This window comes from Gobius niger (genome assembly GCF_951799975.1).
Source record: "Gobius niger genome assembly, chromosome: 4".
Classification (NCBI taxonomy): domain Eukaryota; kingdom Metazoa; phylum Chordata; class Actinopteri; order Gobiiformes; family Gobiidae; genus Gobius; species Gobius niger.
The window spans coordinates 4,353,048-4,417,209 of record NC_136855.1 but is presented as its reverse complement, the minus strand read 5'-3'; positions in this window follow the sequence as shown (position 1 = coordinate 4,417,209).

The following is a 64,162-nucleotide window of genomic DNA, read 5'->3' as shown; positions in this document are numbered from 1 at the left end:
GACGAGAGTTTGTCGGGAGCAGCAGGAGAGTTTGTCAGGAGCAGGAGGAGAGTTTGTCAGAAGCAGCAGGAGAGTTTGTCAGGAGCAGGAGGGGAGTTTGCCAGGAGCAGGAGGAGAGTTTGTCAGGAGCAGCAGGAGAGTTTACCAGGAGCAAGAGGAGAGTTTGTCAGGAGCAGGAGGAGAGTTTGTCGGGACTAGGAGGAGAGTTTGCCAGGAGCAGGAGGAGAGTTTGTCAGGAGCAGCAGGAGAGTTTGCCAGGAGCAGGAGGAGAGTTTGTCAGGAGCAGGAGGAGAGTTTGCCAGGAGCAGCAGGAGAGTTTGTCAGGAGCAGGAGGAGAATTTGTCAGGAGCAGCAGGAGAGTTTGTCAGGAGCAGGAGGAGAATTTGTCAGGAGCAGCAGGAGAGTTTGTCAGAAGCAGCAGGAGAGTTTGTCGGGAGCAGCAGGAGAGTTTGTCAGGAGCAGGAGGAGAGTTTGTCAGGAGCAGGAGGAGAGTTTGTCAGGAGCAGCAGGAAAGTTTGTCAGGAGCAGGAGGAGAGTTTGTCAAGAGCAGCAGGAAAGTTTGTCAGGAGCAGGAGGAGAGTTTGTCAGGAGCAGCAGGAGAGTTTGTCAGGAGCAGGAGGAGAGTTTGTCAGGAGCAGGAGCAGAGTTTGTCGGGAGCAGGACGAGAGTTTGTCGGGAGCAGCAGGAGAGTTTGTCAGGAGCAGCAGGAGAGTTTGTCAGGAGCAGGAGCAGAGTTTGTCGGGAGCAGGACGAGAGTTTGTCGGGAGCAGCAGGAGAGTTTGTCAGGAGCAGCAGGAGAGTTTGTCAGGAGCAGCAGGAGAGTTTGTCAGGAGCAGCAGGAGAGTTTGTCAGGAGCAGGAGGAGAGTTTGCCAGGAGCAGGAGGAGAGTTTGTCAGGAGCAGCAGGAGAGTTTGCCAGGAGCAGGAGGAGAGTTTGTCAGGAGCAGGAAGAGAGTTTGTCAGGAGCAGCAGGAGAGTTTGTCAGGAGCAGCAGGAGAGTTTGTCAGGAGCAGCAGGAGAGTTTGTCAGGAGCAGGAGGAGAGTTTGTCAGGAGCAGCAGGAGAGTTTGTCAGGAGCAGCAGGAGAGTTTGTCAGGAGCAGCAGGAGAGTTTGTCCGGAGCAGGAGTAGAGTTTGTCAGGAGCAGGAGGAGAGTTTGTCAGGAGTAGGAGGAGAGTTTGTCAGGAGCAGGAAGAGAGTTTGTCAAGAGCAGCAGGAAAGTTTGTCAGGAGCAGGAGGAGAGTTTGTCAGGAGCAGCAGTAGAGTTTGTCAGGAGCAGCAGGAGAGTTTGCCAGGAGCAGGAGGAGAGTTTGTCAGGAGCAGGAGGAGAGTTTGACAGGAGCAGCAGGAGAGTTTGCCAGAAGCAGCAGGAGAGTTTGTCAGGAGCAGCAGGAGAGTTTTTCAGGAGCAGGAGGAGAGTTTGTCAGGAGCAGGAGGAGAGTTTGTCAGGTGCAGCAGGAGAGTTTGTCAGGAGTGGAAGGAGAGTTTGTCAGGAGCAGGAGGAGAGTTTGTCAGGAGCAGCAGGAGAGTTTGTCAGAAGCAGCAGGAGAGTTTGTTAGGAGCAGCAGGAGAGTTTTTCAGGTGCAGGACGAGAGTTTGTCAGGAGCAGCAGGAGAGTTTGTCAGAAGCAGCAGGAGAGTTTGTCAGGAGCAGCAAGAGAGTTTGTCAGGTGCAGCAGGAGAGTTTGTCAGGAGTGGAAGGAGAGTTTGTCAGGAGCAGGAGGAGAGTTTGTCAGGAGCAGGAGGAGAGTTTGTCAGGAGCAGGAGGAGAGTTTGTCAGGAGCAGGAGGAGGGTTTGCCAGGAGCAGCAGGAGAGTTTGTCAGGAGCAGGAGGAGAATTGTCAGGAGCAGCAGGAGAGTTTGTCAGAAGCAGCAGGAGAGTTTGTCAGGAGCAGGAGAAGAGTTTGTCGGGAGCAGGACGAGAGTTTGTCGGGAGCAGCAGGAGAGTTTGCCAGGAGCAGGAGGAGAGTTTGTCAGGAGCAGGAGGAGAGTTTTCCAGGAGCAGAAGGAGAGTTTGTCAGGAGCAGCAGGAGAGTTTGCCAGGAGCAGAAGGAGAGTTTGTCAGGAGCAGGAGGAGAGTTTGTCAGAAGCAGCAGGAGAGTTTGTCAGGAGCAGGAGAAGAGTTTGTCGGGAGCAGGACGAGAGTTTGTCGGGAGCAGCAGGAGAGTTTGCCAGGAGCAGGAGGAGAGTTTGTCAGGAGCAGGAGGAGAGTTTTCCAGGAGCAGAAGGAGAGTTTGTCAGGAGCAGCAGGAGAGTTTGCCAGGAGCAGAAGGAGAGTTTGTCAGGAGCAGGAGGAGAGTTTGTCAGGAGCAGCAGGAGAGTTTGTCAGGAGCAGCAGGAGAGATTGTCAGGAGCAGGAGGAGAGTTTGTCAGGAGCAGCAGGAGAGTTTGTCAGAAGCAGCAGGAGAGTGTGTCAGGAGCAGGAGGAGAGTTTGTCAGGAGCAGGAGGAGAGTTTGTCGGGAGCAGGACGAGAGTTTGTCGGGAGCAACAGGAGAGTTTGTCAGGAGCAGCAGGAGAGTTTGTCAGGTGCAGCAGGAGAGTTTGTCAGGAGCAGGAGGAGAGTTTGTAAGGAGCAGGAGGAGAGTTTGTCAGGAGCAGCAGGAGAGTTTGTCAGGAGCAGGAGGAGAGTTTGTAAGGAGCAGGAGGAAAGTTTGTCAGGAGCAGCAGGAGAGTTTGCCAGGAGCAGGAGGAGAGTTTGTCAGGAGCAGGAGGAGAGTTTGACAGGAGCAGCAGGAGAGTTTGTCAGGAGCAGGAGGAGAGTTTGTCAGGAGCAGCAGGAGAGTTTGTCAGAAGCAGCAGGAGAGTTTGTCGGGAGCAGGAGGATAGTTTGTCAGGAGCAGCAGGAGAGTTTGTCAGAAGCAGCAGGAGAGTTTGTCGGGATCAGCAGGAGAGTTTGTCAGGAGCAGGAGGAGAGTTTGTCAGGAGCAGGAGGAGAGTTTGTCAGGAGCAGGAGGAGAGTTTGTCAGGAGCAAGAGGAGAGTTTGTCAGGAGCAGGAGGAGAGTTTGTCAGGAGCAGGAGGAGGGTTTGCCAGGAGCAGCAGGAGAGTTTGTCAGGAGCAGGAGGAGAATTGTCAGGAGCAGCAGGAGAGTTTGTCAGAAGCAGCAGGAGAGTTTTTCGGGAGCAGCAGGAGAGTTTGTCAGGAGCAGGAGGAGAGTTTGTCAGGAGCAGGAGCAGAGTTTGTAGGGAGCAGGACGAGAGTTTGTCGGGAGCAGCAGGAGAGTTTGTCAGGAGCAGGAGGAGAGTTTGTCAGAAGCAGCAGGAGAGTTTGTCAGGAGCAGGAGGAGAGTTTGCCAGGAGCAGGAGGAGAGTTTGTCAGGAGCAGCAGGAGAGTTTGCCAGGAGCAGGAGGAGAGTTTGTCAGGAGCAGGAGGAGAGTTTGTCGGGAGCAGGAGGAGAGTTTGCCAGGAGCAGGAGGAGAGTTTGTCAGGAGCAGGAGGAGAGTTTGTCAGGAGCAGGAGGAGGGTTTGCCAGGAGCAGCAGGAGAGTTTGTCAGGAGCAGGAGGAGAATTGTCAGGAGCAGCAGGAGAGTTTGTCAGAAGCAGCAGGAGAGTTTGTCAGGAGCAGGAGAAGAGTTTGTCGGGAGCAGGACGAGAGTTTGTCGGGAGCAGCAGGAGAGTTTGCCAGGAGCAGGAGGAGAGTTTGTCAGGAGCAGGAGAGTTTGCCAGGAGCAGGAGGAGAGTTTGTCAGGAGCAGGAGGAGAGTTTGTCAGGAGCAGGAGGAGAGTTTTCCAGGAGCAGAAGGAGAGTTTGTCAGGAGCAGCAGGAGAGTTTGCCAGGAGCAGAAGGAGAGTTTGTCAGGAGCAGGAGGAGAGTTTGTCAGGAGCAGCAGGAGAGTTTGTCAGGAGCAGCAGGAGAGATTGTCAGGAGCAGGAGGAGAGTTTGTCAGGAGCAGCAGGAGAGTTTGTCAGAAGCAGCAGGAGAGTGTGTCAGGAGCAGGAGGAGAGTTTGTCAGGAGCAGGAGGAGAGTTTGTCGGGAGCAGGACGAGAGTTTGTCGGGAGCAACAGGAGAGTTTGTCAGGAGCAGCAGGAGAGTTTGTCAGGTGCAGCAGGAGAGTTTGTCAGGAGCAGGAGGAGAGTTTGTAAGGAGCAGGAGGAGAGTTTGTCAGGAGCAGCAGGAGAGTTTGTCAGGAGCAGGAGGAGAGTTTGTAAGGAGCAGGAGGAAAGTTTGTCAGGAGCAGGAGGAGAGTTTGTCAAGAGCAGCAGGAAAGTTTGTCAGGAGCAGGAGGAGAGTATGTCAGGAGCAGCAGGAGAGTTTGTCAGGAGCAGGAGGAGAGTTTGTCAGGAGCAGGAGCAGAGTTTGTCGGGAGCAGGACGAGAGTTTGTCGGGAGCAGCAGGAGAGTTTGCCAGGAGCAGGAGGAGAGTTTGTCAGGAGCAGCAGGAGAGTTTGCCAGGAGCAGGAGGAGAGTTTGTCAGGAGCAGGAGGAGAGTTTGTAGGGAGCAGGAGGAGAGTTTGCCAGGAGCAGGAGGAGAGTTTGTCAGGAGCAGCAGGAGAGTTTGCCAGGAGCAGGAGGAGAGTTTGTCAGGAGCAGGAGGAGAGTTTGCCAGGAGCAGCAGGAGAGTTTGTCAGGAGCAGGAGGAGAATTTGTCAGGAGCAGCAGGAGAGTTTGTCAGGAGCAGGAGGAGAATTTGTCAGGAGCAGCAGGAGAGTTTGTCAGAAGCAGCAGGAGAGTTTGTCGGGAGCAGCAGGAGAGTTTGTCAGGAGCAGGAGGAGAGTTTGTCAGGAGCAGCAGGAGAGTTTGTCAGGAGCAGCAGGAGAGTTTGTCAGGAGCAGGAGGAGAGTTTGTCAGGAGTAGGAGGAGAGTTTGTCAGGAGCAGGAAGAGAGTTTGTCAGGAGCAGCAGGAGAGTTTGTCAGGAGTAGCAGGAGAGTTTGTCAGGAGCAGCAGGAGAGTTTGTCAGGAGCAGGAGGAGAGTTTGTCAGGAGCAGCAGGAGAGTTTGTCAGGAGCAGCAGGAGAGTTTGTCAGGAACAGCAGGAGAGTTTGTCCGGAGCAGGAGTAGAGTTTGTCAGGAGCAGGAGGAGAGTTTGTCAGGAGTAGGAGTAGAGTTTGTCAGGAGCAGGAAGAGAGTTTGTCAGGAGCAGCAGGAGAGTTTGTCAGGAGCAGCAGGAGAGTTTGTCAGGAGCAGCAGGAGAGTTTGTCAGGAGCAGGAGGAGAGTTTGTCAGGAGCAGCAGGAGAGTTTGTCAGGAGCAGCAGGAGAGTTTGTCAGGAACAGCAGGAGAGTTTGTCCGGAGCAGGAGTAGAGTTTGTCAGGAGCAGGAGGAGAGTTTGTCAGGAGTAGGAGGAGAGTTTGTCAGGAGCAGGAAGAGAGTTTGTCAAGAGCAGCAGGAAAGTTTGTCAGGAGCAGGAGGAGAGTTTGTCAGGAGCAGCAGGAGAGTTTGTCAGGAGCAGCAGGAGAGTTTGCCAGGAGCAGGAGGAGAGTTTGTCAGGAGCAGGAGGAGAGTTTGACAGGAGCAGCAGGAGAGTTTGCCAGAAGCAGCAGGAGAGTTTGTCAGGAGCAGCAGGAGAGTTTTTCAGGAGCAGGAGGAGAGTTTGTCAGGAGCAGGAGGAGAGTTTGTCAGGTGCAGCAGGAGAGTTTGTCAGGAGTGGAAGGAGAGTTTGTCAGGAGCAGGAGGAGAGTTTGTCAGGAGCAGCAGGAGAGTTTGTCAGAAGCAGCAGGAGAGTTTGTTAGGAGCAGCAGGAGAGTTTTTCAGGTGCAGGAGGAGAGTTTGTCAGGAGCAGCAGGAGAGTTTGTCAGAAGCAGCAGGAGAGTTTGTCAGGAGCAGCAAGAGAGTTTGTCAGGTGCAGCAGGAGAGTTTGTCAGGAGTTGAAGGAGAGTTTGTCAGGAGCAGGAGGAGAGTTTGTCAGGAGCAGGAGGAGAGTTTGTCAGGAGCAGGAGGAGGGTTTGCCAGGAGCAGCAGGAGAGTTTCTCAGGAGCAGGAGGAGAATTGTCAGGAGCAGCAGGAGAGTTTGTCAGAAGCAGCAGGAGAGTTTGTCAGGAGCAGGAGAAGAGTTTGTCGGGAGCAGGACGAGAGTTTGTCGGGAGCAGCAGGAGAGTTTGCCAGGAGCAAGAGGAGAGTTTGTCAGGAGCAGGAGAGTTTGCCAGGAGCAGGAGGAGAGTTTGTCAGGAGCAGCAGGAGAGTTTGCCAGGAGCAGGAGGAGAGTTGTTCAGGAGCAGAAGGAGAGTTTGTCAGGAGCAGGAGGAGAGTTTGTCAGGAGCAGGAGGAGAGTTTTCCAGGAGCAGAAGGAGAGTTTGTCAGGAGCAGCAGGAGAGTTTGCCAGGAGCAGAAGGAGAGTTTGTCAGGAGCAGGAGGAGAGTTTGTCAGGAGCAGCAGGAGAGTTTGTCAGGAGCAGCAGGAGAGATTGTCAGGAGCAGGAGGAGAGTTTGTCAGGAGCAGCAGGAGAGTTTGTCAGAAGCAGCAGGAGAGTGTGTCAGGAGCAGGAGGAGAGTTTGTCAGGAGCAGGAGGAGAGTTTGTCAGGGGCAGCAGGAAAGTTTGTCAGGAGCAGGAGGAGAGTGTGTCAGGAGCAGGAGGAGAGTTTGTAAGGAGCAGGAGGAGAGTTTGTCGGGAGCAGGACGAGAGTTTGTCGGGAGCAACAGGAGAGTTTGTCAGGAGCAGCAGGAGAGTGTGTCAGGAGCAGGAGGAGAGTTTGTAAGGAGCAGGAGGAGAGTTTGTAAGGAGCAGGAGGAGAGTTTGTCGGGAGCAGGACGAGAGTTTGTCGGGAGCAACAGGAGAGTTTGTCAGGAGCAGCAGGAGAGTTTGTCAGGAGCAGGAGGAGAGTTTGTCAGTAGCAGGAGGAGAGTTTGTCAGGAGCAGCAGGAGAGTTTGCCAGGAGCAGGAGGAGAGTTTGTCAGGAGCAGCAGGAGAGTTTGTCAGGTGCAGCAGGAGAGTTTGTCAGGAGCAGGAGGAGGGTTTGTAAGGAGCAGGAGGAGAGTTTGTCAGGAGCAGCAGGAGAGTTTGTCAGGTGCAGCAGGAGAGTTTGTCAGGAGCAGGAGGAGAGTTTGTAAGGAGCAGCAGGAGAGTTTGTCAGGAGCAGCAGGAGAGTTTGCCAGGAGCAGGAGGAGAGTTTGTCAGGAGCAGGAAGAGAGTTTGACAGGAGCAGCAGGAGAGTTTGTCAGGAGCAGGAGGAGAGTTTGTCAGGAGCAGGAGCAGAGTTTGTCGGGAGCAGGACGAGAGTTTGTCGGGAGCAGCAGGAGAGTTTGTCAGGAGCAGGAGGAGAGTTTGTCAGAAGCAGCAGGAGAGTTTGTCAGGAGCAGGAGGGGAGTTTGCCAGGAGCAGGAGGAGAGTTTGTCAGGAGCAGCAGGAGAGTTTACCAGGAGCAAGAGGAGAGTTTGTCAGGAGCAGGAGGAGAGTTTGTCGGGACTAGGAGGAGAGTTTGCCAGGAGCAGGAGGAGAGTTTGTCAGGAGCAGCAGGAGAGTTTGCCAGGAGCAGGAGGAGAGTTTGTCAGGAGCAGGAGGAGAGTTTGCCAGGAGCAGCAGGAGAGTTTGTCAGGAGCAGGAGGAGAATTTGTCAGGAGCAGCAGGAGAGTTTGTCAGGAGCAGGAGGAGAATTTGTCAGGAGCAGCAGGAGAGTTTGTCAGAAGCAGCAGGAGAGTTTGTCGGGAGCAGCAGGAGAGTTTGTCAGGAGCAGGAGGAGAGTTTGTCAGGAGCAGGAGGAGAGTTTGTCAGGAGCAGCAGGAAAGTTTGTCAGGAGCAGGAGGAGAGTTTGTCAAGAGCAGCAGGAAAGTTTGTCAGGAGCAGGAGGAGAGTTTGTCAGGAGCAGCAGGAGAGTTTGTCAGGAGCAGGAGGAGAGTTTGTCAGGAGCAGGAGCAGAGTTTGTCGGGAGCAGGACGAGAGTTTGTCGGGAGCAGCAGGAGAGTTTGTCAGGAGCAGCAGGAGAGTTTGTCAGGAGCAGGAGCAGAGTTTGTCGGGAGCAGGACGAGAGTTTGTCGGGAGCAGCAGGAGAGTTTGTCAGGAGCAGCAGGAGAGTTTGTCAGGAGCAGCAGGAGAGTTTGTCAGGAGCAGCAGGAGAGTTTGTCAGGAGCAGGAGGAGAGTTTGCCAGGAGCAGGAGGAGAGTTTGTCAGGAGCAGCAGGAGAGTTTGCCAGGAGCAGGAGGAGAGTTTGTCAGGAGCAGGAAGAGAGTTTGTCAGGAGCAGCAGGAGAGTTTGTCAGGAGCAGCAGGAGAGTTTGTCAGGAGCAGCAGGAGAGTTTGTCAGGAGCAGGAGGAGAGTTTGTCAGGAGCAGCAGGAGAGTTTGTCAGGAGCAGCAGGAGAGTTTGTCAGGAGCAGCAGGAGAGTTTGTCCGGAGCAGGAGTAGAGTTTGTCAGGAGCAGGAGGAGAGTTTGTCAGGAGTAGGAGGAGAGTTTGTCAGGAGCAGGAAGAGAGTTTGTCAAGAGCAGCAGGAAAGTTTGTCAGGAGCAGGAGGAGAGTTTGTCAGGAGCAGCAGTAGAGTTTGTCAGGAGCAGCAGGAGAGTTTGCCAGGAGCAGGAGGAGAGTTTGTCAGGAGCAGGAGGAGAGTTTGACAGGAGCAGCAGGAGAGTTTGCCAGAAGCAGCAGGAGAGTTTGTCAGGAGCAGCAGGAGAGTTTTTCAGGAGCAGGAGGAGAGTTTGTCAGGAGCAGGAGGAGAGTTTGTCAGGTGCAGCAGGAGAGTTTGTCAGGAGTGGAAGGAGAGTTTGTCAGGAGCAGGAGGAGAGTTTGTCAGGAGCAGCAGGAGAGTTTGTCAGAAGCAGCAGGAGAGTTTGTTAGGAGCAGCAGGAGAGTTTTTCAGGTGCAGGACGAGAGTTTGTCAGGAGCAGCAGGAGAGTTTGTCAGAAGCAGCAGGAGAGTTTGTCAGGAGCAGCAAGAGAGTTTGTCAGGTGCAGCAGGAGAGTTTGTCAGGAGTGGAAGGAGAGTTTGTCAGGAGCAGGAGGAGAGTTTGTCAGGAGCAGGAGGAGAGTTTGTCAGGAGCAGGAGGAGAGTTTGTCAGGAGCAGGAGGAGGGTTTGCCAGGAGCAGCAGGAGAGTTTGTCAGGAGCAGGAGGAGAATTGTCAGGAGCAGCAGGAGAGTTTGTCAGAAGCAGCAGGAGAGTTTGTCAGGAGCAGGAGAAGAGTTTGTCGGGAGCAGGACGAGAGTTTGTCGGGAGCAGCAGGAGAGTTTGCCAGGAGCAGGAGGAGAGTTTGTCAGGAGCAGGAGGAGAGTTTTCCAGGAGCAGAAGGAGAGTTTGTCAGGAGCAGCAGGAGAGTTTGCCAGGAGCAGAAGGAGAGTTTGTCAGGAGCAGGAGGAGAGTTTGTCAGAAGCAGCAGGAGAGTTTGTCAGGAGCAGGAGAAGAGTTTGTCGGGAGCAGGACGAGAGTTTGTCGGGAGCAGCAGGAGAGTTTGCCAGGAGCAGGAGGAGAGTTTGTCAGGAGCAGGAGGAGAGTTTTCCAGGAGCAGAAGGAGAGTTTGTCAGGAGCAGCAGGAGAGTTTGCCAGGAGCAGAAGGAGAGTTTGTCAGGAGCAGGAGGAGAGTTTGTCAGGAGCAGCAGGAGAGTTTGTCAGGAGCAGCAGGAGAGATTGTCAGGAGCAGGAGGAGAGTTTGTCAGGAGCAGCAGGAGAGTTTGTCAGAAGCAGCAGGAGAGTGTGTCAGGAGCAGGAGGAGAGTTTGTCAGGAGCAGGAGGAGAGTTTGTCGGGAGCAGGACGAGAGTTTGTCGGGAGCAACAGGAGAGTTTGTCAGGAGCAGCAGGAGAGTTTGTCAGGTGCAGCAGGAGAGTTTGTCAGGAGCAGGAGGAGAGTTTGTAAGGAGCAGGAGGAGAGTTTGTCAGGAGCAGCAGGAGAGTTTGTCAGGAGCAGGAGGAGAGTTTGTAAGGAGCAGGAGGAAAGTTTGTCAGGAGCAGCAGGAGAGTTTGCCAGGAGCAGGAGGAGAGTTTGTCAGGAGCAGGAGGAGAGTTTGACAGGAGCAGCAGGAGAGTTTGTCAGGAGCAGGAGGAGAGTTTGTCAGGAGCAGCAGGAGAGTTTGTCAGAAGCAGCAGGAGAGTTTGTCGGGAGCAGGAGGATAGTTTGTCAGGAGCAGCAGGAGAGTTTGTCAGAAGCAGCAGGAGAGTTTGTCGGGATCAGCAGGAGAGTTTGTCAGGAGCAGGAGGAGAGTTTGTCAGGAGCAGGAGGAGAGTTTGTCAGGAGCAGGAGGAGAGTTTGTCAGGAGCAAGAGGAGAGTTTGTCAGGAGCAGGAGGAGAGTTTGTCAGGAGCAGGAGGAGGGTTTGCCAGGAGCAGCAGGAGAGTTTGTCAGGAGCAGGAGGAGAATTGTCAGGAGCAGCAGGAGAGTTTGTCAGAAGCAGCAGGAGAGTTTTTCGGGAGCAGCAGGAGAGTTTGTCAGGAGCAGGAGGAGAGTTTGTCAGGAGCAGGAGCAGAGTTTGTAGGGAGCAGGACGAGAGTTTGTCGGGAGCAGCAGGAGAGTTTGTCAGGAGCAGGAGGAGAGTTTGTCAGAAGCAGCAGGAGAGTTTGTCAGGAGCAGGAGGAGAGTTTGCCAGGAGCAGGAGGAGAGTTTGTCAGGAGCAGCAGGAGAGTTTGCCAGGAGCAGGAGGAGAGTTTGTCAGGAGCAGGAGGAGAGTTTGTCGGGAGCAGGAGGAGAGTTTGCCAGGAGCAGGAGGAGAGTTTGTCAGGAGCAGGAGGAGAGTTTGTCAGGAGCAGGAGGAGGGTTTGCCAGGAGCAGCAGGAGAGTTTGTCAGGAGCAGGAGGAGAATTGTCAGGAGCAGCAGGAGAGTTTGTCAGAAGCAGCAGGAGAGTTTGTCAGGAGCAGGAGAAGAGTTTGTCGGGAGCAGGACGAGAGTTTGTCGGGAGCAGCAGGAGAGTTTGCCAGGAGCAGGAGGAGAGTTTGTCAGGAGCAGGAGAGTTTGCCAGGAGCAGGAGGAGAGTTTGTCAGGAGCAGGAGGAGAGTTTGTCAGGAGCAGGAGGAGAGTTTTCCAGGAGCAGAAGGAGAGTTTGTCAGGAGCAGCAGGAGAGTTTGCCAGGAGCAGAAGGAGAGTTTGTCAGGAGCAGGAGGAGAGTTTGTCAGGAGCAGCAGGAGAGTTTGTCAGGAGCAGCAGGAGAGATTGTCAGGAGCAGGAGGAGAGTTTGTCAGGAGCAGCAGGAGAGTTTGTCAGAAGCAGCAGGAGAGTGTGTCAGGAGCAGGAGGAGAGTTTGTCAGGAGCAGGAGGAGAGTTTGTCGGGAGCAGGACGAGAGTTTGTCGGGAGCAACAGGAGAGTTTGTCAGGAGCAGCAGGAGAGTTTGTCAGGTGCAGCAGGAGAGTTTGTCAGGAGCAGGAGGAGAGTTTGTAAGGAGCAGGAGGAGAGTTTGTCAGGAGCAGCAGGAGAGTTTGTCAGGAGCAGGAGGAGAGTTTGTAAGGAGCAGGAGGAAAGTTTGTCAGGAGCAGCAGGAGAGTTTGCCAGGAGCAGGAGGAGAGTTTGTCAGGAGCAGGAGGAGAGTTTGACAGGAGCAGCAGGAGAGTTTTTCAGAAGCAGCAGGAGAGTTTGTCGGGATCAGCAGGAGAGTTTGTCAGGAGCAGGAGGAGAGTTTGTCAGGAGCAGGAGGAGAGTTTGTCACGAGCAGGAGGAGAGTTTGTCAGGAGCAGGAGGAGAGTTTGTCAGGAGCAGGAGCAGAGTTTGTAGGGAGCAGGACGAGAGTATGTCGGGAGCAGCAGGAGAGTTTGTCAGGAGCAGGAGGAGAGTTTGTCAGAAGCAGCAGGAGAGTTTGTCAGGAGCAGGAGGAGAGTTTGCCAGGAGCAGGAGGAGAGTTTGTCAGGAGCAGCAGGAGAGTTTGCCAGGAGCAGGAGGAGAGTTTGTCAGGAGCAGGAGGAGAGTTTGTCGGGAGCAGGAGGAGAGTTTGCCAGGAGCAGCAGGAGAGTTTGTCAGGAGCAGGAGGAGAATTTGTCAGGAGCAGCAGGAGAGTTTGTCAGGAGCAGGAGGAGAATTTGTCAGGAGCAGCAGGAGAGTTTGTCAGAAGCAGCAGGAGAGTTTGTCGGGAGCAGCAGGAGAGTTTGTCAGGAGCAGGAGGAGAGTTTGTCAAGAGCAGCAGGAAAGTTTGTCAGGAGCAGGAGGAGAGTATGTCAGGAGCAGCAGGAGAGTTTGTCAGGAGCAGGAGGAGAGTTTGTCAGGAGCAGGAGCAGAGTTTGTCGGGAGCAGGACGAGAGTTTGTCGGGAGCAGCAGGAGAGTTTGCCAGGAGCAGGAGGAGAGTTTGTCAGGAGCAGCAGGAGAGTTTGCCAGGAGCAGGAGGAGAGTTTGTCAGGAGCAGGAGGAGAGTTTGTAGGGAGCAGGAGGAGAGTTTGCCAGGAGCAGGAGGAGAGTTTGTCAGGAGCAGCAGGAGAGTTTGCCAGGAGCAGGAGGAGAGTTTGTCAGGAGCAGGAGGAGAGTTTGCCAGGAGCAGCAGGAGAGTTTGTCAGGAGCAGGAGGAGAATTTGTCAGGAGCAGCAGGAGAGTTTGTCAGGAGCAGGAGGAGAATTTGTCAGGAGCAGCAGGAGAGTTTGTCAGGAGCAGGAGGAGAGTTTGTCAAGAGCAGCAGGAAAGTTTGTCAGGAGCAGGAGGAGAGTATGTCAGGAGCAGCAGGAGAGTTTGTCAGGAGCAGGAGGAGAGTTTGTCAAGAGCAGCAGGAAAGTTTGTCAGGAGCAGGAGGAGAGTATGTCAGGAGCAGCAGGAGAGTTTGTCAGGAGCAGGAGGAGAGTTTGCCAGGAGCAGGAGGAGAGTTTGTCAGGAGCAGCAGGAGAGTTTGCCAGGAGCAGGAGGAGAGTTTGTCAGGAGCAGGAGGAGAGTTTGTCGGGAGCAGGAGGAGAGTTTGCCAGGAGCAGCAGGAGAGTTTGTCAGGAGCAGGAGGAGAATTTGTCAGGAGCAGCAGGAGAGTTTGTCAGGAGCAGGAGGAGAATTTGTCAGGAGCAGCAGGAGAGTTTGTCAGAAGCAGCAGGAGAGTTTGTCGGGAGCAGCAGGAGAGTTTGTCAGGAGCAGGAGGAGAGTTTGTCAAGAGCAGCAGGAAAGTTTGTCAGGAGCAGGAGGAGAGTATGTCAGGAGCAGCAGGAGAGTTTGTCAGGAGCAGGAGGAGAGTTTGTCAGGAGCAGGAGCAGAGTTTGTCGGGAGCAGGACGAGAGTTTGTCGGGAGCAGCAGGAGAGTTTGCCAGGAGCAGGAGGAGAGTTTGTCAGGAGCAGCAGGAGAGTTTGCCAGGAGCAGGAGGAGAGTTTGTCAGGAGCAGGAGGAGAGTTTGTAGGGAGCAGGAGGAGAGTTTGCCAGGAGCAGGAGGAGAGTTTGTCAGGAGCAGCAGGAGAGTTTGCCAGGAGCAGGAGGAGAGTTTGTCAGGAGCAGGAGGAGAGTTTGCCAGGAGCAGCAGGAGAGTTTGTCAGGAGCAGGAGGAGAATTTGTCAGGAGCAGCAGGAGAGTTTGTCAGGAGCAGGAGGAGAATTTGTCAGGAGCAGCAGGAGAGTTTGTCAGAAGCAGCAGGAGAGTTTGTCGGGAGCAGCAGGAGAGTTTGTCAGGAGCAGGAGGAGAGTTTGTCAGGAGCAGCAGGAGAGTTTGTCAGGAGCAGCAGGAGAGTTTGTCAGGAGCAGGAGGAGAGTTTGTCAGGAGTAGGAGGAGAGTTTGTCAGGAGCAGGAAGAGAGTTTGTCAGGAGCAGCAGGAGAGTTTGTCAGGAGCAGCAGGAGAGTTTGTCAGGAGCAGCAGGAGAGTTTGTCAGGAGCAGGAGGAGAGTTTGTCAGGAGCAGCAGGAGAGTTTGTCAGGAGCAGCAGGAGAGTTTGTCAGGAACAGCAGGAGAGTTTGTCCGGAGCAGGAGTAGAGTTTGTCAGGAGCAGGAGGAGAGTTTGTCAGGAGTAGGAGGAGAGTTTGTCAGGAGCAGGAAGAGAGTTTGTCAAGAGCAGCAGTAAAGTTTGTCAGGAGCAGGAGGAGAGTTTGTCAGGAGCAGCAGGAGAGTTTGTCAGGAGCAGCAGGAGAGTTTGCCAGGAGCAGGAGGAGAGTTTGTCAGGAATAGGAGGAGAGTTTGACAGGAGCAGCAGGAGAGTTTGCCAGAAGCAGGAGGAGAGTTTGTCAGGAGTAGGAGGAGAGTTTGTCAGGAGCAGGAAGAGAGTTTGTCAGGAGCAGCAGGAGAGTTTGTCAGGAGCAGCAGGAGAGTTTGTCAGGAGCAGCAGGAGAGTTTGTCAGGAGCAGGAGGAGAGTTTGTCAGGAGCAGCAGGAGAGTTTGTCAGGAGCAGCAGGAGAGTTTGTCAGGAACAGCAGGAGAGTTTGTCCGGAGCAGGAGTAGAGTTTGTCAGGAGCAGGAGGAGAGTTTGTCAGGAGTAGGAGGAGAGTTTGTCAGGAGCAGGAAGAGAGTTTGTCAAGAGCAGCAGGAAAGTTTGTCAGGAGCAGGAGGAGAGTTTGTCAGGAGCAGCAGGAGAGTTTGTCAGGAGCAGCAGGAGAGTTTGCCAGGAGCAGGAGGAGAGTTTGTCAGGAGCAGGAGGAGAGTTTGACAGGAGCAGCAGGAGAGTTTGCCAGAAGCAGCAGGAGAGTTTGTCAGGAGCAGCAGGAGAGTTTTTCAGGAGCAGGAGGAGAGTTTGTCAGGAGCAGGAGGAGAGTTTGTCAGGTGCAGCAGGAGAGTTTGTCAGGAGTGGAAGGAGAGTTTGTCAGGAGCAGGAGGAGAGTTTGTCAGGAGCAGCAGGAGAGTTTGTCAGAAGCAGCAGGAGAGTTTGTTAGGAGCAGCAGGAGAGTTTTTCAGGTGCAGGAGGAGAGTTTGTCAGGAGCAGCAGGAGAGTTTGTCAGAAGCAGCAGGAGAGTTTGTCAGGAGCAGCAAGAGAGTTTGTCAGGTGCAGCAGGAGAGTTTGTCAGGAGTTGAAGGAGAGTTTGTCAGGAGCAGGAGGAGAGTTTGTCAGGAGCAGGAGGAGAGTTTGTCAGGAGCAGGAGGAGGGTTTGCCAGGAGCAGCAGGAGAGTTTCTCAGGAGCAGGAGGAGAATTGTCAGGAGCAGCAGGAGAGTTTGTCAGAAGCAGCAGGAGAGTTTGTCAGGAGCAGGAGAAGAGTTTGTCGGGAGCAGGACGAGAGTTTGTCGGGAGCAGCAGGAGAGTTTGCCAGGAGCAAGAGGAGAGTTTGTCAGGAGCAGGAGAGTTTGCCAGGAGCAGGAGGAGAGTTTGTCAGGAGCAGCAGGAGAGTTTGCCAGGAGCAGGAGGAGAGTTGTTCAGGAGCAGAAGGAGAGTTTGTCAGGAGCAGGAGGAGAGTTTTCCAGGAGCAGAAGGAGAGTTTGTCAGGAGCAGCAGGAGAGTTTGCCAGGAGCAGAAGGAGAGTTTGTCAGGAGCAGGAGGAGAGTTTGTCAAGAGCAGCAGGAGAGTTTGTCAGGAGCAGCAGGAGAGATTGTCAGGAGCAGGAGGAGAGTTTGTCAGGAGCAGCAGGAGAGTTTGTCAGAAGCAGCAGGAGAGTGTGTCAGGAGCAGGAGGAGAGTTTGTCAGGAGCAGGAGGAGAGTTTGTCGGGAGCAGGACGAGAGTTTGTCGGGAGCAACAGGAGAGTTTGTCAGGAGCAGCAGGAGAGTTTGTCAGGTGCAGCAGGAGAGTTTGTCAGGAGCAGGAGGAGAGTTTGTAAGGAGCAGGAGGAGAGTTTGTCAGGAGCAGCAGGAGAGTTTGTCAGGAGCAGGAGGAGAGTTTGTAAGGAGCAGGAGGAAAGTTTGTCAGGAGCAGCAGGAGAGTTTGCCAGGAGCAGGAGGAGAGTTTGTCAGGAGCAGGAGGAGAGTTTGACAGGAGCAGCAGGAGAGTTTGTCAGGAGCAGGAGGAGAGTTTGTCAGGAGCAGCAGGAGAGTTTGTCAGAAGCAGCAGGAGAGTTTGTCGGGAGCAGGAGGAGAGTTTGTCAGGAGCAGCAGGAGAGTTTGTCAGAAGCAGCAGGAGAGTTTGTCGGGATCAGCAGGAGAGTTTGTCAGGAGCAGGAGGAGAGTTTGTCAGGAGCAGGAGGAGAGTTTGTCAGGAGCAGGAGGAGAGTTTGTCAGGAGCAAGAGGAGAGTTTGTCAGGAGCAGGAGGAGGGTTTGCCAGGAGCAGCAGGAGAGTTTGTCAGGAGCAGGAGGAGAATTGTCAGGAGCAGCAGGAGAGTTTGTCAGAAGCAGCAGGAGAGTTTGTCGGGAGCAGCAGGAGAGTTTGTCAGGAGCAGGAGGAGAGTTTGTCAAGAGCAGCAGGAAAGTTTGTCAGGAGCAGGAGGAGAGTATGTCAGGAGCAGCAGGAGAGTTTGTCAGGAGCAGGAGGAGAGTTTGTCAGGAGCAGGAGCAGAGTTTGTCGGGAGCAGGACGAGAGTTTGTCGGGAGCAGCAGGAGAGTTTGCCAGGAGCAGGAGGAGAGTTTGTCAGGAGCAGCAGGAGAGTTTGCCAGGAGCAGGAGGAGAGTTTGTCAGGAGCAGGAGGAGAGTTTGTAGGGAGCAGGAGGAGAGTTTGCCAGGAGCAGGAGGAGAGTTTGTCAGGAGCAGCAGGAGAGTTTGCCAGGAGCAGGAGGAGAGTTTGTCAGGAGCAGGAGGAGAGTTTGCCAGGAGCAGCAGGAGAGTTTGTCAGGAGCAGGAGGAGAATTTGTCAGGAGCAGCAAGAGAGTTTGTCAGGAGCAGGAGGAGAATTTGTCAGGAGCAGCAGGAGAGTTTGTCAGAAGCAGCAGGAGAGTTTGTCGGGAGCAGCAGGAGAGTTTGTCAGGAGCAGGAGGAGAGTTTGTCAGGAGCAGCAGGAGAGTTTGTCAGGAGCAGCAGGAGAGTTTGTCAGGAGCAGGAGGAGAGTTTGTCAGGAGTAGGAGGAGAGTTTGTCAGGAGCAGGAAGAGAGTTTGTCAGGAGCAGCAGGAGAGTTTGTCAGGAGCAGCAGGAGAGTTTGTCAGGAGCAGCAGGAGAGTTTGTCAGGAGCAGGAGGAGAGTTTGTCAGGAGCAGCAGGAGAGTTTGTCAGGAGCAGCAGGAGAGTTTGTCAGGAACAGCAGGAGAGTTTGTCCGGAGCAGGAGTAGAGTTTGTCAGGAGCAGGAGGAGAGTTTGTCAGGAGTAGGAGGAGAGTTTGTCAGGAGCAGGAAGAGAGTTTGTCAAGAGCAGCAGTAAAGTTTGTCAGGAGCAGGAGGAGAGTTTGTCAGGAGCAGCAGGAGAGTTTGTCAGGAGCAGCAGGAGAGTTTGCCAGGAGCAGGAGGAGAGTTTGTCAGGAATAGGAGGAGAGTTTGACAGGAGCAGCAGGAGAGTTTGCCAGAAGCAGGAGGAGAGTTTGTCAGGAGTAGGAGGAGAGTTTGTCAGGAGCAGGAAGAGAGTTTGTCAGGAGCAGCAGGAGAGTTTGTCAGGAGCAGCAGGAGAGTTTGTCAGGAGCAGCAGGAGAGTTTGTCAGGAGCAGGAGGAGAGTTTGTCAGGAGCAGCAGGAGAGTTTGTCAGGAGCAGCAGGAGAGTTTGTCAGGAACAGCAGGAGAGTTTGTCCGGAGCAGGAGTAGAGTTTGTCAGGAGCAGGAGGAGAGTTTGTCAGGAGTAGGAGGAGAGTTTGTCAGGAGCAGGAAGAGAGTTTGTCAAGAGCAGCAGGAAAGTTTGTCAGGAGCAGGAGGAGAGTTTGTCAGGAGCAGCAGGAGAGTTTGTCAGGAGCAGCAGGAGAGTTTGCCAGGAGCAGGAGGAGAGTTTGTCAGGAGCAGGAGGAGAGTTTGACAGGAGCAGCAGGAGAGTTTGCCAGAAGCAGCAGGAGAGTTTGTCAGGAGCAGCAGGAGAGTTTTTCAGGAGCAGGAGGAGAGTTTGTCAGGAGCAGGAGGAGAGTTTGTCAGGTGCAGCAGGAGAGTTTGTCAGGAGTGGAAGGAGAGTTTGTCAGGAGCAGGAGGAGAGTTTGTCAGGAGCAGCAGGAGAGTTTGTCAGAAGCAGCAGGAGAGTTTGTTAGGAGCAGCAGGAGAGTTTTTCAGGTGCAGGAGGAGAGTTTGTCAGGAGCAGCAGGAGAGTTTGTCAGAAGCAGCAGGAGAGTTTGTCAGGAGCAGCAAGAGAGTTTGTCAGGAGCAGCAGGAGAGTTTGTCAGGTGCAGGAGGAGAGTTTGTCAGGAGCAGCAGGAGAGTTTGTCAGAAGCAGCAGGAGAGTTTGTCAGGAGCAGCAAGAGAGTTTGTCAGGAGCAGCAGGAGAGTTTGTCAGGAGCAGCAGGAGAGTTTGTCAGAAGCAGCAGGAGAGTTTGTCGGGATCAGCAGGAGAGTTTGTCAGGAGCAGGAGGAGAGTTTGTCAGGAGCAGGAGGAGAGTTTGTCAGGAGCAGGAGGAGAGTTTGTCAGGAGCAAGAGGAGAGTTTGTCAGGAGCAGGAGGAGAGTTTGTCAGGAGCAGGAGGAGGGTTTGCCAGGAGCAGCAGGAGAGTTTGTCAGGAGCAGGAGGAGAATTGTCAGGAGCAGCAGGAGAGTTTGTCAGAAGCAGCAGGAGAGTTTTTCGGGAGCAGCAGGAGAGTTTGTCAGGAGCAGGAGGAGAGTTTGTCAGGAGCAGGAGCAGAGTTTGTCGGGAGCAGCAGGAGAGTTTGTCAGGAGCAGGAGGAGAGTTTGTCAGAAGCAGCAGGAGAGTTTGTCAGGAGCAGGAGGAGAGTTTGTAGGGAGCAGGAGGAGAGTTTGCCAGGAGCAGGAGGAGAGTTTGTCAGGAGCAGCAGGAGAGTTTGCCAGGAGCAGGAGGAGAGTTTGTCAGGAGCAGGAGGAGAGTTTGCCAGGAGCAGCAGGAGAGTTTGTCAGGAGCAGGAGGAGAATTTGTCAGGAGCAGCAGGAGAGTTTGTCAGGAGCAGGAGGAGAATTTGTCAGGAGCAGCAGGAGAGTTTGTCAGAAGCAGCAGGAGAGTTTGTCGGGAGCAGCAGGAGAGTTTGTCAGGAGCAGGAGGAGAGTTTGTCAGGAGCAGCAGGAGAGTTTGTCAGGAGCAGCAGGAGAGTTTGTCAGGAGCAGGAGGAGAGTTTGTCAGGAGTAGGAGGAGAGTTTGTCAGGAGCAGGAAGAGAGTTTGTCAGGAGCAGCAGGAGAGTTTGTCAGGAGCAGCAGGAGAGTTTGTCAGGAGCAGCAGGAGAGTTTGTCAGGAGCAGGAGGAGAGTTTGTCAGGAGCAGCAGGAGAGTTTGTCAGGAGCAGCAGGAGAGTTTGTCAGGAACAGCAGGAGAGTTTGTCCGGAGCAGGAGTAGAGTTTGTCAGGAGCAGGAGGAGAGTTTGTCAGGAGTAGGAGGAGAGTTTGTCAGGAGCAGGAAGAGAGTTTGTCAAGAGCAGCAGTAAAGTTTGTCAGGAGCAGGAGGAGAGTTTGTCAGGAGCAGCAGGAGAGTTTGTCAGGAGCAGCAGGAGAGTTTGCCAGGAGCAGGAGGAGAGTTTGTCAGGAATAGGAGGAGAGTTTGACAGGAGCAGCAGGAGAGTTTGCCAGAAGCAGGAGGAGAGTTTGTCAGGACTAGGAGGAGAGTTTGTCAGGAGCAGGAAGAGAGTTTGTCAGGAGCAGCAGGAGAGTTTGTCAGGAGCAGCAGGAGAGTTTGTCAGGAGCAGCAGGAGAGTTTGTCAGGAGCAGGAGGAGAGTTTGTCAGGAGCAGCAGGAGAGTTTGTCAGGAGCAGCAGGAGAGTTTGTCAGGAACAGCAGGAGAGTTTGTCCGGAGCAGGAGTAGAGTTTGTCAGGAGCAGGAGGAGAGTTTGTCAGGAGTAGGAGGAGAGTTTGTCAGGAGCAGGAAGAGAGTTTGTCAAGAGCAGCAGGAAAGTTTGTCAGGAGCAGGAGGAGAGTTTGTCAGGAGCAGCAGGAGAGTTTGTCAGGAGCAGCAGGAGAGTTTGCCAGGAGCAGGAGGAGAGTTTGTCAGGAGCAGGAGGAGAGTTTGACAGGAGCAGCAGGAGAGTTTGCCAGAAGCAGCAGGAGAGTTTGTCAGGAGCAGCAGGAGAGTTTTTCAGGAGCAGGAGGAGAGTTTGTCAGGAGCAGGAGGAGAGTTTGTCAGGTGCAGCAGGAGAGTTTGTCAGGAGTGGAAGGAGAGTTTGTCAGGAGCAGGAGGAGAGTTTGTCAGGAGCAGCAGGAGAGTTTGTCAGAAGCAGCAGGAGAGTTTGTTAGGAGCAGCAGGAGAGTTTTTCAGGTGCAGGAGGAGAGTTTGTCAGGAGCAGCAGGAGAGTTTGTCAGAAGCAGCAGGAGAGTTTGTCAGGAGCAGCAAGAGAGTTTGTCAGGAGCAGCAGGAGAGTTTGTCAGGTGCAGGAGGAGAGTTTGTCAGGAGCAGCAGGAGAGTTTGTCAGAAGCAGCAGGAGAGTTTGTCAGGAGCAGCAAGAGAGTTTGTCAGGAGCAGCAGGAGAGTTTGTCAGGAGCAGCAGGAGAGTTTGTCAGAAGCAGCAGGAGAGTTTGTCGGGATCAGCAGGAGAGTTTGTCAGGAGCAGGAGGAGAGTTTGTCAGGAGCAGGAGGAGAGTTTGTCAGGAGCAGGAGGAGAGTTTGTCAGGAGCAAGAGGAGAGTTTGTCAGGAGCAGGAGGAGAGTTTGTCAGGAGCAGGAGGAGGGTTTGCCAGGAGCAGCAGGAGAGTTTGTCAGGAGCAGGAGGAGAATTGTCAGGAGCAGCAGGAGAGTTTGTCAGAAGCAGCAGGAGAGTTTTTCGGGAGCAGCAGGAGAGTTTGTCAGGAGCAGGAGGAGAGTTTGTCAGGAGCAGGAGCAGAGTTTGTCGGGAGCAGCAGGAGAGTTTGTCAGGAGCAGGAGGAGAGTTTGTCAGAAGCAGCAGGAGAGTTTGTCAGGAGCAGGAGGAGAGTTTGCCAGGAGCAGGAGGAGAGTTTGTCAGGAGCAGCAGGAGAGTTTGCCAGGAGCAGGAGGAGAGTTTGTCAGGAGCAGGAGGAGAGTTTGTCGGGAGCAGGAGGAGAGTTTGCCAGGAGCAGGAGGAGAGTTTGTCAGGAGCAGGAGGAGAGTTTGTCAGGAGCAGGAGGAGGGTTTGCCAGGAGCAGCAGGAGAGTTTGTCAGGAGCAGGAGGAGAATTGTCAGGAGCAGCAGGAGAGTTTGTCAGAAGCAGCAGGAGAGTTTGTCAGGAGCAGGAGAAGAGTTTGTCGGGAGCAGGACGAGAGTTTGTCGGGAGCAGCAGGAGAGTTTGCCAGGAGCAGGAGGAGAGTTTGTCAGGAGCAGGAGAGTTTGCCAGGAGCAGGAGGAGAGTTTGTCAGGAGCAGGAGGAGAGTTTGTCAGGAGCAGGAGGAGAGTTTTCCAGGAGCAGAAGGAGAGTTTGTCAGGAGCAGCAGGAGAGTTTGCCAGGAGCAGAAGGAGAGTTTGTCAGGAGCAGGAGGAGAGTTTGTCAGGAGCAGCAGGAGAGTTTGTCAGGAGCAGCAGGAGAGATTGTCAGGAGCAGGAGGAGAGTTTGTCAGGAGCAGGAGGAGAGTTTGTCAGGAGCAGCAGGAGAGTTTGTCAGGAGCAGCAGGAGAGTTTGTCAGGAACAGCAGGAGAGTTTGTCCGGAGCAGGAGTAGAGTTTGTCAGGAGCAGGAGGAGAGTTTGTCAGGAGTAGGAGGAGAGTTTGTCAGGAGCAGGAAGAGAGTTTGTCAAGAGCAGCAGTAAAGTTTGTCAGGAGCAGGAGGAGAGTTTGTCAGGAGCAGCAGGAGAGTTTGTCAGGAGCAGCAGGAGAGTTTGCCAGGAGCAGGAGGAGAGTTTGTCAGGAATAGGAGGAGAGTTTGACAGGAGCAGCAGGAGAGTTTGCCAGAAGCAGGAGGAGAGTTTGTCAGGAGTAGGAGGAGAGTTTGTCAGGAGCAGGAAGAGAGTTTGTCAGGAGCAGCAGGAGAGTTTGTCAGGAGCAGCAGGAGAGTTTGTCAGGAGCAGCAGGAGAGTTTGTCAGGAGCAGGAGGAGAGTTTGTAAGGAGCAGCAGGAGAGTTTGTCAGGAGCAGCAGGAGAGTTTGTCAGGAACAGCAGGAGAGTTTGTCCGGAGCAGGAGTAGAGTTTGTCAGGAGCAGGAGGAGAGTTTGTCAGGAGTAGGAGGAGAGTTTGTCAGGAGCAGGAAGAGAGTTTGTCAAGAGCAGCAGGAAAGTTTGTCAGGAGCAGGAGGAGAGTTTGTCAGGAGCAGCATGAGAGTTTGTCAGGAGCAGCAGGAGAGTTTGCCAGGAGCAGGAGGAGAGTTTGTCAGGAGCAGGAGGAGAGTTTGACAGGAGCAGCAGGAGAGTTTGCCAGAAGCAGCAGGAGAGTTTGTCAGGAGCAGCAGGAGAGTTTTTCAGGAGCAGGAGGAGAGTTTGTCAGGAGCAGGAGGAGAGTTTGTCAGGTGCAGCAGGAGAGTTTGTCAGGAGTGGAAGGAGAGTTTGTCAGGAGCAGGAGAAGAGTTTGTCAGGAGCAGCAGGAGAGTTTGTCAGAAGCAGCAGGAGAGTTTGTTAGGAGCAGCAGGAGAGTTTTTCAGGTGCAGGAGGAGAGTTTGTCAGGAGCAGCAGGAGAGTTTGTCAGAAGCAGCAGGAGAGTTTGTCAGGAGCAGCAAGAGAGTTTGTCAGGAGCAGCAGGAGAGTTTGTCAGGTGCAGGAGGAGAGTTTGTCAGGAGCAGCAGGAGAGTTTGTCAGAAGCAGCAGGAGAGTTTGTCAGGAGCAGCAGGAGAGTTTGTCAGAAGCAGCAGGAGAGTTTGTCGGGATCAGCAGGAGAGTTTGTCAGGAGCAGGAGGAGAGTTTGTCAGGAGCAGGAGGAGAGTTTGTCAGGAGCAGGAGGAGAGTTTGTCAGGAGCAAGAGGAGAGTTTGTCAGGAGCAGGAGGAGAGTTTGTCAGGAGCAGGAGGAGGGTTTGCCAGGAGCAGCAGGAGAGTTTGTCAGGAGCAGGAGGAGAATTGTCAGGAGCAGCAGGAGAGTTTGTCAGAAGCAGCAGGAGAGTTTTTCGGGAGCAGCAGGAGAGTTTGTCAGGAGCAGGAGGAGAGTTTGTCAGGAGCAGGAGCAGAGTTTGTCGGGAGCAGCAGGAGAGTTTGTCAGGAGCAGGAGGAGAGTTTGTCAGAAGCAGCAGGAGAGTTTGTCAGGAGCAGGAGGAGAGTTTGCCAGGAGCAGGAGGAGAGTTTGTCAGGAGCAGCAGGAGAGTTTGCCAGGAGCAGGAGGAGAGTTTGTCAGGAGCAGGAGGAGAGTTTGTCGGGAGCAGGAGGAGAGTTTGCCAGGAGCAGGAGGAGAGTTTGTCAGGAGCAGGAGGAGAGTTTGTCAGGAGCAGGAGGAGGGTTTGCCAGGAGCAGCAGGAGAGTTTGTCAGGAGCAGGAGGAGAATTGTCAGGAGCAGCAGGAGAGTTTGTCAGAAGCAGCAGGAGAGTTTGTCAGGAGCAGGAGAAGAGTTTGTCGGGAGCAGGACGAGAGTTTGTCGGGAGCAGCAGGAGAGTTTGCCAGGAGCAGGAGGAGAGTTTGTCAGGAGCAGGAGAGTTTGCCAGGAGCAGGAGGAGAGTTTGTCAGGAGCAGGAGGAGAGTTTGTCAGGAGCAGGAGGAGAGTTTTCCAGGAGCAGAAGGAGAGTTTGTCAGGAGCAGCAGGAGAGTTTGCCAGGAGCAGAAGGAGAGTTTGTCAGGAGCAGGAGGAGAGTTTGTCAGGAGCAGCAGGAGAGTTTGTCAGGAGCAGCAGGAGAGATTGTCAGGAGCAGGAGGAGAGTTTGTCAGGAGCAGCAGGAGAGTTTGTCAGAAGCAGCAGGAGAGTGTGTCAGGAGCAGGAGGAGAGTTTGTCAGGAGCAGGAGGAGAGTTTGTCGGGAGCAGGACGAGAGTTTGTCGGGAGCAACAGGAGAGTTTGTCAGGAGCAGCAGGAGAGTTTGTCAGGTGCAGCAGGAGAGTTTGTCAGGAGCAGGAGGAGAGTTTGTAAGGAGCAGGAGGAGAGTTTGTCAGGAGCAGCAGGAGAGTTTGTCAGGAGCAGGAGGAGAGTTTGTAAGGAGCAGGAGGAAAGTTTGTCAGGAGCAGCAGGAGAGTTTGCCAGGAGCAGGAGGAGAGTTTGTCAGGAGCAGGAGGAGAGTTTGACAGGAGCAGCAGGAGAGTTTGTCAGGAGCAGGAGGAGAGTTTGTCAGGAGCAGCAGGAGAGTTTGTCAGAAGCAGCAGGAGAGTTTGTCGGGAGCAGGAGGATAGTTTGTCAGGAGCAGCAGGAGAGTTTTTCAGAAGCAGCAGGAGAGTTTGTCGGGATCAGCAGGAGAGTTTGTCAGGAGCAGGAGGAGAGTTTGTCAGGAGCAGGAGGAGAGTTTGTCAGGAGCAGGAGGAGAGTTTGTCAGGAGCAAGAGGAGAGTTTGTCAGGAGCAGGAGGAGAGTTTGTCAGGAGCAGGAGGAGGGTTTGCCAGGAGCAGCAGGAGAGTTTGTCAGGAGCAGGAGGAGAATTGTCAGGAGCAGCAGGAGAGTTTGTCAGAAGCAGCAGGAGAGTTTTTCGGGAGCAGCAGGAGAGTTTGTCAGGAGCAGGAGGAGAGTTTGTCAGGAGCAGGAGCAGAGTTTGTAGGGAGCAGGACGAGAGTTTGTCGGGAGCAGCAGGAGAGTTTGTCAGGAGCAGGAGGAGAGTTTGTCAGAAGCAGCAGGAGAGTTTGTCAGGAGCAGGAGGAGAGTTTGCCAGGAGCAGGAGGAGAGTTTGTCAGGAGCAGCAGGAGAGTTTGCCAGGAGCAGGAGGAGAGTTTGTCAGGAGCAGGAGGAGAGTTTGTCGGGAGCAGGAGGAGAGTTTGCCAGGAGCAGCAGGAGAGTTTGTCAGGAGCAGGAGGAGAATTTGTCAGGAGCAGCAGGAGAGTTTGTCAGGAGCAGGAGGAGAATTTGTCAGGAGCAGCAGGAGAGTTTGTCAGAAGCAGCAGGAGAGTTTGTCGGGAGCAGCAGGAGAGTTTGTCAGGAGCAGGAGGAGAGTTTGTCAAGAGCAGCAGGAAAGTTTGTCAGGAGCAGGAGGAGAGTATGTCAGGAGCAGCAGGAGAGTTTGTCAGGAGCAGGAGGAGAGTTTGTCAGGAGCAGGAGCAGAGTTTGTCAGGAGCAGGAGGAGAGTTTGTCGGGAGCAGGAGGAGAGTTTGCCAGGAGCAGCAGGAGAGTTTGTCAGGAGCAGGAGGAGAATTTGTCAGGAGCAGCAGGAGAGTTTGTCAGGAGCAGGAGGAGAATTTGTCAGGAGCAGCAGGAGAGTTTGTCAGAAGCAGCAGGAGAGTTTGTCGGGAGCAGCAGGAGAGTTTGTCAGGAGCAGGAGGAGAGTTTGTCAAGAGCAGCAGGAAAGTTTGTCAGGAGCAGGAGGAGAGTATGTCAGGAGCAGCAGGAGAGTTTGTCAGGAGCAGGAGGAGAGTTTGTCAGGAGCAGGAGCAGAGTTTGTCGGGAGCAGGACGAGAGTTTGTCGGGAGCAGCAGGAGAGTTTGCCAGGAGCAGGAGGAGAGTTTGTCAGGAGCAGCAGGAGAGTTTGCCAGGAGCAGGAGGAGAGTTTGTCAGGAGCAGGAGGAGAGTTTGTAGGGAGCAGGAGGAGAGTTTGCCAGGAGCAGGCGGAGAGTTTGTCAGGAGCAGCAGGAGAGTTTGCCAGGAGCAGGAGGAGAGTTTGTCAGGAGCAGGAGGAGAGTTTGCCAGGAGCAGCAGGAGAGTTTGTCAGGAGCAGGAGGAGAATTTGTCAGGAGCAGCAGGAGAGTTTGTCAGGAGCAGGAGGAGAATTTGTCAGGAGCAGCAGGAGAGTTTGTCAGAAGCAGCAGGAGAGTTTGTCGGGAGCAGCAGGAGAGTTTGTCAGGAGCAGGAGGAGAGTTTGTCAGGAGCAGCAGGAGAGTTTGTCAGGAGCAGCAGGAGAGTTTGTCAGGAGCAGGAGGAGAGTTTGTCAGGAGTAGGAGGAGAGTTTGTCAGGAGCAGGAAGAGAGTTTGTCAGGAGCAGCAGGAGAGTTTGTCAGGAGCAGCAGGAGAGTTTGTCAGGAGCAGCAGGAGAGTTTGTCAGGAGCAGGAGGAGAGTTTGTCAGGAGCAGCAGGAGAGTTTGTCAGGAGCAGCAGGAGAGTTTGTCAGGAACAGCAGGAGAGTTTGTCCGGAGCAGGAGTAGAGTTTGTCAGGAGCAGGAGGAGAGTTTGTCAGGAGTAGGAGGAGAGTTTGTCAGGAGCAGGAAGAGAGTTTGTCAAGAGCAGCAGTAAAGTTTGTCAGGAGCAGGAGGAGAGTTTGTCAGGAGCAGCAGGAGAGTTTGTCAGGAGCAGCAGGAGAGTTTGCCAGGAGCAGGAGGAGAGTTTGTCAGGAATAGGAGGAGAGTTTGACAGGAGCAGCAGGAGAGTTTGCCAGAAGCAGGAGGAGAGTTTGTCAGGAGTAGGAGGAGAGTTTGTCAGGAGCAGGAAGAGAGTTTGTCAGGAGCAGCAGGAGAGTTTGTCAGGAGCAGCAGGAGAGTTTGTCAGGAGCAGCAGGAGAGTTTGTCAGGAGCAGGAGGAGAGTTTGCCAGAAGCAGGAGGAGAGTTTGTCAGGAGTAGGAGGAGAGTTTGTCAGGAGCAGGAAGAGAGTTTGTCAGGAGCAGCAGGAGAGTTTGTCAGGAGCAGCAGGAGAGTTTGTCAGGAGCAGCAGGAGAGTTTGTCAGGAGCAGGAGGAGAGTTTGTCAGGAGCAGCAGGAGAGTTGGTCAGGAGCAGCAGGAGAGTTTGTCAGGAACAGCAGGAGAGTTTGTCCGGAGCAGGAGTAGAGTTTGTCAGAAGCAGCAGGAGAGTTTGTCAGGAGCAGGAGGAGAGTTTGCCAGGAGCAGGAGGAGAGTTTGTCAGGAGCAGCAGGAGAGTTTGCCAGGAGCAGGAGGAGAGTTTGTCAGGAGCAGGAGGAGAGTTTGTCGGGAGCAGGAGGAGAGTTTGCCAGGAGCAGGAGGAGAGTTTGTCAGGAGCAGGAGGAGAGTTTGTCAGGAGCAGGAGGAGGGTTTGCCAGGAGCAGCAGGAGAGTTTGTCAGGAGCAGGAGGAGAATTGTCAGGAGCAGCAGGAGAGTTTGTCAGAAGCAGCAGGAGAGTTTGTCAGGAGCAGGAGAAGAGTTTGTCGGGAGCAGGACGAGAGTTTGTCGGGAGCAGCAGGAGAGTTTGCCAGGAGCAGGAGGAGAGTTTGTCAGGAGCAGGAGAGTTTGCCAGGAGCAGGAGGAGAGTTTGTCAGGAGCAGGAGGAGAGTTTGTCAGGAGCAGGAGGAGAGTTTTCCAGGAGCAGAAGGAGAGTTTGTCAGGAGCAGCAGGAGAGTTTGCCAGGAGCAGAAGGAGAGTTTGTCAGGAGCAGGAGGAGAGTTTGTCAGGAGCAGCAGGAGAGTTTGTCAGGAGCAGCAGGAGAGATTGTCAGGAGCAGGAGGAGAGTTTGTCAGGAGCAGCAGGAGAGTTTGTCAGAAGCAGCAGGAGAGTGTGTCAGGAGCAGGAGGAGAGTTTGTCAGGAGCAGGAGGAGAGTTTGTCGGGAGCAGGACGAGAGTTTGTCGGGAGCAACAGGAGAGTTTGTCAGGAGCAGCAGGAGAGTTTGTCAGGTGCAGCAGGAGAGTTTGTCAGGAGCAGGAGGAGAGTTTGTAAGGAGCAGGAGGAGAGTTTGTCAGGAGCAGCAGGAGAGTTTGTCAGGAGCAGGAGGAGAGTTTGTAAGGAGCAGGAGGAAAGTTTGTCAGGAGCAGCAGGAGAGTTTGCCAGGAGCAGGAGGAGAGTTTGTCAGGAGCAGGAGGAGAGTTTGACAGGAGCAGCAGGAGAGTTTGTCAGGAGCAGGAGGAGAGTTTGTCAGGAGCAGCAGGAGAGTTTGTCAGAAGCAGCAGGAGAGTTTGTCGGGAGCAGGAGGATAGTTTGTCAGGAGCAGCAGGAGAGTTTTTCAGAAGCAGCAGGAGAGTTTGTCGGGATCAGCAGGAGAGTTTGTCAGGAGCAGGAGGAGAGTTTGTCAGGAGCAGGAGGAGAGTTTGTCAGGAGCAGGAGGAGAGTTTGTCAGGAGCAAGAGGAGAGTTTGTCAGGAGCAGGAGGAGAGTTTGTCAGGAGCAGGAGGAGGGTTTGCCAGGAGCAGCAGGAGAGTTTGTCAGGAGCAGGAGGAGAATTGTCAGGAGCAGCAGGAGAGTTTGTCAGAAGCAGCAGGAGAGTTTTTCGGGAGCAGCAGGAGAGTTTGTCAGGAGCAGGAGGAGAGTTTGTCAGGAGCAGGAGCAGAGTTTGTAGGGAGCAGGACGAGAGTTTGTCGGGAGCAGCAGGAGAGTTTGTCAGGAGCAGGAGGAGAGTTTGTCAGAAGCAGCAGGAGAGTTTGTCAGGAGCAGGAGGAGAGTTTGCCAGGAGCAGGAGGAGAGTTTGTCAGGAGCAGCAGGAGAGTTTGCCAGGAGCAGGAGGAGAGTTTGTCAGGAGCAGGAGGAGAGTTTGTCGGGAGCAGGAGGAGAGTTTGCCAGGAGCAGCAGGAGAGTTTGTCAGGAGCAGGAGGAGAATTTGTCAGGAGCAGCAGGAGAGTTTGTCAGGAGCAGGAGGAGAATTTGTCAGGAGCAGCAGGAGAGTTTGTCAGAAGCAGCAGGAGAGTTTGTCGGGAGCAGCAGGAGAGTTTGTCAGGAGCAGGAGGAGAGTTTGTCAAGAGCAGCAGGAAAGTTTGTCAGGAGCAGGAGGAGAGTATGTCAGGAGCAGCAGGAGAGTTTGTCAGGAGCAGGAGGAGAGTTTGTCAGGAGCAGGAGCAGAGTTTGTCAGGAGCAGGAGGAGAGTTTGTCGGGAGCAGGAGGAGAGTTTGCCAGGAGCAGCAGGAGAGTTTGTCAGGAGCAGGAGGAGAATTTGTCAGGAGCAGCAGGAGAGTTTGTCAGGAGCAGGAGGAGAATTTGTCAGGAGCAGCAGGAGAGTTTGTCAGAAGCAGCAGGAGAGTTTGTCGGGAGCAGCAGGAGAGTTTGTCAGGAGCAGGAGGAGAGTTTGTCAAGAGCAGCAGGAAAGTTTGTCAGGAGCAGGAGGAGAGTATGTCAGGAGCAGCAGGAGAGTTTGTCAGGAGCAGGAGGAGAGTTTGTCAGGAGCAGGAGCAGAGTTTGTCGGGAGCAGGACGAGAGTTTGTCGGGAGCAGCAGGAGAGTTTGCCAGGAGCAGGAGGAGAGTTTGTCAGGAGCAGCAGGAGAGTTTGCCAGGAGCAGGAGGAGAGTTTGTCAGGAGCAGGAGGAGAGTTTGTAGGGAGCAGGAGGAGAGTTTGCCAGGAGCAGGCGGAGAGTTTGTCAGGAGCAGCAGGAGAGTTTGCCAGGAGCAGGAGGAGAGTTTGTCAGGAGCAGGAGGAGAGTTTGCCAGGAGCAGCAGGAGAGTTTGTCAGGAGCAGGAGGAGAATTTGTCAGGAGCAGCAGGAGAGTTTGTCAGGAGCAGGAGGAGAATTTGTCAGGAGCAGCAGGAGAGTTTGTCAGAAGCAGCAGGAGAGTTTGTCGGGAGCAGCAGGAGAGTTTGTCAGGAGCAGGAGGAGAGTTTGTCAGGAGCAGCAGGAGAGTTTGTCAGGAGCAGCAGGAGAGTTTGTCAGGAGCAGGAGGAGAGTTTGTCAGGAGTAGGAGGAGAGTTTGTCAGGAGCAGGAAGAGAGTTTGTCAGGAGCAGCAGGAGAGTTTGTCAGGAGCAGCAGGAGAGTTTGTCAGGAGCAGCAGGAGAGTTTGTCAGGAGCAGGAGGAGAGTTTGTCAGGAGCAGCAGGAGAGTTTGTCAGGAGCAGCAGGAGAGTTTGTCAGGAACAGCAGGAGAGTTTGTCCGGAGCAGGAGTAGAGTTTGTCAGGAGCAGGAGGAGAGTTTGTCAGGAGTAGGAGGAGAGTTTGTCAGGAGCAGGAAGAGAGTTTGTCAAGAGCAGCAGTAAAGTTTGTCAGGAGCAGGAGGAGAGTTTGTCAGGAGCAGCAGGAGAGTTTGTCAGGAGCAGCAGGAGAGTTTGCCAGGAGCAGGAGGAGAGTTTGTCAGGAATAGGAGGAGAGTTTGACAGGAGCAGCAGGAGAGTTTGCCAGAAGCAGGAGGAGAGTTTGTCAGGAGTAGGAGGAGAGTTTGTCAGGAGCAGGAAGAGAGTTTGTCAGGAGCAGCAGGAGAGTTTGTCAGGAGCAGCAGGAGAGTTTGTCAGGAGCAGCAGGAGAGTTTGTCAGGAGCAGGAGGAGAGTTTGTCAGGAGCAGCAGGAGAGTTGGTCAGGAGCAGCAGGAGAGTTTGTCAGGAACAGCAGGAGAGTTTGTCCGGAGCAGGAGTAGAGTTTGTCAGGAGCAGGAGGAGAGTTTGTCAGGAGTAGGAGGAGAGTTTGTCAGGAGCAGGAAGAGAGTTTGTCAAGAGCAGCAGGAAAGTTTGTCAGGAGCAGGAGGAGAGTTTGTCAGGAGCAGCAGGAGAGTTTGTCAGGAGCAGCAGGAGAGTTTGCCAGGAGCAGGAGGAGAGTTTGTCAGGAGCAGGAGGAGAGTTTGACAGGAGCAGCAGGAGAGTTTGCCAGAAGCAGCAGGAGAGTTTGTCAGGAGCAGCAGGAGAGTTTTTCAGGAGCAGGAGGAGAGTTTGTCAGGAGCAGGAGGAGAGTTTGTCAGGTGCAGCAGGAGAGTTTGTCAGGAGTGGAAGGAGAGTTTGTCAGGAGCAGGAGGAGAGTTTGTCAGGAGCAGCAGGAGAGTTTGTCAGAAGCAGCAGGAGAGTTTGTTAGGAGCAGCAGGAGAGTTTTTCAGGTGCAGGAGGAGAGTTTGTCAGGAGCAGCAGGAGAGTTTGTCAGAAGCAGCAGGAGAGTTTGTCAGGAGCAGCAAGAGAGTTTGTCAGGTGCAGCAGGAGAGTTTGTCAGGAGTTGAAGGAGAGTTTGTCAGGAGCAGGAGGAGAGTTTGTCAGGAGCAGGAGGAGAGTTTGTCAGGAGCAGGAGGAGGGTTTGCCAGGAGCAGCAGGAGAGTTTCTCAGGAGCAGGAGGAGAATTGTCAGGAGCAGCAGGAGAGTTTGTCAGAAGCAGCAGGAGAGTTTGTCAGGAGCAGGAGAAGAGTTTGTCGGGAGCAGGACGAGAGTTTGTCGGGAGCAGCAGGAGAGTTTGCCAGGAGCAGGAGGAGAGTTTGTCAGGAGCAGGAGAGTTTGCCAGGAGCAGGAGGAGAGTTTGTCAGGAGCAGCAGGAGAGTTTGCCAGGAGCAGGAGGAGAGTTGTTCAGGAGCAGAAGGAGAGTTTGTCAGGAGCAGGAGGAGAGTTTGTCAGGAGCAGGAGGAGAGTTTTCCAGGAGCAGAAGGAGAGTTTGTCAGGAGCAGCAGGAGAGTTTGCCAGGAGCAGAAGGAGAGTTTGTCAGGAGCAGCAGGAGAGTTTGTCGGGAGCAGGAGGAGAGTTTGTCAGGAGCAGCAGGAGAGTTTGTCAGAAGCAGCAGGAGAGTTTGTCGGGATCAGCAGGAGAGTTTGTCAGGAGCAGGAGGAGAGTTTGTCAGGAGCAGGAGGAGAGTTTGTCAGGAGCAGGAGGAGAGTTTGTCAGGAGCAAGAGGAGAGTTTGTCAGGAGCAGGAGGAGGGTTTGCCAGGAGCAGCAGGAGAGTTTGTCAGGAGCAGGAGGAGAATTGTCAGGAGCAGCAGGAGAGTTTGTCAGAAGCAGCAGGAGAGTTTGTCGGGAGCAGCAGGAGAGTTTGTCAGGAGCAGGAGGAGAGTTTGTCAAGAGCAGCAGGAAAGTTTGTCAGGAGCAGGAGGAGAGTATGTCAGGAGCAGCAGGAGAGTTTGTCAGGAGCAGGAGGAGAGTTTGTCAGGAGCAGGAGCAGAGTTTGTCGGGAGCAGGACGAGAGTTTGTCGGGAGCAGCAGGAGAGTTTGCCAGGAGCAGGAGGAGAGTTTGTCAGGAGCAGCAGGAGAGTTTGCCAGGAGCAGGAGGAGAGTTTGTCAGGAGCAGGAGGAGAGTTTGTAGGGAGCAGGAGGAGAGTTTGCCAGGAGCAGGAGGAGAGTTTGTCAGGAGCAGCAGGAGAGTTTGCCAGGAGCAGGAGGAGAGTTTGTCAGGAGCAGGAGGAGAGTTTGCCAGGAGCAGCAGGAGAGTTTGTCAGGAGCAGGAGGAGAATTTGTCAGGAGCAGCAGGAGAGTTTGTCAGGAGCAGGAGGAGAATTTGTCAGGAGCAGCAGGAGAGTTTGTCAGAAGCAGCAGGAGAGTTTGTCGGGAGCAGCAGGAGAGTTTGTCAGGAGCAGGAGGAGAGTTTGTCAGGAGCAGCAGGAGAGTTTGTCAGGAGCAGCAGGAGAGTTTGTCAGGAGCAGGAGGAGAGTTTGTCAGGAGTAGGAGGAGAGTTTGTCAGGAGCAGGAAGAGAGTTTGTCAGGAGCAGCAGGAGAGTTTGTCAGGAGCAGCAGGAGAGTTTGTCAGGAGCAGCAGGAGAGTTTGTCAGGAGCAGGAGGAGAGTTTGTCAGGAGCAGCAGGAGAGTTTGTCAGGAGCAGCAGGAGAGTTTGTCAGGAACAGCAGGAGAGTTTGTCCGGAGCAGGAGTAGAGTTTGTCAGGAGCAGGAGGAGAGTTTGTCAGGAGTAGGAGGAGAGTTTGTCAGGAGCAGGAAGAGAGTTTGTCAAGAGCAGCAGTAAAGTTTGTCAGGAGCAGGAGGAGAGTTTGTCAGGAGCAGCAGGAGAGTTTGTCAGGAGCAGCAGGAGAGTTTGCCAGGAGCAGGAGGAGAGTTTGTCAGGAATAGGAGGAGAGTTTGACAGGAGCAGCAGGAGAGTTTGCCAGAAGCAGGAGGAGAGTTTGTCAGGAGTAGGAGGAGAGTTTGTCAGGAGCAGGAAGAGAGTTTGTCAGGAGCAGCAGGAGAGTTTGTCAGGAGCAGCAGGAGAGTTTGTCAGGAGCAGCAGGAGAGTTTGTCAGGAGCAGGAGGAGAGTTTGTCAGGAGCAGCAGGAGAGTTTGTCAGGAGCAGCAGGAGAGTTTGTCCGGAGCAGGAGTAGAGTTTGTCAGGAGCAGGAGGAGAGTTTGTCAGGAGTAGGAGGAGAGTTTGTCAGGAGCAGGAAGAGAGTTTGTCAAGAGCAGCAGGAAAGTTTGTCAGGAGCAGGAGGAGAGTTTGTCAGGAGCAGCAGGAGAGTTTGTCAGGAGCAGCAGGAGAGTTTGCCAGGAGCAGGAGGAGAGTTTGTCAGGAGCAGGAGGAGAGTTTGACAGGAGCAGCAGGAGAGTTTGCCAGAAGCAGCAGGAGAGTTTGTCAGGAGCAGCAGGAGAGTTTTTCAGGAGCAGGAGGAGAGTTTGTCAGGAGCAGGAGGAGAGTTTGTCAGGTGCAGCAGGAGAGTTTGTCAGGAGTGGAAGGAGAGTTTGTCAGGAGCAGGAGGAGAGTTTGTCAGGAGCAGCAGGAGAGTTTGTCAGAAGCAGCAGGAGAGTTTGTTAGGAGCAGCAGGAGAGTTTTTCAGGTGCAGGAGGAGAGTTTGTCAGGAGCAGCAGGAGAGTTTGTCAGAAGCAGCAGGAGAGTTTGTCAGGAGCAGCAAGAGAGTTTGTCAGGTGCAGCAGGAGAGTTTGTCAGGAGTTGAAGGAGAGTTTGTCAGGAGCAGGAGGAGAGTTTGTCAGGAGCAGGAGGAGAGTTTGTCAGGAGCAGGAGGAGGGTTTGCCAGGAGCAGCAGGAGAGTTTCTCAGGAGCAGGAGGAGAATTGTCAGGAGCAGCAGGAGAGTTTGTCAGAAGCAGCAGGAGAGTTTGTCAGGAGCAGGAGAAGAGTTTGTCGGGAGCAGGACGAGAGTTTGTCGGGAGCAGCAGGAGAGTTTGCCAGGAGCAGGAGGAGAGTTTGTCAGGAGCAGGAGAGTTTGCCAGGAGCAGGAGGAGAGTTTGTCAGGAGCAGCAGGAGAGTTTGCCAGGAGCAGGAGGAGAGTTGTTCAGGAGCAGAAGGAGAGTTTGTCAGGAGCAGGAGGAGAGTTTGTCAGGAGCAGGAGGAGAGTTTTCCAGGAGCAGAAGGAGAGTTTGTCAGGAGCAGCAGGAGAGTTTGCCAGGAGCAGAAGGAGAGTTTGTCAGGAGCAGGAGGAGAGTTTGTCAGGAGCAGCAGGAGAGTTTGTCAGGAGCAGCAGGAGAGATTGTCAGGAGCAGGAGGAGAGTTTGTCAGGAGCAGCAGGAGAGTTTGTCAGAAGCAGCAGGAGAGTGTGTCAGGAGCAGGAGGAGAGTTTGTCAGGAGCAGGAGGAGAGTTTGTCGGGAGCAGGACGAGAGTTTGTCGGGAGCAACAGGAGAGTTTGTCAGGAGCAGCAGGAGAGTTTGTCAGGTGCAGCAGGAGAGTTTGTCAGGAGCAGGAGGAGAGTTTGTAAGGAGCAGGAGGAGAGTTTGTCAGGAGCAGCAGGAGAGTTTGTCAGGAGCAGGAGGAGAGTTTGTAAGGAGCAGGAGGAAAGTTTGTCAGGAGCAGCAGGAGAGTTTGCCAGGAGCAGGAGGAGAGTTTGTCAGGAGCAGGAGGAGAGTTTGACAGGAGCAGCAGGAGAGTTTGTCAGGAGCAGGAGGAGAGTTTGTCAGGAGCAGCAGGAGAGTTTGTCAGAAGCAGCAGGAGAGTTTGTCGGGAGCAGGAGGAGAGTTTGTCAGGAGCAGCAGGAGAGTTTGTCAGAAGCAGCAGGAGAGTTTGTCAGGAGCAGGAGGAGAGTTTGTCAGGAGCAGGAGGAGAGTTTGTCAGGAGCAAGAGGAGAGTTTGTCAGGAGCAGGAGGAGAGTTTGTCAGGAGCAGGAGGAGGGTTTGCCAGGAGCAGCAGGAGAGTTTGTCAGGAGCAGGAGGAGAATTGTCAGGAGCAGCAGGAGAGTTTGTCAGAAGCAGCAGGAGAGTTTTTCGGGAGCAGCAGGAGAGTTTGTCAGGAGCAGGAGGAGAGTTTGTCAGGAGCAGGAGCAGAGTTTGTAGGGAGCAGGACGAGAGTTTGTCGGGAGCAGCAGGAGAGTTTGTCAGGAGCAGGAGGAGAGTTTGTCAGAAGCAGCAGGAGAGTTTGTCAGGAGCAGGAGGAGAGTTTGCCAGGAGCAGGAGGAGAGTTTGTCAGGAGCAGCAGGAGAGTTTGCCAGGAGCAGGAGGAGAGTTTGTCAGGAGCAGGAGGAGAGTTTGTCGGGAGCAGGAGGAGAGTTTGCCAGGAGCAGCAGGAGAGTTTGTCAGGAGCAGGAGGAGAATTTGTCAAGAGCAGCAGGAGAGTTTGTCAGGAGCAGGAGGAGAATTTGTCAGGAGCAGCAGGAGAGTTTGTCAGAAGCAGCAGGAGAGTTTGTCGGGAGCAGCAGGAGAGTTTGTCAGGAGCAGGAGGAAAGTTTGTCAAGAGCAGCAGGAAAGTTTGTCAGGAGCAGGAGGAGAGTATGTCAGGAGCAGCAGGAGAGTTTGTCAGGAGCAGGAGGAGAGTTTGTCAGGAGCAGGAGCAGAGTTTGTCGGGAGCAGGACGAGAGTTTGTCGGGAGCAGCAGGAGAGTTTGTCAGGAGCAGCAGGAGAGTTTGTCAGAAGCAGCAGGAGAGTTTGTCAGGAGCAGCAGGAGAGTTTGCCAGGAGCAGGAGGAGAGTTGTTCAGGAGCAGAAGGAGAGTTTGTCAGGAGCAGGAGGAGAGTTTGTCAGGAGCAGGAGGAGAGTTTTCCAGGAGCAGAAGGAGAGTTTGTCAGGAGCAGCAGGAGAGTTTGCCAGGAGCAGAAGGAGAGTTTGTCAGGAGCAGGAGGAGAGTTTGTCAGGAGCAGCAGGAGAGTTTGTCAGGAGCAGGAGGAGAGTTTGTCAGGAGCAGCAGGAGAGTTTGTCAGGTGCAGCAGGAGAGTTTGTCAGGTGCAGGAGGAGAGTTTGTAAGAAGCAGCAGGAGAGTGTGTCAGGAGCAGGAGGAGAGTTTGTCAGGAATAGGAGGAGAGTTTGACAGGAGCAGCAGGAGAGTTTGCCAGAAGCAGGAGGAGAGTTTGTCAGGAGTAGGAGGAGAGTTTGTCAGGAGCAGGAAGAGAGTTTGTCAGGAGCAGCAGGAGAGTTTGTCAGGAGCAGCAGGAGAGTTTGTCAGGAGCAGCAGGAGAGTTTGTCAGGAGCAGGAGGAGAGTTTGTCAGGAGCAGCAGGAGAGTTTGTCAGGAGCAGCAGGAGAGTTTGTCAGGAACAGCAGGAGAGTTTGTCCGGAGCAGGAGTAGAGTTTGTCAGGAGCAGGAGGAGAGTTTGTCAGGAGTAGGAGGAGAGTTTGTCAGGAGCAGGAAGAGAGTTTGTCAAGAGCAGCAGGAAAGTTTGTCAGGAGCAGGAGGAGAGTTTGTCAGGAGCAGCAGGAGAGTTTGTCAGGAGCAGCAGGAGAGTTTGCCAGGAGCAGGAGGAGAGTTTGTCAGGAGCAGGAGGAGAGTTTGACAGGAGCAGCAGGAGAGTTTGCCAGAAGCAGCAGGAGAGTTTGTCAGGAGCAGCAGGAGAGTTTTTCAGGAGCAGGAGGAGAGTTTGTCAGGAGCAGGAGGAGAGTTTGTCAGGTGCAGCAGGAGAGTTTGTCAGGAGTGGAAGGAGAGTTTGTCAGGAGCAGGAGGAGAGTTTGTCAGGAGCAGCAGGAGAGTTTGTCAGAAGCAGCAGGAGAGTTTGTTAGGAGCAGCAGGAGAGTTTTTCAGGTGCAGGAGGAGAGTTTGTCAGGAGCAGCAGGAGAGTTTGTCAGAAGCAGCAGGAGAGTTTGTCAGGAGCAGCAAGAGAGTTTGTCAGGTGCAGCAGGAGAGTTTGTCAGGAGTTGAAGGAGAGTTTGTCAGGAGCAGGAGGAGAGTTTGTCAGGAGCAGGAGGAGAGTTTGTCAGGAGCAGGAGGAGGGTTTGCCAGGAGCAGCAGGAGAGTTTCTCAGGAGCAGGAGGAGAATTGTCAGGAGCAGCAGGAGAGTTTGTCAGAAGCAGCAGGAGAGTTTGTCAGGAGCAGGAGAAGAGTTTGTCGGGAGCAGGACGAGAGTTTGTCGGGAGCAGCAGGAGAGTTTGCCAGGAGCAGGAGGAGAGTTTGTCAGGAGCAGGAGAGTTTGCCAGGAGCAGGAGGAGAGTTTGTCAGGAGCAGCAGGAGAGTTTGCCAGGAGCAGGAGGAGAGTTGTTCAGGAGCAGAAGGAGAGTTTGTCAGGAGCAGGAGGAGAGTTTGTCAGGAGCAGGAGGAGAGTTTTCCAGGAGCAGAAGGAGAGTTTGTCAGGAGCAGCAGGAGAGTTTGCCAGGAGCAGAAGGAGAGTTTGTCAGGAGCAGGAGGAGAGTTTGTCAGGAGCAGCAGGAGGGTTTGTCAGGAGCAGCAGGAGAGATTGTCAGGAGCAGGAGGAGAGTTTGTCAGGAGCAGCAGGAGAGTTTGTCAGAAGCAGCAGGAGAGTGTGTCAGGAGCAGGAGGAGAGTTTGTCAGGAGCAGGAGGAGAGTTTGTCGGGAGCAGGACGAGAGTTTGTCGGGAGCAACAGGAGAGTTTGTCAGGAGCAGCAGGAGAGTTTGTCAGGTGCAGCAGGAGAGTTTGTCAGGAGCAGGAGGAGAGTTTGTAAGGAGCAGGAGGAGAGTTTGTCAGGAGCAGCAGGAGAGTTTGTCAGGAGCAGGAGGAGAGTTTGTAAGGAGCAGGAGGAAAGTTTGTCAGGAGCAGCAGGAGAGTTTGCCAGGAGCAGGAGGAGAGTTTGTCAGGAGCAGGAGGAGAGTTTGACAGGAGCAGCAGGAGAGTTTGTCAGGAGCAGGAGGAGAGTTTGTCAGGAGCAGCAGGAGAGTTTGTCAGAAGCAGCAGGAGAGTTTGTCGGGAGCAGGAGGAGAGTTTGTCAGGAGCAGCAGGAGAGTTTGTCAGAAGCAGCAGGAGAGTTTGTCAGGAGCAGGAGGAGAGTTTGTCAGGAGCAGGAGGAGAGTTTGTCAGGAGCAAGAGGAGAGTTTGTCAGGAGCAGGAGGAGAGTTTGTCAGGAGCAGGAGGAGGGTTTGCCAGGAGCAGCAGGAGAGTTTGTCAGGAGCAGGAGGAGAATTGTCAGGAGCAGCAGGAGAGTTTGTCAGAAGCAGCAGGAGAGTTTTTCGGGAGCAGCAGGAGAGTTTGTCAGGAGCAGGAGGAGAGTTTGTCAGGAGCAGGAGCAGAGTTTGTAGGGAGCAGGACGAGAGTTTGTCGGGAGCAGCAGGAGAGTTTGTCAGGAGCAGGAGGAGAGTTTGTCAGAAGCAGCAGGAGAGTTTGTCAGGAGCAGGAGGAGAGTTTGCCAGGAGCAGGAGGAGAGTTTGTCAGGAGCAGCAGGAGAGTTTGCCAGGAGCAGGAGGAGAGTTTGTCAGGAGCAGGAGGAGAGTTTGTCGGGAGCAGGAGGAGAGTTTGCCAGGAGCAGCAGGAGAGTTTGTCAGGAGCAGGAGGAGAATTTGTCAAGAGCAGCAGGAGAGTTTGTCAGGAGCAGGAGGAGAATTTGTCAGGAGCAGCAGGAGAGTTTGTCAGAAGCAGCAGGAGAGTTTGTCGGGAGCAGCAGGAGAGTTTGTCAGGAGCAGGAGGAAAGTTTGTCAAGAGCAGCAGGAAAGTTTGTCAGGAGCAGGAGGAGAGTATGTCAGGAGCAGCAGGAGAGTTTGTCAGGAGCAGGAGGAGAGTTTGTCAGGAGCAGGAGCAGAGTTTGTCGGGAGCAGGACGAGAGTTTGTCGGGAGCAGCAGGAGAGTTTGTCAGGAGCAGCAGGAGAGTTTGTCAGAAGCAGCAGGAGAGTTTGTCAGGAGCAGCAGGAGAGTTTGCCAGGAGCAGGAGGAGAGTTGTTCAGGAGCAGAAGGAGAGTTTGTCAGGAGCAGGAGGAGAGTTTGTCAGGAGCAGGAGGAGAGTTTTCCAGGAGCAGAAGGAGAGTTTGTCAGGAGCAGCAGGAGAGTTTGCCAGGAGCAGAAGGAGAGTTTGTCAGGAGCAGGAGGAGAGTTTGTCAGGAGCAGCAGGAGAGTTTGTCAGGAGCAGCAGGAGAGATTGTCAGGAGCAGGAGGAGAGTTTGTCAGGAGCAGCAGGAGAGTTTGTCAGAAGCAGCAGGAGAGTGTGTCAGGAGCAGGAGGAGAGTTTGTCAGGAGCAGGAGGAGAGTTTGTCGGGAGCAGGACGAGAGTTTGTCGGGAGCAACAGGAGAGTTTGTCAGGAGCAGCAGGAGAGTTTGTCAGGAGCAGCAGGAGAGTTTGCCAGGAGCAGGAGGAGAGTTTGTCAGGAGCAGGAGGAGAGTTTGACAGGAGCAGCAGGAGAGTTTGCCAGAAGCAGCAAGAGAGTTTGTCAGGAGCAGCAGGAGAGTTTTTCAGGAGCAGGAGGAGAGTTTGTCAGGAGCAGGAGGAGAGTTTGTCAGGTGCAGCAGGAGAGTTTGTCAGGAGTGGAAGGAGAGTTTGTCAGGAGCAGGAGGAGAGTTTGTTAGGAGCAGCAGGAGAGTTTTTCAGGTGCAGGAGGAGAGTTTGTCAGGAGCAGCAGGAGAGTTTGTCAGAAGCAGCAGGAGAGTTTGTCAGGAGCAGCAAGAGAGTTTGTCAGGTGCAGCAGGAGAGTTTGTCAGGAGTGGAAGGAGAGTTTGTCAGGAGCAGGAGGAGAGTTTGTCAGGAGCAGGAGGAGAGTTTGTCAGGAGCAGGAGGAGAGTTTGTCAGGAGCAGGAGGAGGGTTTGCCAGGAGCAGCAGGAGAGTTTGTCAGGAGCAGGAGGAGAATTGTCAGGAGCAGCAGGAGAGTTTGTCAGAAGCAGCAGGAGAGTTTGTCAGGAGCAGGAGAAGAGTTTGTCGGGAGCAGGACGAGAGTTTGTCGGGAGCAGCAGGAGAGTTTGCCAGGAGAAGGAGGAGAGTTTGTCAGGAGCAGGAGAGTTTGCCAGGAGCAGGAGGAGAGTTTGTCAGGAGCAGCAGGAGAGTTTGCCAGGAGCAGGAGGAGAGTTGTTCAGGAGCAGAAGGAGAGTTTGTCAGGAGCAGGAGGAGAGTTTGTCAGGAGCAGGAGGAGAGTTTTCCAGGAGCAGAAGGAGAGTTTGTCAGGAGCAGCAGGAGAGTTTGCCAGGAGCAGAAGGAGAGTTTGTCAGGAGCAGGAGGAGAGTTTGTCAGGAGCAGCAGGAGAGTTTGTCAGGAGCAGCAGGAGAGATTGTCAGGAGCAGGAGGAGAGTTTGTCAGGAGCAGCAGGAGAGTTTGTCAGAAGCAGCAGGAGAGTGTGTCAGGAGCAGGAGGAGAGTTTGTCAGGAGCAGGAGGAGAGTTTGTCGGGAGCAGGACGAGAGTTTGTCGGGAGCAACAGGAGAGTTTGTCAGGAGCAGCAGGAGAGTTTGTCAGGTGCAGCAGGAGAGTTTGTCAGGAGCAGGAGGAGAGTTTGTAAGGAGCAGGAGGAGAGTTTGTCAGGAGCAGCAGGAGAGTTTGTCAGGAGCAGGAGGAGAGTTTGTAAGGAGCAGGAGGAGAGTTTGTCAGGAGCAGCAGGAGAGTTTGCCAGGAGCAGGAGGAGAGTTTGTCAGGAGCAGGAGGAGAGTTTGACAGGAGCAGCAGGAGAGTTTGTCAGGAGCAGGAGGAGAGTTTGTCAGGAGCAGCAGGAGAGTTTGTCAGAAGCAGCAAGAGAGTTTGTCGGGAGCAGGAGGAGAGTTTGTCAGGAGCAGCAGGAGAGTTTGTCAGAAGCAGCAGGAGAGTTTGTCGGGATCAGCAGGAGAGTTTGTCAGGAGCAGGAGGAGAGTTTGTCAGGAGCAGGAGGAGAGTTTGTCAGGAGCAGGAGGAGAGTTTGTCAGGAGCAAGAGGAGAGTTTGTCAGGAGCAGGAGGAGAGTTTGTCAGGAGCAGGAGGAGGGTTTGCCAGGAGCAGCAGGAGAGTTTGTCAGGAGCAGGAGGAGAATTGTCAGGAGCAGCAGGAGAGTTTGTCAGAAGCAGCAGGAGAGTTTTTCGGGAGCAGCAGGAGAGTTTGTCAGGAGCAGGAGGAGAGTTTGTCAGGAGCAGGAGCAGAGTTTGTAGGGAGCAGGACGAGAGTTTGTCGGGAGCAGCAGGAGAGTTTGTCAGGAGCAGGAGGAGAGTTTGTCAGAAGCAGCAGGAGAGTTTGTCAGGAGCAGGAGGAGAGTTTGCCAGGAGCAGGAGGAGAGTTTGTCAGGAGCAGCAGGAGAGTTTGCCAGGAGCAGGAGGAGAGTTTGTCAGGAGCAGGAGGAGAGTTTGTCGGGAGCAGGAGGAGAGTTTGCCAGGAGCAGCAGGAGAGTTTGTCAGGAGCAGGAGGAGAATTTGTCAGGAGGAGCAGGAGAGTTTGTCAGGAGCAGGAGGAGAATTTGTCAGGAGCAGCAGGAGAGTTTGTCAGAAGCAGCAGGAGAGTTTGTCGGGAGCAGCAGGAGAGTTTGTCAGGAGCAGGAGGAGAGTTTGTCAAGAGTAGCAGGAAAGTTTGTCAGGAGCAGGAGGAGAGTATGTCAGGAGCAGCAGGAGAGTTTGTAAGGAGCAGGAGGAGAGTTTGTCAGGAGCAGGAGCAGAGTTTGTCGGGAGCAGGACGAGAGTTTGTCGGGAGCAGCAGGAGAGTTTGTCAGGAGCAGCAGGAGAGTTTGTCAGAAGCAGCAGGAGAGTTTGTCAGGAGCAGGAGCAGAGTTTGTCGGGAGCAGGACGAGAGTTTGTCGGGAGCAGCAGGAGAGTTTGTCAGGAGCAGCAGGAGAGTTTGCCAGGAGCAGGAGGAGAGTTGTTCAGGAGCAGAAGGAGAGTTTGTCAGGAGCAGGAGGAGAGTTTGTCAGGAGCAGGAGGAGAGTTTTCCAGGAGCAGAAGGAGAGTTTGTCAGGAGCAGCAGGAGAGTTTGCCAGGAGCAGAAGGAGAGTTTGTCAGGAGCAGGAGGAGAGTTTGTCAGGAGCAGCAGGAGAGTTTGTCAGGAGCAGCAGGAGAGATTGTCAGGAGCAGGAGGAGAGTTTGTCAGGAGCAGCAGGAGAGTTTGTCAGAAGCAGCAGGAGAGTGTGTCAGGAGCAGGACGAGAGTTTGTCAGGAGCAGGAGGAGAGTTTGTCGGGAGCAGGACGAGAGTTTGTCGGGAGCAACAGGAGAGTTTGTCAGGAGCAGCAGGAGAGTTTGTCAGGAGCAGGAGGAGAGTTTGTGACTAGCAGGAGGAGAGTTTGTCAGGAGCAGCAGGAGAGTTTGCCAGGAGCAGGAGGAGAGTTTGTCAGGAGCAGCAGGAGAGTTTGTCAGGTGCAGCAGGAGAGTTTGTCAGGAGCAGGAGGAGAGTTTGTAAGGAGCAGGAGGAGAGTTAGTCAGGAGCAGCAGGAGAGTTTGTCAGGTGCAGCAGGAGAGATTGTCAGGAGCAGGAGGAGAGTTTGTAAGGAGCAGGAGGAGAGTTTGTCAGGAGCAGCAGGAGAGTTTACCAGGAGCAGGAGGAGAGTTTGTCAGGAGCAGGAGGAGAGTTTGACAGGAGCAGCAGGAGAGTTTGTCAGGAGCAGGAGGAGAGTTTGTCAGGAGCAGCAGGAGAGTTTGTCAGAAGCAGCAGGAGAGTTTGTCGGGAGCAGGAGGAGAGTTTGTCAGGAGCAGCAGGAGAGTTTGTCAGGTGCAGCAGGAGAGTTTGTCAGGAGCAGGAGGAGAGTTTGTCAGGAGCAGCAGGAGAGTTTGTCAGGAGCAGCAGGAGAGTTTGTCAGAAGCAGCAGGAGAGTTTGTCGGGATCAGCAGGGGAGTTTGTCAGGAGCAGGAGGAGAGTTTGTCAGGAGCAGGAGGAGAGTTTGTCAGGAGCAGGAGGAGAGTTTGTCAGGAGCAAGAGGAGAGTTTGTCAGGAGCAGGAGGAGAGTTTGTCAGGAGCAAGAGGAGAGTTTGTCGGGAGCAGCAGGAGAGTTTGTCAGAAGCAGCAGGAGAGTTTGTCAGGAGCAGGAGCAGAGTTTGTCGGGAGCAGGACGAGAGTTTGTCGGGAGCAGCAGGAGAGTTTGTCAGGAGCAGCAGGAGAGTTTGCCAGGAGCAGGAGGAGAGTTGTTCAGGAGCAGAAGGAGAGTTTGTCAGGAGCAGGAGGAGAGTTTGTCAGGAGCAGGAGGAGAGTTTTCCAGGAGCAGAAGGAGAGTTTGTCAGGAGCAGCAGGAGAGTTTGCCAGGAGCAGAAGGAGAGTTTGTCAGGAGCAGGAGGAGAGTTTGTCAGGAGCAGCAGGAGAGTTTGTCAGGAGCAGCAGGAGAGATTGTCAGGAGCAGGAGGAGAGTTTGTCAGGAGCAGCAGGAGAGTTTGTCAGAAGCAGCAGGAGAGTGTGTCAGGAGCAGGAGGAGAGTTTGTCAGGAGCAGGAGGAGAGTTTGTCGGGAGCAGGACGAGAGTTTGTCGGGAGCAACAGGAGAGTTTGTCAGGAGCAGCAGGAGAGTTTGTCAGGTGCAGCAGGAGAGTTTGTCAGGAGCAGGAGGAGAGTTTGTAAGGAGCAGGAGGAGAGTTTGTCAGGAGCAGCAGGAGAGTTTGTCAGGAGCAGGAGGAGAGTTTGTAAGGAGCAGGAGGAGAGTTTGTCAGGAGCAGCAGGAGAGTTTGCCAGGAGCAGGAGGAGAGTTTGTCAGGAGCAGGAGGAGAGTTTGACAGGAGCAGCAGGAGAGTTTGTCAGGAGCAGGAGGAGAGTTTGTCAGGAGCAGCAGGAGAGTTTGTCAGAAGCAGCAAGAGAGTTTGTCGGGAGCAGGAGGAGAGTTTGTCAGGAGCAGCAGGAGAGTTTGTCAGAAGCAGCAGGAGAGTTTGTCGGGATCAGCAGGAGAGTTTGTCAGGAGCAGGAGGAGAGTTTGTCAGGAGCAGGAGGAGAGTTTGTCAGGAGCAGGAGGAGAGTTTGTCAGGAGCAAGAGGAGAGTTTGTCAGGAGCAGGAGGAGAGTTTGTCAGGAGCAGGAGGAGGGTTTGCCAGGAGCAGCAGGAGAGTTTGTCAGGAGCAGGAGGAGAATTGTCAGGAGCAGCAGGAGAGTTTGTCAGAAGCAGCAGGAGAGTTTTTCGGGAGCAGCAGGAGAGTTTGTCAGGAGCAGGAGGAGAGTTTGTCAGGAGCAGGAGCAGAGTTTGTAGGGAGCAGGACGAGAGTTTGTCGGGAGCAGCAGGAGAGTTTGTCAGGAGCAGGAGGAGAGTTTGTCAGAAGCAGCAGGAGAGTTTGTCAGGAGCAGGAGGAGAGTTTGCCAGGAGCAGGAGGAGAGTTTGTCAGGAGCAGCAGGAGAGTTTGCCAGGAGCAGGAGGAGAGTTTGTCAGGAGCAGGAGGAGAGTTTGTCGGGAGCAGGAGGAGAGTTTGCCAGGAGCAGCAGGAGAGTTTGTCAGGAGCAGGAGGAGAATTTGTCAGGAGCAGCAGGAGAGTTTGTCAGGAGCAGGAGGAGAATTTGTCAGGAGCAGCAGGAGAGTTTGTCAGAAGCAGCAGGAGAGTTTGTCGGGAGCAGCAGGAGAGTTTGTCAGGAGCAGGAGGAGAGTTTGTCAAGAGTAGCAGGAAAGTTTGTCAGGAGCAGGAGGAGAGTATGTCAGGAGCAGCAGGAGAGTTTGTAAGGAGCAGGAGGAGAGTTTGTCAGGAGCAGGAGCAGAGTTTGTCGGGAGCAGGACGAGAGTTTGTCGGGAGCAGCAGGAGAGTTTGTCAGGAGCAGCAGGAGAGTTTGTCAGAAGCAGCAGGAGAGTTTGTCAGGAGCAGGAGCAGAGTTTGTCGGGAGCAGGACGAGAGTTTGTCGGGAGCAGCAGGAGAGTTTGTCAGGAGCAGCAGGAGAGTTTGCCAGGAGCAGGAGGAGAGTTGTTCAGGAGCAGAAGGAGAGTTTGTCAGGAGCAGGAGGAGAGTTTGTCAGGAGCAGGAGGAGAGTTTTCCAGGAGCAGAAGGAGAGTTTGTCAGGAGCAGCAGGAGAGTTTGCCAGGAGCAGAAGGAGAGTTTGTCAGGAGCAGGAGGAGAGTTTGTCAGGAGCAGCAGGAGAGTTTGTCAGGAGCAGCAGGAGAGATTGTCAGGAGCAGGAGGAGAGTTTGTCAGGAGCAGCAGGAGAGTTTGTCAGAAGCAGCAGGAGAGTGTGTCAGGAGCAGGACGAGAGTTTGTCAGGAGCAGGAGGAGAGTTTGTCGGGAGCAGGACGAGAGTTTGTCGGGAGCAACAGGAGAGTTTGTCAGGAGCAGCAGGAGAGTTTGTCAGGAGCAGGAGGAGAGTTTGTGACTAGCAGGAGGAGAGTTTGTCAGGAGCAGCAGGAGAGTTTGCCAGGAGCAGGAGGAGAGTTTGTCAGGAGCAGCAGGAGAGTTTGTCAGGTGCAGCAGGAGAGTTTGTCAGGAGCAGGAGGAGAGTTTGTAAGGAGCAGGAGGAGAGTTAGTCAGGAGCAGCAGGAGAGTTTGTCAGGTGCAGCAGGAGAGATTGTCAGGAGCAGGAGGAGAGTTTGTAAGGAGCAGGAGGAGAGTTTGTCAGGAGCAGCAGGAGAGTTTACCAGGAGCAGGAGGAGAGTTTGTCAGGAGCAGGAGGAGAGTTTGACAGGAGCAGCAGGAGAGTTTGTCAGGAGCAGGAGGAGAGTTTGTCAGGAGCAGCAGGAGAGTTTGTCAGAAGCAGCAGGAGAGTTTGTCGGGAGCAGGAGGAGAGTTTGTCAGGAGCAGCAGGAGAGTTTGTCAGGTGCAGCAGGAGAGTTTGTCAGGAGCAGGAGGAGAGTTTGTCAGGAGCAGCAGGAGAGTTTGTCAGGAGCAGCAGGAGAGTTTGTCAGAAGCAGCAGGAGAGTTTGTCGGGATCAGCAGGGGAGTTTGTCAGGAGCAGGAGGAGAGTTTGTCAGGAGCAGGAGGAGAGTTTGTCAGGAGCAGGAGGAGAGTTTGTCAGGAGCAAGAGGAGAGTTTGTCAGGAGCAGGAGGAGAGTTTGTCAGGAGCAAGAGGAGAGTTTGTCGGGAGCAGCAGGAGAGTTTGTCAGGAGCAGGAGGAGAGTTTGTCAGGAGCAGGAGGAGAGTTTGTCAGGAGCAGCAGGAAAGTTTGTCAGGAGCAGGAGGAGAGTTTGTCAAGAGCAGCAGGAAAGTTTGTCAGGAGCAGGAGGAGAGTTTGTCAGGAGCAGCAGGAGAGTTTGTCAGGAGCAGGAGGAGAGTTTGTCAGGAGCAGGAGCAGAGTTTGTCGGGAGCAGGACGAGAGTTTGTCAGGAGCAGCAGGAGAGTTTGTCAGGAGCAGCAGAAGAGTTTGTCAGAAGCAGCAGGAAAGTTTGTCAGGAGCAGGAGCAGAGTTTGTCGGGAGCAGGACGAGAGTTTGTCTGGAGCAGCAGGAGAGTTTGTCAGGAGCAGCAGGAGAGTTTGTCAGGAGCAGCAGGAGAGTTTGTCAGGAGCAGCAGGAGAGTTTGTCAGGAGCAGGAGGAGAGTTTGTCAGGAGCAGGAGGAGAGTTTGTCAGGAGTAGGAGGAGAGTTTGTCAGGAGCAGGAAGAGAGTTTGTCAGGAGCAGCAGGAGAGTTTGTCAGGAGCAGCAGGAGAGTTTGTCAGGAGCAGCAGGAGAGTTTGTCAGGAGCAGGAGGAGAGTTTGTCAGGAGCAGCAGGAGAGTTTGTCAGAAGCAGCAGGAGAGTTTGTCAGGAGCAGCAGGAGAGTTTGTCAGGAGCAGGAGGAGAGTTTGTCAGGAGTAGGAGGAGAGTTTGTCAGGAGCAGAAAGAGAGTTTGTCAAGAGCAGCAGGAAAGTTTGTCAGGAGCAGGAGGAGAGTTTGTCAGGAGCAGCAGGAGAGTTTTTCAGGAGCAGCAGGAGAGTTTGCCAGGAGCAGGAGGAGAGTTTGTCAGGAGCAGGAGGAGAGTTTGACAGGAGCAGCAGGAGAGTTTGCCAGAAGCAGCAGGAGAGTTTGTCAGGAGCAGCAGGAGAGTTTTTCAGGAGCAGGAGGAGAGTTTGTCAGGAGCAGGAGGAGAGTTTGTCAGGTGCAGCAGGAGAGTTTGTCAGGAGTGGAAGGAGAGTTTGTCAGGAGCAGGAGGAGAGTTTGTCAGGAGCAGCAGGAGAGTTTGTCAGAAGCAGCAGGAGAGTTTGTCAGGAGCAGCAGGAGAGTTTTTCAGGAGCAGGAGGAGAGTTTGTCAGGAGCAGCAGGAGAGTTTGTCAGAAGCAGCAGGTGAGTTTGTCAGGAGCAGCAGGAAAGTTTTTCAGGAGCAGGAGGAGAGTTTGTAAGGAGCAGGAGGAGAGTTTGTCAGGAGCAGCAGGAGAGTTTGCCAGGAGCAGGAGGAGAGTTTGTCAGGAGCAGGAGGAGAGTTTGACAGGAGCAGCAGGAGAGTTTGTCAGGAGCAGGAGTAGAGTTTGTCAGGAGCAGCAGGAGAGTTTGTCAGAAGCAGCAGGAGAGTTTGTCGGGAGCAGGAGGAGAGTTTGTCAGGAGCAGCAGGAGAGTTTGTCAGGTGCAGCAGGAGAGTTTGTCAGGAGCAGGAGGAGAGTTTGTAAGGAGCAGGAGGAGAGTTTGTCTGGAGCAGCAGGAGAGTTTGCCAGGAGCAGGAGGAGAGTTTGTCAGGAGCAGGAGGAGAGTTTGGCAGGAGCAGCAGGAGAGTTTGTCAGGAGCAGGAGGAGAGTTTGTCAGGAGCAGCAGGAGAGTTTGTCAGAAGCAGCAGGAGAGTTTGTCGGGAGCAGGAGGAGAGTTTGTCAGGAGCAGCAGGAGAGTTTGTCAGAAGCAGCAGGAGAGTTTGTCGGGATCAGCAGGAGAGTTTGTCAGGAGCAGGAGGAGAGTTTGTCAGGAGCAGGAGGAGAGTTTGTCAGGAGCAGGAGGAGAGTTTGTCAGGAGCAAGAGGAGAGTTTGTCAGGAGCAGGAGGAGAGTTTGTCAGGAGCAGGAGGAGGGTTTGCCAGGAGCAGCAGGAGAGTTTGTCAGGAGCAGGAGGAGAATTGTCAGGAGCAGCAGGAGAGTTTGTCAGAAGCAGCAGGAGAGTTTGTCGGGAGCAGCAGGAGAGTTTGTCAGGAGCAGGAGGAGAGTTTGTCAGGAGCAGGACGAGAGTTTGTCAGGAGCAGCAGGAAAGTTTGTCAGGAGCAGGAGGAGAGTTTGTCAAGAGCAGCAGGAAAGTTTGTCAGGAGCAGGAGGAGAGTTTGTCAGGAGCAGCAGGAGAGTTTGTCAGGAGCAGGAGGAGAGTTTGTCAGGAGCAGGAGCAGAGTTTGTCGGGAGCAGGACGAGAGTTTGTCAGGAGCAGCAGGAGAGTTTGTCAGGAGAAGCAGGAGAGTTTGTCAGGAGCAGCAGGAGAGTTTGTCAGGAGCAGCAGGAGAGTTTGTCAGGACCAGGAGGAGAGTTTGTCAGGAGCAGCAGGAGAGTTTGTCAGAAGCAGCAGGAGAGTTTGTCGGGAGCAGGAGGAGAGTTTGTCAGGAGCAGCAGGAGAGTTTGTCAGAAGCAGCAGGAGAGTTTGTCGGGATCAGCAGGAGAGTTTGTCAGGAGCAGGAGGAGAGTTTGTCAGGAGCAGGAGGAGAGTTTGTCAGGAGCAGGAGGAGAGTTTGTCAGGAGCAAGAGGAGAGTTTGTCAGGAGCAGGAGGAGAGTTTGTCAGGAGCAGGAGGAGGGTTTGCCAGGAGCAGCAGGAGAGTTTGTCAGGAGCAGGAGGAGAATTGTCAGGAGCAGCAGGAGAGTTTGTCAGAAGCAGCACGAGAGTTTGTCGGGAGCAGCAGGAGAGTTTGTCAGGAGTAGGAGGAGAGTTTGTCAGGAGCAGGACGAGAGTTTGTCAGGAGCAGCAGGAAAGTTTGTCAGGAGCAGGAGGAGAGTTTGTCAAGAGCAGCAGGAAAGTTTGTCAGGAGCAGGAGGAGAGTTTGTCAGGAGCAGCAGGAGAGTTTGTCAGGAGCAGGAGGAGAGTTTGTCAGGAGCAGGAGCAGAGTTTGTCGGGAGCAGGACGAGAGTTTGTCAGGAGCAGCAGGAGAGTTTGTCAGGAGAAGCAGGAGAGTTTGTCAGAAGCAGCAGGAAAGTTTGTCAGGAGCAGGAGCAGAGTTTGTCGGGAGCAGGACGAGAGTTTGTCGGGAGCAGCAGGAGAGTTTGTCAGGAGCAGCAGGAGAGTTTGTCAGGAGCAGCAGGAGAGTTTGTCAGGAGCAGCAGGAGAGTTTGTCAGGAGCAGGAGGAGAGTTTGTCAGGAGCAGGAGGAGAGTTTGTCAGGAGCAGGAAGAGAGTTTGTCAGGAGCAGCAGGAGAGTTTGTCAGGAGCAGCAGGAGAGTTTGTCAGGAGCAGCAGGAGAGTTTGTCAGGAGCAGGAGGAGAGTTTGTCAGGAGCAGCAGGAGAGTTTGTCAGAAGCAGCAGGAGAGTTTGTCAGGAGCAGCAGGAGAGTTTGTCAGGAGCAGGAGGAGAGTTTGTCAGGAGTAGGAGGAGAGTTTGTCAGGAGCAGGAAGAGAGTTTGTCAAGAGCAGCAGGAAAGTTTGTCAGGAGCAGGAGGAGAGTTTGTCAGGAGCAGCAGGAGAGTTTGTCAGGAGCAGCAGGAGAGTTTGCCAGGAGCAGGAGGAGAGTTTGTCAGGAGCAGGAGGAGAGTTTGACAGGAGCAGCAGGAGAGTTTGCCAGAAGCAGCAGGAGAGTTTGTCAGGAGCAGCAGGAGAGTTTTTCAGGAGCAGGAGGAGAGTTTGTCAGGAGCAGGAGGAGAGTTTGTCAGGTGCAGCAGGAGAGTTTGTCAGGAGTGGAAGGAGAGTTTGTCAGGAGCAGGAGGAGAGTTTGTCAGGAGCAGCAGGAGAGTTTGTCAGAAGCAGCAGGAGAGTTTGTCAGGAGCATCAGGAGAGTTTTTCAGGAGCAGGAGGAGAGTTTGTCAGGATCAGCAGGAGAGTTTGTCAGAAGCAGCAGGAGAGTTTGTCAGAAGCAGCAGGAGAGTTTGTCGGGAGCAGCATTAGAGTTTGTCAGGAGCAGGAGGAGAGTTTGTCAGGAGCAGGAGGAGAGTTTGTCAGGAGCAGCAGAAAAGTTTGTCAGGAGCAGGAGGAGAGTTTGTCAGGAGCAGCAGGAGAGTTTGTCAGGAGCAGGAGGAGAGTTTGTCAAGAGCAGCAGGAAAGTTTGTCAGGAGCAGGAGGAGAGTTTGTCAGGAGCAGCAGGAGAGTTTGTCAGGAGCAGGAGGAGAGTTTGTCAGGAGCAGGAGCAGAGTTTGTCGGGAGCAGGACGAGAGTTTGTCGGGAGCAGCAGGAGAGTTTGTCAGGAGCAGCAGGAGAGTTTGTCAGGAGCAGGAGGAGAGTTTGTCAGAAGCAGCAGGAGAGTTTGTCAGGAGCAGGAGCAGAGTTTGTCGGGAGCAGGACGAGAGTTTGTCGGGAGCAGCAGGAGAGTTTGTCAGGAGCAGCAGGAGAGTTTGTCAGGAGCAGGAGGAGAGTTTGTCAGGAGCAGGAGGAGAGTTTGTCAGGAGTAGGAGGAGAGTTTGTCAGGAGCAGGAAGAGAGTTTGTCAGGAGCAGCAGGAGAGTTTGTCAGGAGCAGCAGGAGAGTTTGTCAGGAGCAGCAGGAGAGTTTGTCAGGAGCAGGAGGAGAGTTTGTCAGGAGCAGCAGGAGAGTTTGTCAGGAGCAGCAGGAGAGTTTGTCAGGAGCAGCAGGAGAGTTTGTCAGGAGCAGGAGGAGAGTTTGTCAGGAGCAGGAGGAGAGTTTGCCAGGAGCAGCAGGAGAGTTTGTCAGGAGCAGGAGGAGAATTTGTCAGGAGCAGCAGGAGAGTTTGTCAGGAGCAGGAGGAGAATTTGTCAGGAGCAGCAGGAGAGTTTGTCAGAAGCAGCAGGAGAGTTTGTCGGGAGCAGCAGGAGAGTTTGTCAGGAGCAGGAGGAGAGTTTGTCAGGAGCAGGAGGAGAGTTTGTCAGGAGCAGCAGGAAAGTTTGTCAGGAGCAGGAGGAGAGTTTGTCAAGAGCAGCAGGAAAGTTTGTCAGGAGCAGGAGGAGAGTTTGTCAGGAGCAGCAGGAGAGTTTGTCAGGAGCAGGAGGAGAGTTTGTCAGGAGCAGGAGCAGAGTTTGTCGGGAGCAGGACGAGAGTTTGTCGGGAGCAGCAGGAGAGTTTGTCAGGAGCAGCAGGAGAGTTTGTCAGGAGCAGGAGCAGAGTTTGTCGGGAGCAGGACGAGAGTTTGTCGGGAGCAGCAGGAGAGTTTGTCAGGAGCAGCAGGAGAGTTTGTCAGGAGCAGCAGGAGAGTTTGTCAGGAGCAGCAGGAGAGTTTGTCAGGAGCAGGAGGAGAGTTTGCCAGGAGCAGGAGGAGAGTTTGTCAGGAGCAGCAGGAGAGTTTGCCAGGAGCAGGAGGAGAGTTTGTCAGGAGCAGGAGGAGAGTTTGTAGGGAGCAGGAGGAGAGTTTGCCAGGAGCAGGAGGAGAGTTTGTCAGGAGCAGCAGGAGAGTTTGCCAGGAGCAGGAGGAGAGTTTGTCAGGAGCAGGAGGAGAGTTTGCCAGGAGCAGCAGGAGAGTTTGTCAGGAGCAGGAGGAGAATTTGTCAGGAGCAGCAGGAGAGTTTGTCAGGAGCAGCAGGAGAATTTGTCAGGAGCAGCAGGAGAGTTTGTCAGAAGCAGCAGGAGAGTTTGTCGGGAGCAGCAGGAGAGTTTGTCAGGAGCAGGAGGAGAGTTTGTCAGGAGCAGGAGGAGAGTTTGTCAGGAGCAGCAGGAAAGTTTGTCAGGAGCAGGAGGAGAGTTTGTCAAGAGCAGCAGGAAAGTTTGTCAGGAGCAGGAGGAGAGTTTGACAGGAGCAGCAGGAGAGTTTGTCGGGAGCAGGAGGAGAGTTTGTCAGGAGCAGGAGCAGAGTTTGTCGGGAGCAGGACGAGAGTTTGTCGGGAGCAGCAGGAGAGTTTGTCAGGAGCAGCAGGAGAGTTTGTCAGGAGCAGGAGGAGAGTTTGTCAGAAGCAGCAGGAGAGTTTGTCAGGAGCAGGAGCAGAGTTTGTCGGGAGCAGGACGAGAGTTTGTCGGGAGCAGCAGGAGAGTTTGTCAGGAGCAGCAGGAGAGTTTGTCAGGAGCAGCAGGAGAGTTTGTCAGGAGCAGCAGGAGAGTTTGTCAGGAGCAGCAGGAGAGTTTGTCAGAAGCAGCAGGAGAGTTTGTCAGGAGCAGCAGGAGAGTTTTTCAGGAGCAGGAGGAGAGTTTGTCAGGAGCAGCAGGAGAGTTTGTCAGAAGCAGCAGGAGAGTTTGTCAGGAGCAGCAGGAGAGTTTTTCAGGAGCAGGAGGAGAGTTTGTAAGGAGCAGGAGGAGAGTTTGTCAGGAGCAGCAGGAGAGTTTGCCAGGAGCAGGAGGAGAGTTTGTCAGGAGCAGGAGGAGAGTTTGACAGGAGCAGCAGGAGAGTTTGTCAGGAGCAGGAGGAGAGTTTGTCAGGAGCAGCAGGAGAGTTTGTCAGAAGCAGCAGGAGAGTTTGTCGGGAGCAGGAGGAGAGTTTGTCAGGAGCAGCAGGAGAGTTTGTCAGGTGCAGCAGGAAAGTTTGTCAGGAGCAGGAGGAGAGTTTGTAAGGAGCAGGAGGAGAGTTTGTCTGGAGCAGCAGGAGAGTTTGCCAGGAGCAGGAGGAGAGTTTGTCAGGAGCAGGAAGAGAGTTTGTCAGGAGCAGCAGGAGAGTTTGTCAGGAGCAGCAGGAAAGTTTGTCAGGAGCAGCAGGAGAGTTTGTCAGGAGCAGGAGGAGAGTTTGTCAGGAGCAGCAGGAGAGTTTGTCAGGAGCAGCAGGAGAGTTTGTCAGGAGCAGCAGGAGAGTTTGTCAGGAGCAGGAGGAGAGTTTGTCAGGAGCAGGAGGAGAGTTTGCCAGGAGCAGCAGGAGAGTTTGTCAGGAGCAGGAGGAGAATTTGTCAGGAGCAGCAGGAGAGTTTGTCAGGAGCAGGAGGAGAATTTGTCAGAAGCAGCAGGAGAGTTTGTCAGAAGCAGCAGGAGAGTTTGTCGGGAGCAGCAGGAGAGTTTGTCAGGAGCAAGAGGAGAGTTTGTCAGGAGCAGGAGGAGAGTTTGTCAGGAGCAGCAGGAAAGTTTGTCAGGAGCAGGAGGAGAGTTTGTCAAGAGCAGCAGGAAAGTTTGTCAGGAGCAGGAGGAGAGTTTGTCAGGAGCAGCAGGAGAGTTTGTCAGGAGCAGGAGGAGAGTTTGTCAGGAGCAGGAGCAGAGTTTGTCGGGAGCAGGACGAGAGTTTGTCGGGAGCAGCAGGAGAGTTTGTCAGGAGCAGCAGGAGAGTTTGTCAGGAGCAGGAGCAGAGTTTGTCGGGAGCAGGACGAGAGTTTGTCGGGAGCAGCAGGAGAGTTTGTCAGGAGCAGCAGGAGAGTTTGTCAGGAGCAGCAGGAGAGTTTGTCAGGAGCAGCAGGAGAGTTTGTCAGGAGCAGGAGGAGAGTTTGCCAGGAGCAGGAGGAGAGTTTGTCAGGAGCAGCAGGAGAGTTTGCCAGGAGCAGGAGGAGAGTTTGTCAGGAGCAGGAGGAGAGTTTGTCAGGAGCAGCAGGAGAGTTTGTCAGAAGCAGCAGGAGAGTTTGTCAGGAGCAGCAGGAGAGTTTGTCAGGAGCAGGAGGAGAGTTTGTCAGGAGTAGGAGGAGAGTTTGTCAGGAGCAGAAAGAGAGTTTGTCAAGAGCAGCAGGAAAGTTTGTCAGGAGCAGGAGGAGAGTTTGTCAGGAGCAGCAGGAGAGTTTTTCAGGAGCAGCAGGAGAGTTTGCCAGGAGCAGGAGGAGAGTTTGTCAGGAGCAGGAGGAGAGTTTGACAGGAGCAGCAGGAGAGTTTGCCAGAAGCAGCAGGAGAGTTTGTCAGGAGCAGCAGGAGAGTTTTTCAGGAGCAGGAGGAGAGTTTGTCAGGAGCAGGAGGAGAGTTTGTCAGGTGCAGCAGGAGAGTTTGTCAGGAGTGGAAGGAGAGTTTGTCAGGAGCAGGAGGAGAGTTTGTCAGGAGCAGCAGGAGAGTTTGTCAGAAGCAGCAGGAGAGTTTGTCAGGAGCAGCAGGAGAGTTTTTCAGGAGCAGGAGGAGAGTTTGTCAGGAGCAGCAGGAGAGTTTGTCAGAAGCAGCAGGAGAGTTTGTCAGGAGCAGCAGGAAAGTTTTTCAGGAGCAGGAGGAGAGTTTGTAAGGAGCAGGAGGAGAGTTTGTCAGGAGCAGCAGGAGAGTTTGCCAGGAGCAGGAGGAGAGTTTGTCAGGAGCAGGAGGAGAGTTTGACAGGAGCAGCAGGAGAGTTTGTCAGGAGCAGGAGTAGAGTTTGTCAGGAGCAGCAGGAGAGTTTGTCAGAAGCAGCAGGAGAGTTTGTCGGGAGCAGGAGGAGAGTTTGTCAGGAGCAGCAGGAGAGTTTGTCAGGTGCAGCAGGAGAGTTTGTCAGGAGCAGGAGGAGAGTTTGTAAGGAGCAGGAGGAGAGTTTGTCTGGAGCAGCAGGAGAGTTTGCCAGGAGCAGGAGGAGAGTTTGTCAGGAGCAGGAGGAGAGTTTGGCAGGAGCAGCAGGAGAGTTTGTCAGGAGCAGGAGGAGAGTTTGTCAGGAGCAGCAGGAGAGTTTGTCAGAAGCAGCAGGAGAGTTTGTCGGGAGCAGGAGGAGAGTTTGTCAGGAGCAGCAGGAGAGTTTGTCAGAAGCAGCAGGAGAGTTTGTCGGGATCAGCAGGAGAGTTTGTCAGGAGCAGGAGGAGAGTTTGTCAGGAGCAGGAGGAGAGTTTGTCAGGAGCAGGAGGAGAGTTTGTCAGGAGCAAGAGGAGAGTTTGTCAGGAGCAGGAGGAGAGTTTGTCAGGAGCAGGAGGAGGGTTTGCCAGGAGCAGCAGGAGAGTTTGTCAGGAGCAGGAGGAGAATTGTCAGGAGCAGCAGGAGAGTTTGTCAGAAGCAGCAGGAGAGTTTGTCGGGAGCAGCAGGAGAGTTTGTCAGGAGCAGGAGGAGAGTTTGTCAGGAGCAGGACGAGAGTTTGTCAGGAGCAGCAGGAAAGTTTGTCAGGAGCAGGAGGAGAGTTTGTCAAGAGCAGCAGGAAAGTTTGTCAGGAGCAGGAGGAGAGTTTGTCAGGAGCAGCAGGAGAGTTTGTCAGGAGCAGGAGGAGAGTTTGTCAGGAGCAGGAGCAGAGTTTGTCGGGAGCAGGACGAGAGTTTGTCAGGAGCAGCAGGAGAGTTTGTCAGGAGAAGCAGGAGAGTTTGTCAGGAGCAGCAGGAGAGTTTGTCAGGAGCAGCAGGAGAGTTTGTCAGGACCAGGAGGAGAGTTTGTCAGGAGCAGCAGGAGAGTTTGTCAGAAGCAGCAGGAGAGTTTGTCGGGAGCAGGAGGAGAGTTTGTCAGGAGCAGCAGGAGAGTTTGTCAGAAGCAGCAGGAGAGTTTGTCGGGATCAGCAGGAGAGTTTGTCAGGAGCAGGAGGAGAGTTTGTCAGGAGCAGGAGGAGAGTTTGTCAGGAGCAGGAGGAGAGTTTGTCAGGAGCAAGAGGAGAGTTTGTCAGGAGCAGGAGGAGAGTTTGTCAGGAGCAGGAGGAGGGTTTGCCAGGAGCAGCAGGAGAGTTTGTCAGGAGCAGGAGGAGAATTGTCAGGAGCAGCAGGAGAGTTTGTCAGAAGCAGCACGAGAGTTTGTCGGGAGCAGCAGGAGAGTTTGTCAGGAGTAGGAGGAGAGTTTGTCAGGAGCAGGACGAGAGTTTGTCAGGAGCAGCAGGAAAGTTTGTCAGGAGCAGGAGGAGAGTTTGTCAAGAGCAGCAGGAAAGTTTGTCAGGAGCAGGAGGAGAGTTTGTCAGGAGCAGCAGGAGAGTTTGTCAGGAGCAGGAGGAGAGTTTGTCAGGAGCAGGAGCAGAGTTTGTCGGGAGCAGGACGAGAGTTTGTCAGGAGCAGCAGGAGAGTTTGTCAGGAGAAGCAGGAGAGTTTGTCAGAAGCAGCAGGAAAGTTTGTCAGGAGCAGGAGCAGAGTTTGTCGGGAGCAGGACGAGAGTTTGTCGGGAGCAGCAGGAGAGTTTGTCAGGAGCAGCAGGAGAGTTTGTCAGGAGCAGCAGGAGAGTTTGTCAGGAGCAGCAGGAGAGTTTGTCAGGAGCAGGAGGAGAGTTTGTCAGGAGCAGGAGGAGAGTTTGTCAGGAGCAGGAAGAGAGTTTGTCAGGAGCAGCAGGAGAGTTTGTCAGGAGCAGCAGGAGAGTTTGTCAGGAGCAGCAGGAGAGTTTGTCAGGAGCAGGAGGAGAGTTTGTCAGGAGCAGCAGGAGAGTTTGTCAGAAGCAGCAGGAGAGTTTGTCAGGAGCAGCAGGAGAGTTTGTCAGGAGCAGGAGGAGAGTTTGTCAGGAGTAGGAGGAGAGTTTGTCAGGAGCAGGAAGAGAGTTTGTCAAGAGCAGCAGGAAAGTTTGTCAGGAGCAGGAGGAGAGTTTGTCAGGAGCAGCAGGAGAGTTTGTCAGGAGCAGCAGGAGAGTTTGCCAGGAGCAGGAGGAGAGTTTGTCAGGAGCAGGAGGAGAGTTTGACAGGAGCAGCAGGAGAGTTTGCCAGAAGCAGCAGGAGAGTTTGTCAGGAGCAGCAGGAGAGTTTTTCAGGAGCAGGAGGAGAGTTTGTCAGGAGCAGGAGGAGAGTTTGTCAGGTGCAGCAGGAGAGTTTGTCAGGAGTGGAAGGAGAGTTTGTCAGGAGCAGGAGGAGAGTTTGTCAGGAGCAGCAGGAGAGTTTGTCAGAAGCAGCAGGAGAGTTTGTCAGGAGCATCAGGAGAGTTTTTCAGGAGCAGGAGGAGAGTTTGTCAGGATCAGCAGGAGAGTTTGTCAGAAGCAGCAGGAGAGTTTGTCAGAAGCAGCAGGAGAGTTTGTCGGGAGCAGCATTAGAGTTTGTCAGGAGCAGGAGGAGAGTTTGTCAGGAGCAGGAGGAGAGTTTGTCAGGAGCAGCAGAAAAGTTTGTCAGGAGCAGGAGGAGAGTTTGTCAGGAGCAGCAGGAGAGTTTGTCAGGAGCAGGAGGAGAGTTTGTCAAGAGCAGCAGGAAAGTTTGTCAGGAGCAGGAGGAGAGTTTGTCAGGAGCAGCAGGAGAGTTTGTCAGGAGCAGGAGGAGAGTTTGTCAGGAGCAGGAGCAGAGTTTGTCGGGAGCAGGACGAGAGTTTGTCGGGAGCAGCAGGAGAGTTTGTCAGGAGCAGCAGGAGAGTTTGTCAGGAGCAGGAGGAGAGTTTGTCAGAAGCAGCAGGAGAGTTTGTCAGGAGCAGGAGCAGAGTTTGTCGGGAGCAGGACGAGAGTTTGTCGGGAGCAGCAGGAGAGTTTGTCAGGAGCAGCAGGAGAGTTTGTCAGGAGCAGGAGGAGAGTTTGTCAGGAGCAGGAGGAGAGTTTGTCAGGAGTAGGAGGAGAGTTTGTCAGGAGCAGGAAGAGAGTTTGTCAGGAGCAGCAGGAGAGTTTGTCAGGAGCAGCAGGAGAGTTTGTCAGGAGCAGCAGGAGAGTTTGTCAGGAGCAGGAGGAGAGTTTGTCAGGAGCAGCAGGAGAGTTTGTCAGGAGCAGCAGGAGAGTTTGTCAGGAGCAGCAGGAGAGTTTGTCAGGAGCAGGAGGAGAGTTTGTCAGGAGCAGGAGGAGAGTTTGCCAGGAGCAGCAGGAGAGTTTGTCAGGAGCAGGAGGAGAATTTGTCAGGAGCAGCAGGAGAGTTTGTCAGGAGCAGGAGGAGAATTTGTCAGGAGCAGCAGGAGAGTTTGTCAGAAGCAGCAGGAGAGTTTGTCGGGAGCAGCAGGAGAGTTTGTCAGGAGCAGGAGGAGAGTTTGTCAGGAGCAGGAGGAGAGTTTGTCAGGAGCAGCAGGAAAGTTTGTCAGGAGCAGGAGGAGAGTTTGTCAAGAGCAGCAGGAAAGTTTGTCAGGAGCAGGAGGAGAGTTTGTCAGGAGCAGGAGGAGAGTTTGACAGGAGCAGCAGGAGAGTTTGTCAGGAGCAGCAGGAGAGTTTGCCAGGAGCAGGAGGAGAGTTTGTCAGGAGCAGGAGGAGAGTTTGACAGGAGCAGCAGGAGAGTTTGCCAGAAGCAGCAGGAGAGTTTGTCAGGAGCAGCAGGAGAGTTTTTCAGGAGCAGGAGGAGAGTTTGTCAGGAGCAGGAGGAGAGTTTGTCAGGTGCAGCAGGAGAGTTTGTCAGAAGCAGCAGGAGAGTTTGTCGGGAGCAGCATTAGAGTTTGTCAGGAGCAGGAGGAGAGTTTGTCAGGAGCAGGAGGAGAGTTTGTCAGGAGCAGCAGAAAAGTTTGTCAGGAGCAGGAGGAGAGTTTGTCAGGAGCAGCAGGAGAGTTTGTCAGGAGCAGGAGGAGAGTTTGTCAAGAGCAGCAGGAAAGTTTGTCAGGAGCAGGAGGAGAGTTTGTCAGGAGCAGCAGGAGAGTTTGTCAGGAGCAGGAGGAGAGTTTGTCAGGAGCAGGAGCAGAGTTTGTCGGGAGCAGGACGAGAGTTTGTCGGGAGCAGCAGGAGAGTTTGTCAGGAGCAGCAGGAGAGTTTGTCAGGAGCAGGAGGAGAGTTTGTCAGAAGCAGCAGGAGAGTTTGTCAGGAGCAGGAGCAGAGTTTGTCGGGAGCAGGACGAGAGTTTGTCGGGAGCAGCAGGAGAGTTTGTCAGGAGCAGCAGGAGAGTTTGTCAGGAGCAGGAGGAGAGTTTGTCAGGAGCAGCAGGAGAGTTTGTCAGGAGCAGGAGGAGAGTTTGTCAGGAGCAGGAGCAGAGTTTGTCGGGAGCAGGACGAGAGTTTGTCGGGAGCAGCAGGAGAGTTTGTCAGGAGCAGCAGGAGAGTTTGTCAGGAGCAGGAGCAGAGTTTGTCGGGAGCAGGACGAGAGTTTGTCGGGAGCAGCAGGAGAGTTTGTCAGGAGCAGCAGGAGAGTTTGTCAGGAGCAGCAGGAGAGTTTGTCAGGAGCAGCAGGAGAGTTTGTCAGGAGCAGGAGGAGAGTTTGCCAGGAGCAGGAGGAGAGTTTGTCAGGAGCAGCAGGAGAGTTTGCCAGGAGCAGGAGGAGAGTTTGTCAGGAGCAGGAGGAGAGTTTGTAGGGAGCAGGAGGAGAGTTTGCCAGGAGCAGGAGGAGAGTTTGTCAGGAGCAGCAGGAGAGTTTGCCAGGAGCAGGAGGAGAGTTTGTCAGGAGCAGGAGGAGAGTTTGCCAGGAGCAGCAGGAGAGTTTGTCAGGAGCAGGAGGAGAATTTGTCAGGAGCAGCAGGAGAGTTTGTCAGGAGCAGCAGGAGAATTTGTCAGGAGCAGCAGGAGAGTTTGTCAGAAGCAGCAGGAGAGTTTGTCGGGAGCAGCAGGAGAGTTTGTCAGGAGCAGGAGGAGAGTTTGTCAGGAGCAGGAGGAGAGTTTGTCAGGAGCAGCAGGAAAGTTTGTCAGGAGCAGGAGGAGAGTTTGTCAAGAGCAGCAGGAAAGTTTGTCAGGAGCAGGAGGAGAGTTTGACAGGAGCAGCAGGAGAGTTTGTCGGGAGCAGGAGGAGAGTTTGTCAGGAGCAGGAGCAGAGTTTGTCGGGAGCAGGACGAGAGTTTGTCGGGAGCAGCAGGAGAGTTTGTCAGGAGCAGCAGGAGAGTTTGTCAGGAGCAGGAGGAGAGTTTGTCAGAAGCAGCAGGAGAGTTTGTCAGGAGCAGGAGCAGAGTTTGTCGGGAGCAGGACGAGAGTTTGTCGGGAGCAGCAGGAGAGTTTGTCAGGAGCAGCAGGAGAGTTTGTCAGGAGCAGCAGGAGAGTTTGTCAGGAGCAGCAGGAGAGTTTGTCAGGAGCAGCAGGAGAGTTTGTCAGAAGCAGCAGGAGAGTTTGTCAGGAGCAGCAGGAGAGTTTTTCAGGAGCAGGAGGAGAGTTTGTCAGGAGCAGCAGGAGAGTTTGTCAGAAGCAGCAGGAGAGTTTGTCAGGAGCAGCAGGAGAGTTTTTCAGGAGCAGGAGGAGAGTTTGTAAGGAGCAGGAGGAGAGTTTGTCAGGAGCAGCAGGAGAGTTTGCCAGGAGCAGGAGGAGAGTTTGTCAGGAGCAGGAGGAGAGTTTGACAGGAGCAGCAGGAGAGTTTGTCAGGAGCAGGAGGAGAGTTTGTCAGGAGCAGCAGGAGAGTTTGTCAGAAGCAGCAGGAGAGTTTGTCGGGAGCAGGAGGAGAGTTTGTCAGGAGCAGCAGGAGAGTTTGTCAGGTGCAGCAGGAAAGTTTGTCAGGAGCAGGAGGAGAGTTTGTAAGGAGCAGGAGGAGAGTTTGTCTGGAGCAGCAGGAGAGTTTGCCAGGAGCAGGAGGAGAGTTTGTCAGGAGCAGGAAGAGAGTTTGTCAGGAGCAGCAGGAGAGTTTGTCAGGAGCAGCAGGAGAGTTTGTCAGGAGCAGCAGGAGAGTTTGTCAGGAGCAGGAGGAGAGTTTGTCAGGAGCAGCAGGAGAGTTTGTCAGGAGCAGCAGGAGAGTTTGTCAGGAGCAGCAGGAGAGTTTGTCAGGAGCAGGAGGAGAGTTTGTCAGGGGCAGGAGGAGAGTTTGCCAGGAGCAGCAGGAGAGTTTGTCAGGAGCAGGAGGAGAATTTGTCAGGAGCAGCAGGAGAGTTTGTCAGGAGCAGGAGGAGAATTTGTCAGAAGCAGCAGGAGAGTTTGTCAGAAGCAGCAGGAGAGTTTGTCGGGAGCAGCAGGAGAGTTTGTCAGGAGCAAGAGGAGAGTTTGTCAGGAGCAGGAGGAGAGTTTGTCAGGAGCAGCAGGAAAGTTTGTCAGGAGCAGGAGGAGAGTTTGTCAAGAGCAGCAGGAAAGTTTGTCAGGAGCAGGAGGAGAGTTTGTCAGGAGCAGCAGGAGAGTTTGTCAGGAGCAGGAGGAGAGTTTGTCAGGAGCAGGAGCAGAGTTTGTCGGGAGCAGGACGAGAGTTTGTCGGGAGCAGCAGGAGAGTTTGTCAGGAGCAGCAGGAGAGTTTGTCAGGAGCAGGAGCAGAGTTTGTCGGGAGCAGGACGAGAGTTTGTCGGGAGCAGCAGGAGAGTTTGTCAGGAGCAGCAGGAGAGTTTGTCAGGAGCAGCAGGAGAGTTTGTCAGGAGCAGCAGGAGAGTTTGTCAGGAGCAGGAGGAGAGTTTGCCAGGAGCAGGAGGAGAGTTTGTCAGGAGCAGCAGGAGAGTTTGCCAGGAGCAGGAGGAGAGTTTGTCAGGAGCAGGAGGAGAGTTTGTAGGGAGCAGGAGGAGAGTTTGCCAGGAGCAGGAGGAGAGTTTGTCAGGAGCAGCAGGAGAGTTTGCCAGGAGCAGGAGGAGAGTTTGTCAGGAGCAGGAGGAGAGTTTGCCAGGAGCAGCAGGAGAGTTTGTCAGGAGCAGGAGGAGAATTTGTCAGGAGCAGCAGGAGAGTTTGTCAGGAGCAGCAGGAGAATTTGTCAGGAGCAGCAGGAGAGTTTGTCAGAAGCAGCAGGAGAGTTTGTCGGGAGCAGGAGGAGAGTTTGTCAGGAGCAGGAGGAGAGTTTGACAGGAGCAGCAGGAGAGTTTGTCAGGAGCAGCAGGAGAGTTTGTCAGGAGCAGGAGGAGAGTTTGTCAGAAGCAGCAGGAGAGTTTGTCAGGAGCAGGAGCAGAGTTTGTCGGGAGCAGGACGAGAGTTTGTCGGGAGCAGCAGGAGAGTTTGTCAGGAGCAGCAGGAGAGTTTGTCAGGAGCAGCAGGAGAGTTTGTCAGGAGCAGCAGGAGAGTTTGTCAGGAGCAGCAGGAGAGTTTGTCAGAAGCAGCAGGAGAGTTTGTCAGGAGCAGCAGGAGAGTTTTTCAGGAGCAGGAGGAGAGTTTGTCAGGAGCAGCAGGAGAGTTTGTCGGAAGCAGCAGGAGAGTTTGTCAGGAGCAGCAGGAGAGTTTTTCAGGAGCAGGAGGAGAGTTTGTAAGGAGCAGGAGGAGAGTTTGTCAGGAGCAGCAGGAGAGTTTGCCAGGAGCAGGAGGAGAGTTTGTCAGGAGCAGGAGGAGAGTTTGACAGGAGCAGAAGGAGAGTTTGTCAGGAGCAGGAGGAGAGTTTGTCAGGAGCAGCAGGAGAGTTTGTCAGAAGCAGCAGGAGAGTTTGTCGGGAGCAGGAGGAGAGTTTGTCAGGAGCAGCAGGAGAGTTTGTCAGGTGCAGCAGGAGAGTTTGTCAGGAGCAGGAGGAGAGTTTGTAAGGAGCAGGAGGAGAGTTTGTCTGGAGCAGCAGGAGAGTTTGCCAGGAGCAGGAGGAGAGTTTGTCAGGAGCAGGAGGAGAGTTTGACAGGAGCAGCAGGAGAGTTTGTCAGGAGCAGGAGGAGAGTTTGTCAGGAGCAGCAGGAGAGTTTGTCAGAAGCAGCAGGAGAGTTTGTCGGGAGCAGGAGGAGAGTTTGTCAGGAGCAGGAGCAGAGTTTGTCGGGAGCAGGACGAGAGTTTGTCGGGAGCAGCAGGAGAGTTTGTCAGGAGCAGCAGGAGAGTTTGTCAGGAGCAGCAGGAGAGTTTGTCAGGAGCAGCAGGAGAGTTTGTCAGGAGCAGGAGGAGAGTTTGCCAGGAGCAGGAGGAGAGTTTGTCAGGAGCAGCAGGAGAGTTTGCCAGGAGCAGGAGGAGAGTTTGTCAGGAGCAGGAGGAGAGTTTGTAGGGAGCAGGAGGAGAGTTTGCCAGGAGCAGGAGGAGAGTTTGTCAGGAGCAGCAGGAGAGTTTGCCAGGAGCAGGAGGAGAGTTTGTCAGGAGCAGGAGGAGAGTTTGCCAGGAGCAGCAGGAGAGTTTGTCAGGAGCAGGAGGAGAATTTGTCAGGAGCAGCAGGAGAGTTTGTCAGGAGCAGCAGGAGAATTTGTCAGGAGCAGCAGGAGAGTTTGTCAGAAGCAGCAGGAGAGTTTGTCGGGAGCAGCAGGAGAGTTTGTCAGGAGCAGGAGGAGAGTTTGTCAGGAGCAGGAGGAGAGTTTGTCAGGAGCAGCAGGAAAGTTTGTCAGGAGCAGGAGGAGAGTTTGTCAAGAGCAGCAGGAAAGTTTGTCAGGAGCAGGAGGAGAGTTTGACAGGAGCAGCAGGAGAGTTTGTCGGGAGCAGGAGGAGAGTTTGTCAGGAGCAGGAGCAGAGTTTGTCGGGAGCAGGACGAGAGTTTGTCGGGAGCAGCAGGAGAGTTTGTCAGGAGCAGCAGGAGAGTTTGTCAGGAGCAGGAGGAGAGTTTGTCAGAAGCAGCAGGAGAGTTTGTCAGGAGCAGGAGCAGAGTTTGTCGGGAGCAGGACGAGAGTTTGTCGGGAGCAGCAGGAGAGTTTGTCAGGAGCAGCAGGAGAGTTTGTCAGGAGCAGCAGGAGAGTTTGTCAGGAGCAGCAGGAGAGTTTGTCAGGAGCAGCAGGAGAGTTTGTCAGAAGCAGCAGGAGAGTTTGTCAGGAGCAGCAGGAGAGTTTTTCAGGAGCAGGAGGAGAGTTTGTCAGGAGCAGCAGGAGAGTTTGTCAGAAGCAGCAGGAGAGTTTGTCAGGAGCAGCAGGAGAGTTTTTCAGGAGCAGGAGGAGAGTTTGTAAGGAGCAGGAGGAGAGTTTGTCAGGAGCAGCAGGAGAGTTTGCCAGGAGCAGGAGGAGAGTTTGTCAGGAGCAGGAGGAGAGTTTGACAGGAGCAGCAGGAGAGTTTGTCAGGAGCAGGAGGAGAGTTTGTCAGGAGCAGCAGGAGAGTTTGTCAGAAGCAGCAGGAGAGTTTGTCGGGAGCAGGAGGAGAGTTTGTCAGGAGCAGCAGGAGAGTTTGTCAGGTGCAGCAGGAAAGTTTGTCAGGAGCAGGAGGAGAGTTTGTAAGGAGCAGGAGGAGAGTTTGTCTGGAGCAGCAGGAGAGTTTGCCAGGAGCAGGAGGAGAGTTTGTCAGGAGCAGGAAGAGAGTTTGTCAGGAGCAGCAGGAGAGTTTGTCAGGAGCAGCAGGAGAGTTTGTCAGGAGCAGCAGGAGAGTTTGTCAGGAGCAGGAGGAGAGTTTGTCAGGAGCAGCAGGAGAGTTTGTCAGGAGCAGCAGGAGAGTTTGTCAGGAGCAGCAGGAGAGTTTGTCAGGAGCAGGAGGAGAGTTTGTCAGGGGCAGGAGGAGAGTTTGCCAGGAGCAGCAGGAGAGTTTGTCAGGAGCAGGAGGAGAATTTGTCAGGAGCAGCAGGAGAGTTTGTCAGGAGCAGGAGGAGAATTTGTCAGAAGCAGCAGGAGAGTTTGTCAGAAGCAGCAGGAGAGTTTGTCGGGAGCAGCAGGAGAGTTTGTCAGGAGCAAGAGGAGAGTTTGTCAGGAGCAGGAGGAGAGTTTGTCAGGAGCAGCAGGAAAGTTTGTCAGGAGCAGGAGGAGAGTTTGTCAAGAGCAGCAGGAAAGTTTGTCAGGAGCAGGAGGAGAGTTTGTCAGGAGCAGCAGGAGAGTTTGTCAGGAGCAGGAGGAGAGTTTGTCAGGAGCAGGAGCAGAGTTTGTCGGGAGCAGGACGAGAGTTTGTCGGGAGCAGCAGGAGAGTTTGTCAGGAGCAGCAGGAGAGTTTGTCAGGAGCAGGAGCAGAGTTTGTCGGGAGCAGGACGAGAGTTTGTCGGGAGCAGCAGGAGAGTTTGTCAGGAGCAGCAGGAGAGTTTGTCAGGAGCAGCAGGAGAGTTTGTCAGGAGCAGCAGGAGAGTTTGTCAGGAGCAGGAGGAGAGTTTGCCAGGAGCAGGAGGAGAGTTTGTCAGGAGCAGCAGGAGAGTTTGCCAGGAGCAGGAGGAGAGTTTGTCAGGAGCAGGAGGAGAGTTTGTAGGGAGCAGGAGGAGAGTTTGCCAGGAGCAGGAGGAGAGTTTGTCAGGAGCAGCAGGAGAGTTTGCCAGGAGCAGGAGGAGAGTTTGTCAGGAGCAGGAGGAGAGTTTGCCAGGAGCAGCAGGAGAGTTTGTCAGGAGCAGGAGGAGAATTTGTCAGGAGCAGCAGGAGAGTTTGTCAGGAGCAGCAGGAGAATTTGTCAGGAGCAGCAGGAGAGTTTGTCAGAAGCAGCAGGAGAGTTTGTCGGGAGCAGGAGGAGAGTTTGTCAGGAGCAGGAGGAGAGTTTGACAGGAGCAGCAGGAGAGTTTGTCAGGAGCAGCAGGAGAGTTTGTCAGGAGCAGGAGGAGAGTTTGTCAGAAGCAGCAGGAGAGTTTGTCAGGAGCAGGAGCAGAGTTTGTCGGGAGCAGGACGAGAGTTTGTCGGGAGCAGCAGGAGAGTTTGTCAGGAGCAGCAGGAGAGTTTGTCAGGAGCAGCAGGAGAGTTTGTCAGGAGCAGCAGGAGAGTTTGTCAGGAGCAGCAGGAGAGTTTGTCAGAAGCAGCAGGAGAGTTTGTCAGGAGCAGCAGGAGAGTTTTTCAGGAGCAGGAGGAGAGTTTGTCAGGAGCAGCAGGAGAGTTTGTCGGAAGCAGCAGGAGAGTTTGTCAGGAGCAGCAGGAGAGTTTTTCAGGAGCAGGAGGAGAGTTTGTAAGGAGCAGGAGGAGAGTTTGTCAGGAGCAGCAGGAGAGTTTGCCAGGAGCAGGAGGAGAGTTTGTCAGGAGCAGGAGGAGAGTTTGACAGGAGCAGAAGGAGAGTTTGTCAGGAGCAGGAGGAGAGTTTGTCAGGAGCAGCAGGAGA